This window comes from Sander lucioperca, chromosome 18, assembly GCF_008315115.2.
Source record: "Sander lucioperca isolate FBNREF2018 chromosome 18, SLUC_FBN_1.2, whole genome shotgun sequence".
Taxonomy (NCBI): Eukaryota; Metazoa; Chordata; class Actinopteri; order Perciformes; family Percidae; genus Sander; species Sander lucioperca.
In genome coordinates, this window is record NC_050190.1 from 13,227,003 (window position 1) to 13,299,091 (window position 72,089).

General features: G+C 40.7%; 3 protein-coding genes across 4 annotated transcripts; 1 reads left to right on the plus strand and 2 right to left on the minus strand.

Moving 5' to 3' along the window:
* Window positions 1-13,399: 13,399 nt before the first annotated feature.
* Window positions 13,400-25,674, minus strand: exoc5 (exocyst complex component 5). The gene is made up of 18 exons (XM_031278710.2): window positions 25,472-25,674; window positions 25,019-25,113; window positions 23,013-23,160; window positions 22,692-22,886; window positions 21,210-21,274; window positions 20,933-20,961; window positions 20,712-20,821; window positions 20,436-20,480; window positions 20,204-20,344; window positions 20,036-20,118; window positions 19,730-19,939; window positions 19,455-19,602; window positions 19,229-19,337; window positions 16,834-16,954; window positions 16,613-16,699; window positions 16,383-16,491; window positions 15,966-16,181; window positions 13,400-14,672 (listed from the first exon to the last, which is right to left on the minus strand). Exons 1-18 carry the CDS (start codon window positions 25,496-25,498, stop codon window positions 14,484-14,486), a joined length of 2,127 nt encoding a protein of 708 aa, XP_031134570.1. The 5' UTR covers window positions 25,499-25,674; the 3' UTR covers window positions 13,400-14,483.
* A 26-nt stretch (window positions 25,675-25,700) lies between these two features.
* On the plus strand, window positions 25,701-31,873 carry ap5m1 (adaptor related protein complex 5 subunit mu 1). Its single transcript, XM_031278743.2, has 8 exons — window positions 25,701-25,957; window positions 26,091-26,751; window positions 26,853-27,080; window positions 27,163-27,302; window positions 28,302-28,387; window positions 28,478-28,590; window positions 30,010-30,106; window positions 30,187-31,873. Exons 1-8 carry the CDS (start codon window positions 25,890-25,892, stop codon window positions 30,267-30,269), a joined length of 1,476 nt encoding a protein of 491 aa, XP_031134603.1. The 5' UTR covers window positions 25,701-25,889; the 3' UTR covers window positions 30,270-31,873.
* A 5,956-nt stretch (window positions 31,874-37,829) lies between these two features.
* On the minus strand, window positions 37,830-59,687 carry slc35f4 (solute carrier family 35 member F4). 2 transcript variants are annotated; one of them, XM_031278751.2, is made up of 7 exons: window positions 59,281-59,687; window positions 41,399-41,699; window positions 40,671-40,890; window positions 40,441-40,566; window positions 40,136-40,328; window positions 39,370-39,459; window positions 37,830-38,830 (listed from the first exon to the last, which is right to left on the minus strand). In XM_031278751.2, exons 1-7 carry the CDS (start codon window positions 59,507-59,509, stop codon window positions 38,589-38,591), a joined length of 1,401 nt encoding a protein of 466 aa, XP_031134611.1. In that variant the 5' UTR covers window positions 59,510-59,687; the 3' UTR covers window positions 37,830-38,588. The 2 variants fall into 2 exon arrangements, with proteins under 2 accessions (XP_031134611.1, XP_031134612.1); XM_031278752.2 differs by lacking the exon at window positions 59,281-59,687 and adding an exon at window positions 46,305-46,906.
* Between the last annotated feature and the right edge of the window lie 12,402 nt (window positions 59,688-72,089).

Consider the following 72,089-nt stretch of genomic DNA (forward strand, 5'->3'; position numbering starts at 1 on the left):
AGGTACTTTTACTGTACTTAGTTATTTCCATTCCAAGCTATTTTATATTTCTACTAGACTTCAATTTCAGAGGTTAATATAAGACTTTTCACTCCACTACATTTATTTGCTTTAGTTACTTGTTACTCTGCACATGACAATTTTACAAAACGTGATCAGTTTATAAAATAGATGCATTTTTACAGATTACCCAACATAATATATCAATTTAAATATAATGTATAAAACAATACAATACTTGCAGGGCATTTTTTTTTTAGCTTAATTTACTATTTTGAATACATTACATTTAGCTGATTGTACTTTTGTACTTGTACTTAAAGTTACTATGTAACTTTTAAATGTTTCTGAAACTGTGTAATTTTCCATCCGATGATCATAAATGGTTGTAACAGCAAACGAGACTAACAGTGAAAAGAACGCTATTTTTATATAGTTTTTATTAGTGCCTCTGCCCGGGTCCGATTTTCCAACAAAGTCACAATATGATTTACGGCAGGTAGCCGGCGCTACAGAGCACACATTCTGATCAAGGGGGTAAGCTTCGCTTCAGAGCTCGAATCTCCTATGGCGCCATTTTGATGCTACAAAGCGATCACCCCCCGTTAGCATTCCATTGACTGCCATTCATTTTGGCGTCACTTTGACAGCGAATAACTTTACATCTGAAGCGTTTAAAGACTTTATTTGTCCATTGTTTATTTCTAAAGAAACACGACAATGTATAAAAGGCTCCATTACCTTGTACCTCACGTTATGGCTCCGTAGCAGACGTTTTTGTAAAAATAGGCTAACGATTGTGTCATAACCACGCGACTTACTGTCGCATAGTAGAGGAATTACCGTATAGTACAGGAGAAGCTCGCAGGCAGTTTAGACTTACATTAGCTGTTTAAGTTTAATTACTAATGTTAACTAGCATTTTAGTTAGCAATAATTAGCCTGTGTCCATGTTATCTCCTTACATATACCTACACTCTCCGTCTCTGCAAGATTGGGAATGATTGAGATTTCTCTTGGCACAGCTACCAGAAGACTTACAACTTTCAGACACGTTGCTCACGTCACATTTACGTCGCTCACCGGAAAAGTGCTTCTAAAGGCCTTCACTGGTCTCCGTCCAGAGCAACGGGATCTGTTGGTCCATTCTTATATACAGTCTATGATTCTGATGGGTCACAGATTTCGGAGTAATACCGGAAAAATCTGTGTTATTGTATCCAGCCAGGTAAAAGGTAGCAGGAGATTTCTTTATGTAGGCCTAATTGTATTTTAATTTTAAGTTTTTAGTTTAAGTTATCTGCTGTAGTTATGGCTGATACTGGGGCAGTGCCATCACAGAAAAGAAGGAAATTAAAAGAAGAACAACTTAAAGCGAAAAGGGAAAGTGAAAGACAACGGGCCAAAACCGAGTCAATCTCGGTCGGTCTTTCAACAGATGGAGACAATTACAGGATTGTAAATGGTTAAAATTTAAATTGCGCGATGTGGTTGTATGCCAGTAGCCTAGATTAAATTACGTCCCCCTTCCATTTGGCGCGGACGTTTTATTCCTTTTAGTCCGTGTTTGTGTTGGCCTACTATTTTCTTTTCCCTTGTCCCTCTATACTTGTGTAAAGCGTCCTTGGGTTTCATGAAATGCGCTATATAAGTTATCACTACGTTGGTTGCTACAACAATCAATGCTTTGGCTCGTGACACAGCGACAGTGATATCTGGTTTAGCTCACAATACATCCAAAGTAGGCTAACTACGACTACAACAATGCATCTGTAAGGTATTCTCTAATTGTAAATGAATGATTTTCTGTCTGAGCAAAGCATTCATTGCAACTATATGACCTCCCGTTAATGCTAATAACTCAGTAATCTACAGTGGGCAATACAGCACCGTAAAGAAAAGATCTTTACGACAGCAGGTGTGGTAAAAACACTACCGCTTTTGTCCAAAGAGGCCGCTAGACTCAACACAAACTGAAAAGTTACATATAGCCACTTTAAGTAACATTTTGAATATAATAATTTTAATTGTAGTTTTACATTGTGGCATTAATACTTTTACTCAGGTAAATAACCCAATTCTTCCACCACTGCACACGGTTTGTCTTTCCAGCAGCCAATGTGAGTTTGTCCCCACTAATCCACAGTATACATGTTTATGTTTTTTAGACCCCTCTAGTAATTACCTCCGTGTCAATGTAGCACCTGACCCATCAACACTTCACTTGCATTATCAGCATTTCAGTATTCAATATTCAATATGAAGCATATTCAGTGTGATCAGATTATTTCCTGTTTAAATGCAAAACTACATGAAATTTGGATTTTTATTCTCACTGGAGGTTATAAATGATGTATGGCCTGTACTGGGTGTGGTCTGGGGATGTCTTGATGGTTTGTCAAGTAAAGAGAAAAGTTGGTTAAGCCCATGTCTTTGAACTGTGATGTTGGGTCAGACAGCCAAGGCAGATATTTGCCCAGCAAATATTTTAATCCCCAACTAATCACTTGGTCAGTCCAGTGGGTGGAGGTTTGGGGTTGAGGGGGTGGGGAGTGGGGTTATGAGGGGGGCTTCCGTAGTGGCCTGGCACATTCTTCCTGTCACTGACACGCCCTTTTTTCCAAGGGGGTTGTGGGAAGAGTCAAACAGGGCGACCTCTGGAGTGAGCGGCTGGATGGCAGGAGGCATTGACTTGGGCCATGCAGAAAGGCCACGTGGGTGCATGCATGTGGCACACACATCCTTGCTGGCATTTACAAATCCACCTGAACTCCACTCAACAATCGGGTGCAATCAATAAGAGAAATGACTCCATTTGTCATTGATCTAAATGTGAACTCTGAGATATAAATGAACTTTATGAGTGTGCGTCTCTTTCATCTTCAGCATAAACAATCTGCCCTCTAGAAGCCCCACTCTTTCTGCTCTTTGGATTACATTTCCTTTGAGTGAAAATGCTGTGCATGCACTGCTCACTCTAAACATTCTTTCCACTGATGCAGAGGAACACACTCTCTCACGCTGTGGCACTCCGGATTCCTCAGCCATTTGGTGACTCTTGGCATTTGCTTATTATCAGAATATTCTTAATCATAGTGGAGACAGTGCCAGTGGAGAGAGCAAGCCGAGAGAGACACGTCAAAACATCTTCAACCGTAAAGGACCAGACAGCAAGCGTGATGGGCAAATTAGTCAGAGGCACTGCCTAAATGGATGGTGAGGGCACAGGGGGAGAGATAGGGAGTATGAGTGTGTGTGGAAATCAGCGAGGGAACAGAAAACAGAAAGAGAGGAACCTTCTCTATTTCACCATTCAGTGGTGCCTCCTATTCCCGAAGCACTTCGCCAGATCACAACCCACTAACTGATAGAGAAATAAATTAAGGAAAGGCTGCTCAAAAAGATATGATTCTGAAGAAGATTTAAGGAGTGGAACTGATTGTGCATGTCTGATTTGGGCGCTTCAGAGTCCGCACCCGGGGGGCTTGGCTTTCAAAGCTGAGTGACTTGCACGGAGAAACACTCCATTAACAAAGTTCAGCTCTCCTCTGAGCTCCAACCCCCCTCTCTTCCCCCCTCACCCCCTTCTCCCACTACTGAAGACCTCTCCCAGGCAGCACAGCTTTTTTTCTAATGATGTTTTAGGGTGCCGTTCCTTAATAAGTAGGAAGAATGTACATAAGAGAGCAAACAGATGACTGAGGCATCTCCAGGCCGGTTGAAAGGATAATTCCAGTTCATTACAACTTGGGTTGTATTTTCCTAGTTTTGGCCATTATTTCGTTCAGTTATGATAACATTGTACTCACCAAGTTAATTTCTCTGGGAACATCAGCATCATCATAAAATTAAGTTGTTGGGGCAAGAAACACAAGCCGTCAAATGATTAGACAGATTGTTGAAAATCCAATCATTTAGCAGTTATCAGTATTTGTGCCAATACTGATGTGACAGATCCACATTAAAACAATTTGGTCATCAATGTCCAAATGGGCCGCTGAATTAATCTTCGGCCTTATGCTAAGCTAAGCAAACCGACTGCTGCTCTAGCTTTAGCGTACAGATATGAGAGTAATTGATCTTCTCATTTACAGTAACTTTCATCAAAAAACTGTTGAACTTCAGTCTTTTAATTACCAAAAGAAATGAAGGACAAAACAATGAAAATAAGACCCAAGTTGTAATAAACCTTAACAGTTCTTTAACGGCTTTCTCTGCCTTTTTTTGCATCAGCCCTGTCCACTTTAGTGATGGTAACAATTAATTTGCATACAGATTTACAGAATTGTGCTAAAGTTCAGAGAGACAGAGGGGCATTGAGCAGGCAGCATGGAGGAGAGCAGTAGCTTGGGTCCCGAGTCCCAGGATTAGAGTCATGGGACTAGGCAGAGGCAGGACCATTACCTCTGAGTGGAAAGGCTCAAACCCAGTGACTCCTTCTTAGATCAGATGGAGAGAAAAAGACTCAAAAAGAAGAGAGAGAAAGAAGCAGAGAGGGATAGAAGGAGGGGGTATGCGTCCGAGAAGAGGATTGCAGAAGTGCAGAGCAATTAGGTGTGGTGGGATGGGGAAGATGTGTTTTTTATGATCAGAAGAGAGTCTCGTGATCATTTTGAAAGAGTGTGTTCATAATCTCTATAGAGGGGTTACTGTGGTGAGAATGATTGTAGTAATGGAGGTCAGTTTCTGGCTGAGGAGCCTGGATGGGCCATGGCTACTAAACTTCATTTAACTTAGTCCTTCTGAATCCATCTGATATGAATCCCCTAAAAACCCGTTCATAAATCCCTGTATTATTCCAGTGGGGCTGTTATCACCTGAATTTGTTGCAACTTTATCACTCAGCTCATGTCTACGACTCTTGACCATTAACCCCTTTAACTTGTAAATATGGCATTGGAAATATTTGAGTTTTTTTGTATGGGCGAGGAGAAGGAAGAGGAAGCTAGGTGAGTGTGGATAATCGAGCAGTCTGCAGGCATGGAGTCCAGAGATAAGTGAAAGAGTCAGAAATTGAGTGTGATGCTGAGGCGAGGGCCGGGCCCTTTATTTGATGGAGAAAAGACGAAACAGGGAAAAAGGAGAGGAGGATGTCTCTGAGGAGGAGAGATAGACGCCAGCAGAGCGAGGGACTCAGAGACAGAGAAGGGGAAAGATATGGATAGCAGGCAGCAATTACTGAGACTGACGCTCCATGTGAGTGTGTGTATGTGTGTGTGTGTGTGTGTGTGTGTGTATGAGTGACAGTATGTGAGGAAGAGAGGCACAGAGCGAGCAGGGGGAAGAGGAAGAGGGAGGATTGAGATCTCTGCCTGCCTGGGCCCCTGCTGACTCTCGTACAGGCAGATCACAGGCTCATCATGTCAGCTCTGTTTGTGGAAATCCTCCCTCATCAAATGACAAATTTGCTACACGTTTACCTTTATCAGATCTGGGAAGAGAGGCAGAGGAGACGAGCGAGGGGAAAAGGTGTGTGTGTGTGTGTGTGTGTGTGTGTGTATGTAAGTGCCTCTCTCTGTCGCTGCTACCGTCGAGGGGCCAATTACTTGCTCCTCCGAGAGCAACTCTGCCATCTCAGGCCTTTCATTCAGCCTCCCGCCCTCCTCCTCCTCGTCCTCGGAAACATCTGTCTCTGAATATGCAATGAGCATGTCAAAGAGAGTACACCCACGTCCTGCACAAAGCTAATATTTGCTAACATCAAACCTGTCTGTTCTGCCTCTAGTGCCGTGTACGCCGCTGGAGCAGGATGCCACTGGTGCTGCTGGGAACCTCTCCCCCTCCTGCTGTAAGATTACCGGCCTTGTTACTGACACCATGCCTTGCTGCCCCCCCCCCCCACCCGCTTACTCTTCCACCTCTTTGCCTCCCCTTTGGCCATCCTCCTCTTATCATTCAGAATGACCCTTTTTCTTTTATCTCCTCTATTATGCTTTAATTAACAGGACTTGGGCCTCATCAGCCTTCTTGAATAAACATCAATATTGACCCAAGTTTTGCATGTCAACCTAGGCTATCTGGATTAGTTATGGCTTGTCGATAATGAGTACATTTAACCTGCCTTTACTTGCCTTTCCTAAATAGGAAACTATTCAGTATCTTCTGGTATTTTATTGGCTTAACTATCTACATTGAGGACAAGCCTAAGTTTAGAGAGATGTGAAGATTTGATTAAATCTATAGGTTTTTGTCATTGTGAAAACAACTGCATTTAAAGGAGTACTATTCTAATCTTAATTTATTTTTCTTCTATGTTATTTCAGGTACATTGACTTTACAGATATTTATCTTATTTGTTATTATAATTAACAAGAACTGTTAAATAACTAGCGGACGCTAATTTGCAGTCCCACTTCCGGGATAGGCTTTTGAATTCAGGTTAAAGTATCCATTATAAAGCAGCTAAAAACACTAACTGCTACATCAGATTCAGAATATAAACAACAGAACAGATAAAAAGAGTCAGACATGATTGTGTATGCACTATGTGTACAAGAGTGTGTCGAAGAGTGTAGGTATATAGGCATACATCATGTGTGTGAAATGGATCAATTGTTCATTTGTTTAAGCCACTGTTTTACTTCTGTTGTGAATATTTTAAATGTTGAATTATTTAATTTATGATACAACAGACCATTGATACATAACAAGTATTAAGAATTCATGAATATTGACGTTTGTTCAGCTTCGTTCTCCATGCCACTCCTCAACCCGACCACCTCCCATCCCCACCCTTCCTTCACTATTAAAAGAGTGCTCTACCGATGACATTGTCGGACTCACAATGGACAGTTTAAAAGAAGATATCAAGATAATGATAAGATATATGATATAACATTTGAAGCTGCAAGGAAAATAAAGAACACCTCTTGATTGAGCCTATTGATCCTAACCACAGATAACTCTATCCATGCACTTCACCATCGATAAAGTTTCCAGCATCTTTAAAACCTTGATTTTTATTATTAACTGTCTTGGCTCCCTCTTCTTGAACATTTGATTTGCTTTTGGAGATTTTGGGAACCAACACTTCATGAATGAGATAGGAGAGAATAGCGAGCCAGAGAGGAGCTGCTTTGACAGGATACACTCTCTCTACACTGTATCTGTCTCTGCTGACTGATGAAGATTAAAGAGACAGAGACACAGAGAGAGGAATATTATAGGAGAGCAGAGATTGACTGCTAGAGAGAGAGAGAGAGAGAGAGAGAGAGAGAGAGAGAGAGAGAAAGAGGGTAAAAAGGTAGAGAATGGATGATAGCAGGCTGTGAGAGAGAGAGGAAGAGAGAGAGAGAGAGAGAGAGAGAGAGAGAGAGATAGAGAGAGAGAGAGAGAGAGAGAGAGAATTTGCATAATGTCCTCCACCACAGTAAGTCCCTGAGGCTAGCCATGCAGGATAACAAAGGACCAATACTCTTAATTCAATCTCTTTATTTTTCTAATACTTCAGAAATTAATAATTTGTCCCCATTCCACCCACAGCCACCCCCTCTCGTCCGCAAACCACCGTGAGCGTCGAGCTGAGCTGCCTAAGTTTGTAACTTTAACCCAAGAAATTGATGTGAGCAGGCCTTGAGGCAGACCTGCTAATGAATGGATAGAGAGAGAAAGACGAAAGTTAAAAGATGGTCTTTTATAAAGTAATTTAAGAAAATCCTGTTAGCTGGATCAAGTACAAGAGTATAATTTCTCAAAATGGGAAAAAGAGGAGCTTTCGCGCCTCTCCCGCACACTTAATAACAAAATTAAGGAGGTAAAAAGATAAAGAGAGGGAATCAATTAGGCCAGGCCTGGTAAACAGTGCTAAGAGGGTGGGATGGCCCATGGAGGTGGGATGATGGGTGCGATGCTGAAGTGCTCACACCCTCAGGCGGCCTAATTCCATGCCACCTCCCACACTGACACCCTGGATGAGAAGTGGGCTGGGTGAGGAAACTCAGGACAGGTAGAGACACACAACTCTGTCGCTAGATTTAGATTTTTTTAGAGAGGAAGTGCAACAACACACATTTAATTTGCCCATTTATTCCTAAATGAATCTTGTACATTATTTGTTTTTTACATGTAAAATTGTGTGACTCATACTCAAACATATATGATTACTTATTCCCTGCTGTAGCCTTCATTCACTAGAGTACTGCTCTTTTTTATTAGGTTCATGATGACACTATCATTCCCTATGGCGGAGGCGTGGAGAGACACCTATCAAGTAGACAGCCTGTTAACCAGGCACTAAACACACTGGAGATAAGGGGAGATTATCAGACTGTTATTGTTCCAAAGGGGAGTCCTCTGTCACACAGACCTGGCCAGGCTCAGTCAGTCAGAGAGGAAGGAAGGGATGTATGGATGGTACAGTACGTGGTGGTGGTGGTGATTATTTAGGGGGAAGAGGCTCCCTCACTATCTCTCCCTTCTGTTGTAAGCATAACCTTGGCAGCACTGGCTCGGGGGCTCAAAATCAGATAAATATAGATGAGGGATATTTGACATTTGTTTTGAAAATGACACCATTGTTCAAAATATTTTAAGTGTGGATTTGTGTGTGCATGTAAATAGCTACAAAGCAGGGGCTGTGCGTTTAATGCAATCTTTTGTTAAATCATAAGGTTTAAACCCCTTAACAGCTTTTGTTTCCCCTTAAGTAGTTTTGATAAAATCATCTTATTCCACACTGTGGGTTAGTTTCATACATATAAATCATCAGCTGTTTTTAACTCTTCATAAGACATATGTCACTATACAGCTACAGGTATGTATTGTATATATCATACACTGAATGACATTTTCAAACCCATGACTTCATGCTTTTATGGCTGCATAATTTCTTTAAATGGAAATATTGTAGATGTCTCATGCATCATTTATACACTTTTGAAGGTCCACTAAAATGTAAAGATTTTGGTTGCACAACATGAGTTCATAATATCTGACATTCTTGATCGGGAGTATCTCCTTTAAATATTACATTATCATTATATTGGTTTTTAGTAATTATTGGATTACCTCACACCTTGCATCAAGCAATATTCATACAGAGATACAATTCTTATTACATTATTTTTCCTTAAAATAATATATTATATTATATTTTTTTCTTCTTTGGGAATAACTGAAACAATATAAAATGAAATTACAAGTAATTCCAAATTCATTTGTCAGTATTGGATATACTGTAATTAAATTACAGATAGAAAGTGGTGTAATTTTGCATTTATAATACTCATTATTTAAAATTATTTTATGTACTACTATAAACATTCTATTAAATGTAAAAGACTAAATTAATAAAGTAAAGTAAATTAAAAGCAACATAAATTATTATGAAATCTTAAAAATCCAAATATATGTGCATATGCAGTATTAGATGATATCTAAGCATACAATTTATTTATCTTACATTATAAATCTCTAACTCTAATTTGCACCTTTACCTTACACTGAAATGTGACCCCTTTCACCTTATATCCTGTGTTTCACTTCTGTTTTACTTCCTCAGTAGATAAAAGCGAGGATGAATGGTCTCTGTGGGCATACCAAACACTGAGCATTATTTGATTCAGACTCCCCTGGGTGTTATGACTGAGAAATAATTGTACATATTTGTATTTGTTTCTTTTTCACTGTGGTGTGCTCTGGGTAATTCTTAATACCTTCCAGAGATTATACGGTAACTCCCAAACTCCCATCATTATAATTAAGCCTGACTTGGTTATAAAATGAGCAAATAGCAATTTAGTTTTGCATCGTGTGAGGGAGCATCTCTGTGTGTTCCTCCGTGTTCTTTAAATTTCTGAATATACTTGTGATTGTGCCTGTGAGTTTGAATATGCACAGGCATTGTGTGTGTGTGTGTGTGTGTGTGACTGTGTGACTGTGTGACTGTGTGACAGGGAAAGTGCTGCACAGGAAAGGCAAATATAGTACAGGGATGTTTGGTTAAGTATGGAGACTGCTATCATTTTCCTTCTGGCAAAAAAAGAAGAAGAAAACCCCCCACAAACATTCCCCCATCCATTCTCTTTCTCCTCCTTATTCTCTATCTTGCACTCACTCTGTTCAGCTTTTTCCCTCTCTCTTTCTGTATCACTTACAAAGGCAGCCGTTTCCTCCAAAATGAGGCCACGTACGGAAGGTATGCAAATGAAATCATTGCTCGTGGATTAGAATGGGACACCATATACCCTAAATCATGATTGTCAATCATGGCTGGGGATTAAGGGATATGGGCTCACAGACCTAAAAAAGCAACATTTCCCCCCTAAGGCAGATCCCTATTGTGAGGAGCTCTATGGAAGAGAGGGCTCCACAGGCAAGGAGAGCAACACTGGAGCACTAGTGCCCCCTTCTGTCTGATGTTCACCACACCATTTCATCATCAAACACCAGCCAGTCTGAACAGAAATAGAGGCTGGCACACACAAGCCTATTCATTTACATTCACTGTAGCCGCAGGCTAAAGCTTGATTAGACAAATGCACATGCTTTGGTGATGCAGTGTTTCATCTTCAGTGGAGGAGAGACAGACCTCATTTGTTTCTCTGGCATGTGTGCAGGCTTGGTTCAACATCAGTGGGTTAGGAGGGCCATAGGCCTTACAAACAAACAGATGTTTGTTTGCCCTGTGAGTGAATGTGTTTAACACTGAAGTCCCTTAACCATCAGAATCAATTTGTTCTTTATACTGTCACAGTGTGATTTTAATATGTTAAGGTAGAAAGTATGCATTTTTATGTGTATTTGTACTGTACATCTGCCAATTTAACAGCCAGTGAGAGTATGTTGTATGATTTTAAGCATGCATGCATGTATATTTTATCAAGATAACAATACAAATATGCATTTTTGCACTTTTAATTATAACGTATATTGTTGCTACTGCTACTACAAACACTACTAAAATCATACACTTTAATAATTATGAAGAATAGTACACATGAGTAATTTTACTTACAGCTTATTAAATAGGCTTAATTTGTGGTAAATCAGGGTTCCATATTTCGGAAATAGTGCAGCTCCTCACACAGAGACATGTTTAGTGGATTGTGTGTGCAGACCCTGGAGCCCTCAGCTAGAGTGCCAGTCTGTTCCTGTGGAGCAGTCAACCAGACAAACCCAGCCAAGAGAGAGCAAGGCACAGGCACCGAGCCAGGAAATAGCACTGGAAAACACTCCACTATGGCAGAGAATTATAGTAATAGTGTTCTTATAGAAGAGAGCGAGTGGGGGGAGGGTGTAAAAAAAGGACAAGCACAGCAGTTTAGCATCATTAAAAGGATGGTTGTGTATTATTGCAGGAATCAAGGGAGAGTTTCATTAAGCCCCATCATACTAGACCTTGATAATGAGAAAAGTGAGCAAAGGAGGAGAGTTGGCACTGTTCACATCCTGCACAGTGCAGCTCCCGGCTGCCCAAGACTGAAGGTGGCGCGGCACCTGTGCCATTTTGGCCCCGGCATCGTATGGGCAGGAGGTCAAGGCCAGGGCAACATCTGCATCACATCAGAGGGCCTGGCTGTGTGCCCACATAATAAAAGTCTCTCACAGAGCAATCCTTAAGAATAGATTTGAAAAGGACAAAGTGCTTTCTGTGGTTACTCAGTTTATTCTCAACTCAACAGCACAGTATTATTTTCATGATTTAATCAAGCGTTTCTTGCAGCTAAATAAAAAAACAGTTGACACTGATCTGTTTCATAATTTAGGTCAACACACTCTGCAGTGTCTAGTCACAATTACCTGACTAATTTTAACAGGAGGATCCTTAATACCATCCCTGTCTGTCTGCTACAGCTAGACCACCTGAGTCATCTTTCCGATAGCGTAAATAAACCACCGAAATTGATACGAGCAGCCAGCACACTAAAGAGCAAATCATTATGCATCATTAGGTGAAGATTTAGTTTAAACGTGTTTAGCTGGAATTAAGCAAAGCTGTTGTTGACATGGATTGACTGCTGTAATGCTTTATTGTCAGTGCTCCAGGAGGCAGAGGGAGGGCCGGCCTAGTTGGTGTAGCAGCAATGCGCCGAAAGCAAGGATTTATGGGATGTTGGAGGACTAGCCGGGTGTGCAGAAAGAGTGGAAAGACAGGAAAGTATGGTTGGTGATTTGGCAGAGGAGACAAAGGGAGGGAGATGTATGAAAAAGGGGAAACAAATGAGGGCATCTGTGGTCAGTGGAAAAGAGGATTGAGTTGCAGAATTTTGAATCTTAACGTGAATATGGATGTGTAAGTGTTTTTACAGACTCACATGAGAAGCTCCCATATAAATCTAAAGATCAGATGATTTGTGCGCCAAATGGCAAACATACTGTATCTTCAAAACATTTGGATTGGGGCCTCATTGTAGGTTTCATTTTTTCCTGTTTAAAAAACAGGTGGGTTATTGGATAGGAGTCACTGTACAGGTACAGGTACTAATTCAAGGCTAATCACTGTGATATTAGGAAGGTTTCCTATTATCTGAATGACTACAGGAAACATACTGACGGTGCTTATTGAGTGTTATTGGCTTTATGGAAGGATGTGGATGAGTAAAACTTCTGCAGGGGGAAAAAGCCTCAACAAGATATAGAATCAAAGGTGGAACATGAACAACTTGTCCACGGTCAGTTCAACCACAGATACGTATCCCTCTCCTGTCCCGACGCCCCTGTGTTTGTATGTGTTGGCTTCTTTATGTGTCTGAATGTGTATGCAAGAGCTGCTCAAACCAACGAGTAAGAGACAGTCTTATCCAGCTCTCCAGTGTTGACAGTATTACTAATCCCCTCCACCTGCTCAAACACCCACCCCAAAAAACACATCCCTCCCCCTCTTCCATGTGCCTGTGCTGGGAGTCCCTGGGGCCAGGCTGCGCCTCTGCCTTCGTCTCCACACCAGTTATCATCGCTGGCCTGGCTCCTCTCCCCCAACCCCTTCCTGCAGCACGCACATTAATCGCCGCAAAAACAAATAGTTTTTAAATGTTTGGAATAGACCCACTGTTTGCATCAGGGCCTAACAAAATAATTTTTACAAGCTATCCAGTTGTGATTAGGACTGAGAGAATTGAATTTATGTGGCATTGATAATATTAATATTAGCCTAATTAATTATGTTGTTTGAACTTGCACAGCATCGTGTGTACCTTCTACACAACACTAACCAGCCGGAGCTGGAACTGAGCTCTCAGGCGTCTCTATCTCCCCGGCTCTCCTCCAGTCCATGACTACTGCACACAATTCATCAACTCGTAGATATCTAATCCCCTCTGGCTCTGCTCACTTCCTGAAGTCTAAGAAAGAACTTTACTCTGGTGGCAAGAATTCCCATGAATACATGATGACTTCCTCAGAAAGGCAGACTGTTTCTTCTCACTTTGAAAGTGACATTTGCTTAGAGAACTGGCCAAACTTTCTATTCACAGCTCCCCATTTATTAAGGATGACAATTATAAAATGCAACATATTTTTAATGAGTCACTAATTAAGGTAATCAGCAGTACAGTGGGAGCAGCAGCTTTGCGTAGGAGACATTTTCAGGCATCAGGGACAGGATCTGCCTTCTTGTTTTAGTGCAGAAGACAGTGACTGAGACCAAATAAGCCCTGTGTGAAGAAGTCCACTCTAGTTTGTTTCCTTAATCAGCAGAGGTGAACATGTCAATGTCCCCTGACCCAGAAACACTGCAGATCCAGCCAACAATGTCTTTGGACTGTGTGCACCACTGGATGAGCAAGTGTTGATCTGTACAATTACAGAGACACATATTCACTGACCCATCACACCAGTCATCTTAGCCTAAGAAGGGACCACCCAAACATCCAGAGAGGTTCTCAGACCTGTTAGTAGTTCAGATCACACTTCTCTGTGATGGCCTCTTGACCTGTACTTTGTGGTCAGAGGTCAAAGGTTAGAGAGGTGGTCATGGGTCCCTTTTAGCCAGACAGAGCTCTATATCTCATGCTTGGTTGGGGCCGTTTCTGTCAGGTCCCCTGAACTTCATTACAAAGGGTAGCTGTTCCCAACACACAGTGCTACTGCACGCCTGATATCTGACGTTACAGCATGATTGTTGACAGTTTCTCTTTACAACAGCTTTAGGGACTATACCTGTGCACAATTGCAGCCACATAATTTTTTATATTTGGCACAATCAAGAAAAGTTTCTTTTTGCATAAGTACAGAAATCAATGCTGTCATTTTACTTATGTCAGAAAATCTTAGCCATGGTGGTGGATTAGTATTTAAAAACAAGTGAAAATCTTAATTCAATGGACATTTAAATTTCCTTAGTTTGGAGAAATAAACAATGAACAAAGGTAAAATGCACATTTCCCACATTTAAGGAGCAGTCTCCATGATGTACAAAGCAACCCCAGTAAAGTCTGTATGCTGGGGCCAGGCTGATGCATTCTCTGAAGCAGGGATGGGTATCTCCAAGGTGCATCGTCTCATCAAAGCATGGGTTACTGGACGGAGGGCAGCGAGGTGAGTCATTAACTGAAGTGTCGGCCCAGTCTGGCTGAACGGTAGTCCACTCTGAGCTGGACGAAGGCATGCAGGAGATTTCGGTCCAGATTGGTGAGTTGCTCACCTGAACACACCTGCTTCAGGTTGTCAGGGGCAACGACCAGGAGGTTACAGAGGGCGTGGAGTGTGTCAAAGAGCTGCAGCACCAGAGGGACCTGGAGAACAGACAAGCACAAACACTATTATACTTTGTAAACTATAAACACCAAGGTATTCCCTGCATACACACAAGGCTGTCTCTGTCTCAATGCTCTGGTCTAAATTATAAATCACAGGTTTCATTGTATTGTGACTTAGTGAGCAAAACATGATGTAAACCCTGTATCTAATGCCCATATCTCTATGGCCACAATCAGGGCTGTAGTCAAGTCCACCTATGTCGCGTCCAAGACAAGTCCAAGAACAGGACTAGTCGAGACCGAGCCCAAAGAGGTTTGAATCCAAGTAAAGACCGAGTCTAAATGAGAGACAGTCAAGAGAGAGACAGAAAAAAAAGAATCCTCTTCAAGACCACTTATGTACCTCTTTATAATTTTATTTATGTGATGTGAGAAACAGTATATCTCCTATTTTAAGATGATAATTTTGCTTTATTTGTAATAATCAAAAGTGCAGGGTGACACACTATAGGATCAAATTAGGCCATATTATTTACTTTAATATGTTCCTTATTACTTGTCCTGAAGAATCCATAGTACAAAGTGCATGCTGACATTGTGTCTGTGGCCAAAATGAAAATGATTGGAGCCTGATGATTGAGGTATATGATGCTTATACCAGGCGACCAATGTCAATGCCCATTCTAGATGGATTTTGAATTAAACTAATACCTGTTTACTGAACGAGCGTGCTTCATCAATGGTTTTGTTTTGAAGGAGGAAGTTACTTTAGAAAAACAGCATATAGTGCTGGACTCGGTTGAGACCAACTAGAATATTTGGCGAGTCCAATAGCCGAGTCCGAGACAAGTCCGAGTCTAAATACCAACGAGTCCAAGACAAATCCGAGACAACAGACTCCGGACAAGTACTACAGCCCTGGCCACAATGCTTGAATAACATGCCCCATCTCCTCCATTCCAGCATCTACTTGTGTGTAGTGCCGATATGATTGGACAATTAATCGTTTGGTCAATCGACAGAAAATTTCTCAACAAGAATGTTTTATAACTTAATCATTTTAAGTTTATCAAATTAAAATGTCAAACATTTGAAGGTTCCAGGGTCTCCTACGTGAGAATTTGAAGTTTTTTTATAATATTATAATATTTGTTCCATTTTAAGTTGCAACCCTTTTTGTACGTATTTGTAAAATTAACAATTAGAGCATTCACCTAAATTGACCTAACCTAATAACAAACACAACAAGGTTCTTTGTTGGAGGAGCCATGTTTTGCCCTGTGACCAGTGTATCCTGGACCTATGCCCCCCCCCCCCCCCCACACTCACCCTGAAATCCTTGGCGCATCGTCGGTATTCAGCCACATCGCAGATGGCCAGCATGCCTCCCATTGAGCTGTAGCTGTACTGCTGTAGGTGCTCGTGGATGAGCCGGTGGAAACGAACGCCCAACTCCGTCAGCACTGTGTCCACATTTTTCCCATCCATGGACTTCCGCACATGCTCCACCTGCCGACTGACGTAGACGCATACCTTGGAGCAGGCCTGCCAGGCGGGAAGAAACACAGGGACACATGGACAACATGCTGGTAAAACAACTGACAAAAACCGAAGGCATTTCAAAAACTATCAATGTTTATTCTAAGAACAACAAGATAGTCGGATATAAGTGATTTCAAAGTTGCATATGCTGATTTGCTTTGCATGTGAGCTCAGTGGTGGAAGCTGAGGCCTTGTATCTCTTACTGTAGTGTACTGGATCATGACGTTGTTCTCGTCCTCAGGCCTGAAATCAGTCTTCTTCTGCTCTGTTGCCAAGATGTGCTTCATTTGTCCCACCATGCAGTTTATTGTTCTATGTGTAGCAAAAAATACATTGGAAAATGTTTTAAAGACCACTGATTGTTCTATTATTGGTTTTTGTTTGCAAGTTATGAAACACATTACACATAAGAGCAATTTGTAAACATACTGACCTGTCGATTCCTGTGTCCAGTTTTACTTCCATCTGTTCAATCACCTCTTTCTTCTTGTGCAGGCACTCTGCCAACTTTGGAGATGAGCTGGAGACATTTTAAAAAGGTAAAATCAAATAAGTATATAAATCTAAAAAGCATGTGATGATGAGAGGCAGTGGCAATAGAATAACCAAAAACTATGGAATTTATATGATTTTAAACTTTGACCTAGAACTGACCTTATTAGAGGCATGAGCTGGTCATTAAACTGCTTGTCAAACAAGTGGAAGATAGAGTTCGCCTGTTGAACGACATCCAGGAAGTACAGGTTGGCATTCTTGGCATCTGATGAGGGAATTGCTGTAGATCAAAGAGAAAAGGGAGAGAGAAAAGGCCAGAAAAAAACCCAAAAGGGAAAGGATAAATCAATATGATTCACACAGGGCAGAAAACCACTGTTGCCTGCTCTCTATGGGTTGATACCACAGAAATATGATGTAAAAACATTTACAGCAATGTTCTGCTTCTGTATCAGACAGTGAAGAGAAAGCAATCAAACTACAGGGACATCAGTGTTGAATTTCTTTGATGAAGAATATACCTTATGAACTGAGCACTGGGAGATGAATAAACATATTTAGTTCCACTGTAGCTGCCTGAAACCGATAAGCTAGCTCCTGTATTCAGCCACATATAGAATGAAAGAAATGCCACAGAGGCACCACCTGCAGTGCATCAAGGTAACTCGGATCATTTCTCATTTTTTGTTAACTGCGATACAATTTGTTGGTTGTATCATTTAATGGTATCCATAGCAACAAGCATCATCTGGTTCATGACAAAGGGTATAAACAGTAGTAGGCACATGTAACGTCCCTGATAGTGTATTATTTTATGTAGTATCTATGGATGAATGGCAGTACCCAGATGTGAATTTTACAGCATGTGTTTCCCTTCAGGTGACTAAGGCAAAACAACTGTGGTGACATCGCATGACGCCTCTTCATCAGAGCAAGACCGATTAGGTTCCTCCACATGCAGGTAAGAAATGCAGCTATATTATAAATAGATATATTTGCCAGATATTTGCCTTCAGGTAGTCATGAGTAACTGGTAAGTACACAAATGAAAAAGCCACTTTAGAATCTACACAGTGAACCATCTGTTCCAAACTCTACTGTTTCTCCTTGTTAGCAGTCTGGATAGAATAATCACTGGATTTTAGGGCTGAAACAACGAATCGATAAAATCGATAAAATTCGATTATTAAAAAAGTTGGCAACGAATTTCATTATCGATTCGTTGTGTCGCGCGACACGCCACTCAGTCGCGGAGATAAAAGCAATTGAGTTGAGTGCGGCGCGGAGCGAAAGAAAAGAAAAAAGAGCAGAGCGGAGTAGAGGAAATACGGAGAGAGACCGGAGAGACCCTTAACGTCGTTCTGAAACACATGGCGGAGGCAGAGAAATCAGTACGACCTAAGTCACCCAACGTGTGGGAGCATTTCACACTAAATAAATCGAAAACATGTTAATTGCAAGATAAGCAAAAGCGACACGGCATGGCACGGGCGTGACGATTCAGCACCTAAAACGTGAACATGTTGGAGTCCTTGATGAGGAGGAAGGGAGTTCAACAGCAGGGTAAAGTCACTACACAATCCTACTTTTGTTCCGTTTTGAAGTGAGGAACGTAACGTCCCTCTTCTGGTGCTGGTGTGGTGTTTACTCGTTATCCAGCTTGACAAGCATGACAAGCTAGCGTTAGCTCGTTAAAGCAGGCAGGACTAAAGACACGTTTTTATTCACTCGCCTTTTTTGGCCCATTCATTTTCATCATGTATATATTCTGTGCTTTGTCCCATATCAGTTATTGTTGACAAATATATTTGTGTGTGTTGTACTTTTTAATTTCATTTTAAAGTTCTTTTATAGCACTTGGTCATCTTAAGCTGTGTTTAAATGTGGTGTACAAATGAACTTAACTCGCACTTACTACAATGATGGTAATAATTTAATGAATAAGCTTCAAGTGAACGTGTGTGTGTGTGTGTGTGTGTGTGTGTGTGTGTGTGTGTTGTCTGTATCTGCTCTTTGGGTTACTTACCTTTACACAACTATTAACTAAAACAACAAGTATGTATGTAAGTATGTATTGAGTTGATGTAAATTAATGCTTTTTTGTTTTTTTTATCCGACTAATCGAAAAAATAATCGACAGATTAATCGATTATTAAAATAATCGTTAGTTGCAGCCCTACTGGATTTACAGACAAATAGAACCACTTACTTCCCAGTTGTCCATCTTGTGTTTATGTAATACATGATAACTTGTATTGTGATTAGAGTATCATCCAACTTGCATGGAGTTGACTGCTGTTATCTACTGGAAATGTTACTTTAGGAGTTGACAAGGACTACCTGAATGCACAGTTAGTTTTAGTCTCTACGACACTGGACTGTCTCATCTAGAAAGGAGACAGGCTGAGTCTGGCCTTTGGGCCCTGTGAAGGACACACATTTGTGGCCTGCATCCCTCAAAGAATCCATTCCCCGATTTGGGACATAGCTAAAGTGAGCATCCAAACATTCAGCAAGTACAGGTTACGGTTATAATGAGCTGAATTGGATGTACCTGAGAGGCCAATCTCTAGGGCGTAGTCGATGTGTTCCACACACAGATGGTCAACCAGCAGCAGGAAGATTGAGAAGGCGTTCTTGGGCAGGTCTGAAGGATCTGAAAGCTGTGTCACCCCAAACAGAAAGAAAGGGAACACATTTAACTATTTTAGCCCAGCAGGATTTTCTCTCTAAAACTGCTTTTCTCAGCAGAAAAAAAAACTTATTTTTAGTAGCCTCACCTTGTGGCATCTCTCAAAGGCATGACGCGTCTCCTGCAGCAAGTTGACAACGAGCTCTGGGGACAGAAAGGTCTCCCCATGGGTGTCTATGACAGGGCCGAGGGAGAGGTTTGTGCGCTGTCTGATCCGCTCCTTCAGTTCTTGGATACTGCAGAAAGACACAGATGGTGATTATTTTGTTACACCATTATTATTTTTATTCTTCTGTAAAACATATTCAAATAATTAATCCTAACGGGTCCTGATGTGGGAAAAAGTGAGATCCAAAATCTGACCTGCCGGTGCCAATTAGGCGTTTCTGGTGATTCTTGGAGTCGTAGTAGCGCTGCAGAATCATGGCACCTCGAGAGCGAAGGTAATCCCTCTCCATATCAATGTAGCTTTCCAGGTATGAGGAGAAGATGTTCTTTATCAGCTTGGACAGGAAAGTGTGCTTGTCTGAGCCCAGGTTGAACTCTGTCAGTTTGGTGGCCAATGCTGTGGTCCTGAAAAATGTGTAAAAGAAGTGTGTAAAAGTGTAAGCATTAAGGTTACTGTGTAGACAGGAAGTGAATCAAAAAATATGTGAACAAGTTAAATACCTGGTGTAAAGGTCATAGAGGTTCTTGAGGTACTGTTCTACATCAGAGTGTCGAGTCTCATCCAGTTTTTCCTTAACGTGGGCCTGCAGACACAAAAGGTGTCAAATGTAACATGACAAATAAGGCATGTCTAAATAAAACTAACCAACTGAGAATTAATAGAAATACCTGTAATTTGTTTTCAAAGATGTTCTGGATGAGTTTGGCCATAACAGTCTCTGGGCTGCTGAAGACCTCGCCCACCTGCTTGTTGACCCTCTGGCAGAGGACCGCAGTGTCCTCAAACACATCATTCCTCAGGTAGGCCCCCTATGGAGACAAACAAAGGGTTAACAAGGAGTCTGTGGATAATACTGGCCAACAAACAAGTGGAATATTATGTATAACTTTTTACACTCACTTCCTGACACTGCTTGATATAAACATCCACACAGTGTGCATAGCCCTTGAACCAAAAGATACAGAAGTTACTTTTCTGCAAGATTACATCACTCAAGGGCAGATCCAATGCAACATTTAGAGATGAAAAAGAAGAAAACTTGCATGTTGGTATAATTAGTATATCATGTATGAAGCGAGTGACTATCCCAATTATCAAAGACTGATGGTTAAATGTGGACTAAAAATCAAATGTAGACATCAAATTGATTTATCAAATATGATTCTTCCAGGTCACCTTGAAATGCAATAGAACCGCTGCCACCTCCCGCATACGTCCAATCTCACCCCTGCGCTGGGCAGCTGTGAACTCCTGGATTAACTGCCGCTCCAGGTCATGGTACTTACCTGGTTAGTAACACAAACAAACACAAACAAAGACATAAAATAATATTATCATTTGTAGCTAACTTCTAGTGTATTTATAATAGGGACATGATTAGTTTTTAATAAACTTACTTGCAATTTTTGCCTTGACATCTGCAAATCTGTCAGAGGAAAAGATCATTAATCTTCAAAGAGATAATTACACATTATATCCCAATATACATTTTAAGAAGTAAATGTGCGTTTAATTTCTAGAAACATATTATGATACTGAATTAAAATACTATAATACTCGATATATCCTGCAGTGGGATTACACTGTGAGGAGTAGTCTACATCACTAATACACCACCTTTCCCTTGTTTGACAGTGCTCCTGTCTAAAGCTGCCTCCAGGATGCCTGACTCACCTGTCGAATGGCAGCTCTTGGGCAATGAGATGCAGCTTCTGAATTATATCAGCAGCCTCCTTAATCTGAAGGAGAGACAGAGAGTGAGTGTAAGAGAGAGAGAGCGAGAGTCAGGTGAGTGAGGCAAAAAGAGCACGACAGGACCATGAGAGGGGACATCTAGACAGAAAGCTGGCAGGCCGCCGGCGGTGTCTCCACTTGGGGGATCATCATTTTAGAGCTGCCCTCCTCCACCTCCTCATGTTGAACAGGGAGCTGATAACAGACAGGCTGCGCTCACCTGGGCATTGGCAGCAGCAACAGCAGCAGTCCTGATTTAGCAGCACATCCAACTCTATACTGGCATGCCTTTTATGAATGGGCTGTAATCCCACAGGAGTCTAAATCGCCTTCAATAATCTGTCCGGCCAGGGATATCTGTCTTAAAAAAAGGGGCCCTGTCGACAACCCCCTCCCCCCTGACATACACACTGGCTGAAAAAGCCCCAGACCTACGAAAGGCCCGCCGTCCGCAACTCCTCTGTTCCCGCAGATGCCTGCCTCAGCTAACATCATTACTCTGCTCCCGTGAGGAGGATCCAGCCTTTCTGCTCGGCGAAGGTTTTCTAAGTATCTGTCCCCCAGCTAAGATTAGCTAAATCCCATGTAAGTAATGTAGCCGTCTCCCTGCAGTCAGGGTTTAGCAGCACTTGTCTCCACGCTGGCGGCCCAGCCCTCCCTTTCAGAAGGATTAGCAAAGCCATCCCCCTTCAGCTATTCACTTGCAGCTTTCCTCTTTCCCCCTTGTCTGGAGGTATGCTCAGGAAAAGGAATCTGGCCAGATATTTCTGCATGCCTTTCCTGAAAACTAGCTCCATCTCCAGCTCTCGTCTCTGGGATTGACCCCCAGACACGCTGCTCTGCATCCACTAATGATGTTGCTACTAACAGGAATTAATCTAAAGCATCCCAATTTCACTACTGTCACTAAGAAAACGGCAAAATCTAACTTTCAGGGGTCACTTGTCTAACATCAACATGGTCCCTGTGTCAGCAGGAACTAAGTAAAAGTGTGCATCTCATCTTCCTGCATGCATGTTATTACCACCCTTACATGTACCATAATGCCACAAGCTCTATGCTGCTGTAATGCGACACAAAGCTGAGGACCAACCAAATTCTCACTCCCAGACAACTTTCTGTAAATGCAATTAGGGTTGACATGAGCATGTTGACATCCATGCTAGTCAATCAGCCAGCTATTGTCAGACAGCAAATGACAGTTTATTAATCCAAATTAGCCGAGGGATCCAACTAAAGGGATAAATTTGACAAATTAATATGGATGGTTTACCTCATAATCCTGTTCATTCTCACCTCCAGCAGTGCCACAGCGGGGGTCCCCGTCAATGGTCACACACACACACACACACACACACACACACACACACACACACACACACACACAGGAGTGAATGGAAGGAACGTATGCAGAATACGCACCTTGTCTGGGTTATTGAAGACGTCACTGCGTAGGTCTCCATCCAAGAACTCGTTGAAGTAGGTCATCAGACGCTGAGCTTCCACAGCCCTCTGCCGAGGCGTGTTCACCCCCTCCAGCTGGTCGCCAAGGTGACAAACCTTGGTTGCCACATAGCTGATATGCTCATCGAGCTCCTGGAAATGCTGAAAGGCCACCTGAATTGACAAATGGCAGAGGAAATGTAATGAAAAGAGTCATTCTGTAAAGTAATGAATGAAAAAGAACTTAAAGGTTAAAGACATTCAGGTGGGTGTGAATGGCTGCTTGACCATACAACACACCTGGTTGCTTCTCTGCAAGTCTTGAACTTTGTGGGCAAATTCCTTGGCCTCGCGGTGACACTGATGCTCAAGCTTCTCCACCCGCCGCTGGATCTTCTCATCCAACTGCTTCAGCTCTTCTATGTGGTTCTCAAATTCTTCCAACAGCCTATCACAGAGAAAAGAAAGACTGTAGATCTTCACAGTGGTTTAATCAACATACACTACAAGTAAAACGTAAACAAAATGCTCTTACTCTAGAGGACTAATTGGGTACCACAAGGTTAACTCTGTCCCACTGACCTCGCTGTTATAGTTACAGAATAGTGCCGGAGGCTTAATTCCTGGGTCCCCAGACTTAAGAAGCTCTGAAAACTAGCAACTTCGTCAGCTGCATTTTAAGTGCCATCAGGACTGCAGAGCAAATGTTCTAAGTCAGCACCACATTTCACAGAGTAGGAAACATCCCAAAATGATGAGTGTATAATCTCTTGACTAATTCCCTCAGCACTGGCTACAGCTTAAAGACATCTCCCATCCCTTCCCAATAGACACTCATTCCCTGGCTGGTGACTCACAGTATGGTGGCCTCCACAGATATGTTGTCTCTGACTCTTCGCTAAGAGCTTCCGAGGAGGTGGTGGCAACGGTTTTGTGGAGGAAGTAGATAAGGCAGGATGGATCCACAGTATAGTTAAACTGTTATGGCGTTTTTGCTTACAAGAAATAACTCGGACCCCAAGTGTAAACATAACAACAAGCTGTGAAAATACCATGAAACAAAATCTTAACATAGATATTTGCTTTTTTTCCCCAACCCAACCATCAAAAACACTAACTTAGCATAGAAGAGACTAATATGAGCTTTAGTAAGTGCAGGAGGACTAACTCAGTTTTACTCCGAGTATTTAGCAAGTTGATACGGACAGCTGCAAATAAATAAATCTTAAATTTATTTTAAAAGACTTTCAACTTCAAAAAAAACATCTAATTACACATCTTATTATGTTTGGAAAGCTGAAACCAAATGTGTACTCTTAACCCCTTTAAAAGTTGCCTAGAAGTGCAGACAAGACTGTAGTTGGAGCAAAAAAAGCTTTGGCAGGCTGTGGTAAAGACCATAATATAATGTAAATAGAGATGGGTATTTTCTGGTTTATTAGCATGACTTGACTTGATAGAGGAAGAATATCTTATTGTCAATATCTATTCAACTTAAATGATAATTTGAAAGGATGAGGTGTAAATCACATTATGGAATAGGGCAGGAAGACAGTAATAAATCATACCAATTATCTCTCTGTTGTACATTGGGATTGTGTAAAAATACTCTTGATAGGGCAACATTGGTGCGTTGTTTTTAAATTAATATGAGACAGCAAAAATGTATTTAGTAACCAGGTGACACATTGGCAATGATTTTTATCAAATTGTCACCAAAGTTGAGGTTAAAACCTAGGACGCTGAATTTAGCTTCCGATTCGCAGCGTTCGATTCGGCAGTTAAGGTTAAGGGAAACAACTTACATTGCTGAGCGACTGATCCTTCTTTTTTGCACCTCTTACTGTTGTGAAAGCCTGTTAGATATTTTAGGTAAAGCATTAAAGCTGTCTGAAACCCACTTTAAAGATTTGTAAAAGGTTTATTCTATTTGTGAAAATGCAATAAAAAAGGGAGATTTCACTGTTTTTTTTCACATGAGGCCCAGTTTGAAAACCACTATACCTAGACTTGTCCAATCAGGACTACATTGTCACAGAGAGGCTAACGATTATTTAAAACACAGTTTCAGATTTGTAAAAGCTGTATTCTATTTGTGAAAATGCAATAAAGGGAGATTTCACATCAAGCCCACACTGGACCAGGTTAAAGTAAAAAAACACTCCACCTAGACTTGTCAAATCAGGACTACATTATCCCAGAGAGGCTAAAGATTCTTTAAAACATATATTCTACAGAGTTACTGACTCATGTTCAGGGAAAGGAAGATGTGTACAATAAATGTGAATGACAAACGCCAGCAGTACCTTTTAGGGTCAAATGCCTCAGCTCCTCCTTTGGAGCCTCCTCCAGGTGTCCTCCATGCCAACCTTTCGATGTACTCATCTGCATCAAAGGGCTCCTGAGGGGGAGAGGAAGTGATGAGTGTACTGGTCATTACCTCACACACAAAAAAATAAAAAATCAGCAAAACACCAGCTATCATACAGAAGAGACTTAACCTAACGTTACTACACACTGCACGTTTTTTTATGTACGGCACACTAACGTTAACAATCAATAACATTAACCAGAATAACTCCAATAAACTATATGTGTCCCTATTCTTTCTATCTTACGACAGCTGTGTGGGTAATTGTTAATCCTCTATAACGTTACACACTCAGGAGAAATGACTCAAGCTAAAGCTTAAGCTACCGTTAATGATAGTTAGCTAGCCTGACAGCTAACACAGCTCTCCGGTGCAGCAATCATTTTACCTCGAACAGCTGAGCAGTTGTCGCCATGTTCAAGATTCAGCTGGCGGCGTAGTGAAATGCAATTTAGAGGAAGGAGCTCAGAGTCGGCAATTCTGCCGACTTCCACATGGATTTGCTGTTTTCGTACAGTTTTGCCCTTTGTTGACAGCTAGCTGGTTAGCAGTCCAGCTTCCTGTATGGGTGGAGAAGGGTGGGAATAACTGCTTGCAAGTGCGCAAGCGCTAATGTCGTGTGATTGGTGGTTATTGTCACATGAGACAGCAGCAGGAAGTAAGTTACTGCGTTAATCACGTATGTCTATGGTTAATCAAATTCGAACACAGTGAGGAATATCTCTGAACTGCACGATAAGATGCGAATATTAATATTGAAGTCACAGAATAGTCTGTAAATTGAAGACGTCAGTGCAGCCGGACAAATGAGTGTGCGTGCTTTGTGGATTCTTTCTCACGAGAAGGGAGAAAATGTGTCAATACGCTTTACAAGGTATGTTATATGAGTTATAATGGCTCTAATATATCCACTTCCTGTTTACAATAATGTAGAAGACCGTAGCAGCGCTCTAATCTCTGCTGTATGCAGTGCTTTGTAATGTGATTCTTGTGTCTCCCACCCACAGGAGGTTTGCTACTGTGGAGCACCGTGCAAAGATCCTGGCAGGTTCCTCATATAGAGCAGTCCCAGAAGACAACACTGTGCTGCAGCTCCTGCTCACTGAGTTGGGGCTTTCAGACTCAGACAAGTCCTATGTAGCTCTCAGAGATGATTGCCTTCATCGTAAGCGACTGCCAGCCCTGGAGCTGCGGGTGGACGGTCCTGGAAAGGGATTTCTTTGGCCAGTGTTGGCCATCTCCCACGGGCCTCTTACCCTAGCTTGCCTGCCTTTAGTGGATGTCCCTGCTGAGCCACGGCCACCCCTTGCCAGCCTGCTGTCTGTATCCCAGGGCCTCACACTCTTGGCAGGTCTGCAGACTTTTCTCCTCGGCTCTGGGGGTAAGCCTGATAGCGAGGGGTTGGCCTCTCGCCTGGCGATGCTGCCCTCTGTACTCTTGCAGGTTTGTCCACTTGGCACACCCCTGGATGTTCCACTAGTGGGGGCACCTGCTACACCCACAGTGCCCACTCCTGCGGGGAACCAGAAGCAGCCAGCCTGGAAGACGGGGCTCCACCGCGGTCGAGCTGTGGTGAACGTAGCACTGATAGAAACAGTGCGCTCCATGCAGTATGGTAACCGGAGCAGACAGGACCTGTGGGATGTTTATGGCACTGTGACATGCAAAGTAAGGGCACAGTGTAAAGGAAAGCAAGCAGTGTTTTAACTTTGTTTTGCCTGTTTCCATTATTTTCCTTCATTCTACTTTTTTTGTCCTTCTGTCAACAGTGTGAAGTGGAAGGGGTGCTCCCAAATGTAACAGTGACCCTCACACTGCCACCAAATGGTTCTCCACTACAGGACATCCTGGTCCATCCTTGTGTCACCTCATTGGATTCTAGTATTCTGACTGCCAGCAGTGTAGATAACTGTGATGGCTCAGCTTTCTCTGGGCCATATAAGTTCCCCTTCTCTCCTCCTCTGGAGCCTTTCAGACTATGCAGCTATACATCTCAGGTATAAAACATACATACTAACATACTTCTAATCCCACACATTAGTGCTAATGTCTCAAGTGAATTCTGCAATTTTTCATTAGGTCCCCGTTCCACCTATCCTTGGTTCGTATCAACTGAGGGAAGAAGAGAACCAGCTGCGTGTGTCAGTAACCCTTAAACTTCATGAGAGTGTGAAGAACAGCTTTGAGTACTGCGAAGCACACCTGCCATTCTTTAACAGGTACGAAGCACAAGGTGTAATCTTTTAGCTCTGAGCACCTGCCAGTGTTTGTTTCCTGTAGAGCAAAGAGGTTTAATGCCTCACAGACACAGTCCATGCTGATATCCGATCAGAAATCAAGGTAATTTACAATTTTAGTTTCAGTGTTTACAATATTAAGAAAACTATTTTATGACAAACTAAACCCATCATTCTGTTTGAGAGCCTGAGAATTATAAATTCATGTCGTTGGATTAACTTAATTGGTGAAAAATATACATTTTTATTAACTGATGTTTGCTAGCTATGCTGGCAAACTAATGTCAAACTAATTCCAGCTGGCAATAAAATAAAAGCATCAATGTTTTTTAAAAACTGTTAAATTACTAAACATTTATTATATTTATAATTAATTATAAACACCACTTATTACACTAGTGACATATTGATTTGATCTATTGCTGAAAACATTTTCTTCAGTTTCTTCTAACAGTTTATCACTTTTAATTATATATACTTGCTTGGGCCTTTTGTAAAATGGAACAGAGCCATCTTCCGTCCTTGGAAAACACCTGCAGTGGTCTCATTACAGTGCACTAAATAACTCGCCTTAGCTAAATAAATGAGTCCTCCAACATCCAAGTCATAGTAACTTAGTAACCTAATCTACAAGTCTCAAACTTAACTTCATATGATAAAATACTACTCTCACACAATTTGCAGAAACATCCCAGAATTGTTTCACTAAAATCCCTTAAACACATCTATTTTATCAGTAGACCATTCTGCTGTCCAGTTCATACATTAAATACACTTACAGTACACTGTCGCTTTGGGTTTTCTTGTAGACCAGCGAGGATAAAACTCTCATTTTAAAAATGACCCATCCAGATAAACAGTTCTCCTGTGTCAAATCTGTTTTCATAAGTTGCCTCCCTGTTGCTTGAAGTGGTTGAACTCAACCACTTTAATCAGTATGTTTGCACCAACATCTGCATGTCGGCTCTGCGTCTTGTGCAGGGATCAGATGGGTGTTGTGGATGTAAAGGTGAGCGCCGGACAACTGGACGTTTCAAAGGAGAAGAACCTGTTGATCTGGGGCCTGGGTAAGCACTCCTGAGCATCAGTGTTAAAAAAATCATTTTAAAGCTGTATATTTGAAAAAGAAACTAATGAGTAGTTTTTTCCATATTTAGGACAAAAGTTCCCTAAATGCCGTGAGGTCACAATGGAGGGCAAGATCAGCTTTTCTGGGCAGACACCAGGACCTACTGACCCCCTCTGCACAGAACTTACAGCCTATATCAAAGTAAGTGAATACGTGTGGTGATAATCAGAAGCCTGATTCATGATCCAGTTTGTTTATTTACAGCTAAGGCATGTTGCAGCAATTATTAAATGCATACAGTTGTGTTCAAAATAATAGCAGTGTGATTTAAAAAAGTGAATAATGCTCAAAATCCTTAGAATAGCTTTTAATTCCATAATATCATTGCATTGGGAACACTGCACATTCAATTCCAAATCAAAACATGACCAAATGATCAAGTTTGTGTTATACCTTTACAGAAAGTGAAGAAAAAGGAATATTAGGCTGTTCAAAAAAAATAGCAGTATTTGCAACTCAAACATTTACTGTATGAACTGAAAAATGTCTCAAGGGTTAGCTTTACTTTGAATCACTGCACTAATATTTAGTTGCATAACCATTATTTCTGAGAACTGCTTCACATCTGTGTTGCATGGAGTCGACCAACTTCTGGCACCTGTGAACAGGTATTCCAGCCCAGGACGATTGAATTACATTCCACAATTCCTCTGCATTACTGGGTTTTGCCTCAGAAACAGCATTTTTGATGTCACCCCACAAGTTTTCTATGGGATTGAGGTCTGGGGATTGGGCTGGCCACTCCATAACATCAATCTTGTTCATCTGGAACCAAGACTTTGCTCGCTTACTGGTGTGTTTTGGGTCATTGTCTTTCCCATTTCAAAGGCATTTCCTCTTCAGCATAAGGCAACATGCCCTCTTCAAGTATTCTGATGTATTGAAACTGATCCATGATCCCTGGTATGCAATAAATAGGCCCAACACCACAGTATGAGAAACATCCCCATAACATGATTTTTGCACCACAAGGCATTTGAAATCCTTTTGGCTGAGCTGCCTATACTTTTCTGCACTTCTTTATATGTTTTCCCCTCTCCAATCAACTTTTTAATTAAAGTCCTCTGTTCCTCAGAGCAATGTCTGGAACGACCCATTTTGCTGAGTATTTCAGTGTGAAATGCACTATAACCAGCATGCACAACATTTGCTTCCTTCCTTCCTTAAATATGGGCCATAATTGACACTTGTTTCTTCACAGAATCAATCACCTTACTAATTGAACACAAGACTGCTATTATTTTGAACTTGCCCCTTTCAATTACAGATTCAATTACACAGAATGAGCAGCATCCATGTCATGACTGTTGGGTCTGTTGGTTTTCTATGACTCTATAACACTTACTAGTAAATTATTTGCCATGTAGAAATATCACTTCTACCAAAAAATTTGATTTATGAGGTTAGTGATGTTGGACTGCTATTATTTTGAACACAGCTGTAGGTCTGGCAATGCAAGACTATTAAACAGCTAATGATAATGTCAAATGTATAAGGGATCTATTAATATATAATAATTAGTTTGTAAAATGATGAACACTTCAACCGTTATCTTCACAGTTGTATTTCAAAGTGCCTGACATGACGCTCTCTGGGTGCTGTGTGGACCAGCATTCAGTGCAGGTTTATTCCTCTGCCAAACCACGGATTGTAACATGTAAGCTTACAATAGGTTTTGTATGAAATATTAGGCTGTATGCACGTTTTCTGAAAGTAAAAAATTGTTCTTGTTTTCAGCCCGAGAACTTCAATCCAAAGAGTACTTCATATGGAATTCAACAGGAACTGCTCCGGTAGCCTCTGGGCAGATGATGCTGTAGCATGGATGCATGAAGAGTAGCATGGTGGAAAAGTGCTCAGTTCACTATGCTGTAACAGGACTGAAGACTGTCGAGCATATGCAGTGATCCAGACCGGATATGTGACCCTGTAAATTGAAATTGTTACTATCATGTTGTTACTGCAGATCTTACAAATGATAGGACGTATAAATAACAGTCAAAATTATTGTTATCAAACAATTACATGTAAAAGACCTAATCATATTCCTTTCACTGATCCTTTTTTTTTTTAAATACCAACCTCCCTCATCCAACTTCTTTTTACCCCCAACCTTCACCCTTCCTCAAATTTATCCCATTGTTGACACAAGGCCACCCCTTGCTCTGACAGTCCCACTTCAGTGACTCTCCATCAGCCGGATAATTAGCAGCTGGGGCCTTGTCATCAGCTGTTGTGGGCCTGGAGGAGAGGGGTGGCTGGGTTGTGAAAGGCTGCGCTGCTCTGGCCAGTGTCTTGGCTACTAAAGGCTCCTCTTTTAGAGCTGGCAGGAGTCCTCGCCCCCTCCAACAGTCACTCCCCCACCCCTTTGACCCCATCCCCGCCCTGTCAACTAGTGGCTAGTTCAAACACTCAACCTCTCCAGCCAGACTGTGATTGAGCACTGACCCTCTGGCCCTCTGAGGATTTAAAGCAGGCGCTCGCATTCAGCAAACAGGACCTGCCTAATTGGTTAAAAAGTCACAAGGATGGGAATGGTTGGGTCGCCTCTTGAGGTTGCATAGGTGCCCTAACTTAATTAATGTAGAACTTTAAGTGTATTATTTTGATCTTAATTGTTGTAACACAAGTGTCAGTGCAGACATCCCTTTATAATCAATACTTAATTATGAAGAAATTATTTAAAGAGGGGCATGTGATTCCAGATGTTTCTCACTGTTAACTATTGTTTTACCTGAACTGTGATGGGTTTCATACTAACTGTTATATTTTTACTATGAAAGCTCCACCTCAGTGTATTAAGGTAAATGAATAACCAGCCGATGAAGGGTTAAATCAGAGGAGATGGTGCCCATCTAGTCCACGGCAGCCAGACTCCTCTGAGTGCCCTCATTGTCTGCAGTTGGCCTCTTGTGCCCCTTGCTGGTCCAAATGCTACATTCTCACGTGGATTTCCACTCAGAAGGCTGACCATGACAAATCCTCTGTCAATTGGAACCAATTGCTCACACGGCATCCTTCACCTTCTTTTTATGTAGCAGTACGGAGTGGCAGACACCGAGACCTCTCGGCTCTCCCCCTCCACGATGATTTGGCTTTAAGGCCCAGTGTGTGTGGCTAGCGAACTGGAAAAGGAGAAGTTTTTTGAAGAGTTGGGGCACTCTAAATCTCCTCAGTATCCCAATATGTGGTCAGTCTGGCTCCTCAAGTCTGCAGTCAGTGGCCTCTCACTGGCAGACTTTGTTGGTTGATTGAATGACTTGCTAAGTAGATGGACTCATTTTAATGTGTTGCTCATACCTTTTGGTCTTTAAGTCTACAGTGTTTTTCAGAATCGTTAATCATTTATTTATTTCATGATTGTTGATTAACACTGCAATAATCAACAAAATAACACAGGCCAAAATAAATTTGTGAAAGTAAAGCAGCTGTGTGGATTGTCATAAATTATGTTAATATATTACAAGGTTGCATAGCCTTACATACTCAAAATTATTGTATATACCAAAACATTAACTGAACTATTATCAACACTGCAACTGTTATCCACATAACTGTGGGAGTTTACTTCACTGTGTCCCTCAGCCCGATAATGACACCCAGTGGTAGAGTACAATAAAGTTCATGTTAGACCTCTGTTTTCTTTAATACAGTTTATTGCTCATTTCATCTATTGAAATTGTTCTACTCAACCACTGCCAGATAATCTTTGCTTGTTTAATTCCCGTCCAGGCCCCTGCTGTGCGATGTGATCCCAGCAATCTTCATCTAACTCACCATGCCTGAGGCGGCCCCAGGTGTTTGGTAGGAGTCCAGTTCCTCTTAGCTTCTCTAAACCCGCTAAGAGCCAGCCTCAGGGAGACCACTTGAAGAATGATGGTGCAATTAGCAGTTTCCTGTTTTCAGTCTAATTATTGTTCAAGAGCCACAGATCTTTTGAAATAATGAGATGTCTTTATACTGAGGGATTCTTTTGTGCTAATTTCTATAACAAATGCCCGATAATAGAGCAGAAGCTTCAAAGTTGGCTGATTCGAATCCCAACTCTTTGAGCTAAATGCTATCAATATTGTAGGAAGGCTAAATGAGCTTCAGACTCACTTCTTGGGCAGCAAGTGTTTCCACTGCTTTAACCTATAGAGGGCAACATAATCTCAGGCATGTATGAAAGTATCCCCAGAACATCAAGTGTTTTGTTTATATTGCAAGTGTTCTTAATCCATCTTATTGTCCCAGATCCCTCCTGCACCTCTTATCCTCGCTGTCTGACAGCTTCTGGCTGACTCAGTCCACATCCAGCTATCCCTCTGTGTTTTACCCCTGTCTTCTATTCTCACTATTTCCCTTTCAGTTGTCCAGGCTAGGTTTTGGTCTAAAGACAGTCCTCTGTGTCCAGTCTGTTGAGTTCTTTCCTCTCCGTTTGTGGGACCTTTAGTTCAATCTGTCTGGATCTCATCTTCTCTGCTGCACAGAAGCTGTTTGTCTGGCTGCTTACGCTGTCTGGCTTCACAGAGGTGAGGCAGAGATTTTGAGTCTAGAAGGCAGCTGGGTTCTAGACTTTCTCCTGTGGTCTCATCCAGGAAGATGTCCCTCTCTGTGGACCTTCTCACAAGTTTCAGCCTCTGGATGCCTTCTGTATTTGTTTCTCCAACTAAAGGCCCAGATGAAATGATATTGGAATCAGTAGTAATTCAGGTATATTTTTTTGTATTAAGCTTGCTTGTTTGAATAACAATTTGCAGTCTTACCATTAACTGAGTAGACAACCTTATGTCTTCTGTGCACTCTGGCATGTCGGAAGCGAGTTCGCTGATGCCGATGAGCCTGTTGTGCGAGCTGTCTGGGCCTCTAGGAATCCTCCCTAGAAAGACCACAAGGCCATACAGTACAAAACCAGTGATGGAAAGTAACTAAGGACATTTAGTACACTCTAGGACTGTACTAAAGTACAATTTGAGGTACCTGTCTTTCTATTTAATGCTTCTTTATACATCAACTTCACTACATTTCAGAGGGAAATGTAGACAATGTTATAAAGATTGAGCCAGTACTCAACCTTTTTGGCTTGTGTCCCTTTACAAAAAAGAACAGTGTCTTATGCCCTTGTTTCCCCCCCTGCCATTTACACATATATTACAATGCATGCTTTATGGGATTTATGGTATTTATAGTTTAGTAAAGATATTTCCTATGGACAGACGTACTGCCAAACCATTCTATAGAAAGAATCATGTGACTGTCAACACTTTTCTTTGTGTTTGCGACCTTGTATCTAATAGTGGGGGCTTTTCTGTTCCCTGTACCCTGAAAATAGATCCTACTGAGGGTCAGTCATGGCTGTAGAACGCCCTACTTTCCACTCCATAGACACTTTTATCAGATCCACTGAGAATGGAAGAACCTACACTCACAGCTGTCTCCCTCTCTCTTCTCCTTCTTTCTTTCCTCCATCTCTCGTAAGCACTGTTCCCCTTTTTAATTTTGGCTTAACATAGAAATGCATGATCTGAATTATTGATAGATGCACTTCAGCTTTTCCGGTACGTTGTCAAGATGCTTTACCTGAATCATTCTGCCGGTGCCGGAGTGTCCTGTCTGACCGATTGTAGAAAACAGGTGGACACCCCCATCTCTGCAGTCCCTGCCCTACAACAAACACCAAATTCCTTATTGGGGTTTGAGATGGCATGGGGCAGCCGCAGTGACACTGGGACAGTCAGCAGCGATATGTTTCTTTTTTTTCTTTTTTATTACCATGGTAATTTGACTGGCAGTGCTTGTGTGGCCGATTTGAAGGGCCAGTGGTTGCAATGCCTATGGAGAGATAATGATGGCATGTCTGGGTAAAAATCACAACCAGTCAGGAACAATAATGCAAAATTATGTTCCAGCACAGGATTAAACAGATGAGGAACTTCTCATAAGAATTAGGCAACAAGGATAGCCTGTTATTAGGCAGCTGATTTTGCTGTGCTAACCTGGGGTCTTTGGGGTGGATGGGAGTGAATGATGCTTGAATTGTTACTTTGCTTTGGTCGGGGGTTTCCTGCAAAGCATGGTTCGTACAGCACACACATGCACACGCTGTTATCTACAGAATCAGTATCACAACACCGAGTGGTCTGTAAAAATAACAAAAGCCTGAGTGGGAATGAAACATTATAGCCAGGAGACTTACTAACCTGAGAATGAGGAAAGAGTTATCTCGTGTCTCAGTGGAGGTAAGGTTGTCTTCCTCTGTCCCTGAGATCCTGATGGCTGCTCCACAGTGACCGGTAGAGCAGGGAAGGTCCACTGTGGTTCAGGCTGTGCCCCCTCTTCTCGCAGGCTATTACATGGAGCTACTTTACGCAGCCTGGGTCTGGAGCCTGTGGAGCCCATTGTCTCACTCCCTGTTCCAATGCTGGCAAGCTGAAATACTAAATTCTTCTCTATTAATAGTGAGATATGAAAAAAGTTCAAAGTTAGTATATCTTTCTTCAAGTTGAGTGTTAATTACATTTACTAATCTCACCTATTTAATGTCTTCTCATCGGACATGTAGGCTCTGTCACTGAAGGCCCACTGGTTATATTAACTTTCCATGTAGGTATCGATTCCCTGCGGATTTTTGGCCTCTCCTATTAAAAACTTCGTCAATTACAGAATAACTTCACATTCAAAATTGTCTCTCCAACTTGTCCCATTTCTTCCAGTTGCTTCCAAACAAACCTGGTGGCCCTCACATCTCCCCTGCTGGCGAACTTAATGTTTGTCCCGAAGCATCTCTGTCTGGTGTCAGACAGAGTACAAAGTACAAATGCAGTAAACAGTTTTGGTAGTGGTTAAAGGAGTAGGTGTGTACTTCATCTCTGCCTTCATACTTGACTTCATAATGAGCTAGGTTTCTATGGCAACTCTCCCTACAGGTTACTTTGTAACTCATAAGTTAATGCTTGAAAGAACCTGTTATTTCCCTGCACCCCTTCCATATTAGAAAGCCCAGAGGGATGAGTAGAGAGTTAGGTTATTGGGGAAATTGTTAACAGAATGAAAAATGTGACTTCAATCCACCGGGGGTAGACAAACACTGTTACAAAGGTTGGTCTTATCGGGCTGCATGTCAGGTAGTTTTATCAGCCCCTTACGTACTATACTTCATATCACTGCTGGTTAGTTTAAAAATGAGACCTCTGTTCTTCTTTGTTGGTGTAGTTTGTATGTGTTTGGTAGCCTAGATTATGTGGTGATAGTTTTCAAAACGGTTCCCCTTTATATATTACATTATTTTGGTTATTAGTCATGCAAACGGCATGGCTCTAGGGACGGCATTGTCAATCTATTGGTCGTTCAGTCCATTACTTTGGTCGAGACTGAAATATCTTAACAACTTTTAGATGGATTGTGGTGAAATTCAGTGCAGACATTCATGGTCCCCGCAGGTTTATCCTACTGACTTTGGTAATCCCCTGTATTTTCTTCTTGCAAATGTCTGTTAAATACTTTGGTTTATGAACAAATGCATGCAAAACTAATGACATTCCCATCAGCCTCAGCTGTAGGTTGGATGTAGTGGTAGCATGCAAACACACTAAACTACTATATTGTTAAAATTATACTAAACATCAGCGTGTTAGCATTGTGAGCAAGTTAGCATTCTGATGTGAGCATTTACCTCAAAGCTATCGACAGTCAGAACAGCCTGACAGAGCTGCTAGCCAGGCTGAAAACGCTTAGTCTTGTTTAGTTTTCTATGATAGTAAACCATAGACTGTATAAAATAGTAGTAAACCTTGTTTTTACAGTCTATGTAGTAAACTGAATAACTGGGTTTAAAACGTGGTCAAACAAAACAAGCAATTTAAACAGCTTGGATTCTGGGAAATTGTGATGGGCATTTTTCAGTATTTTCTGACATTTTAGCATGCTGACAGTCTTATCATTTAAATTATTTATCTTCTTTCATTGATGCATGTGCAGTTTGGGCACTGTTTTTGGCCCCTTTGAAGCACTATTAGTTGTCTCATGTTACTTTTTAAAATGCTGATTGCTGGCCCTTTTTTGGCAAATGATGCAGATTGGCATTCAACCTGTAATATGATAATACCTTGTAGCAGGGTTTTGTAATTTTTGTAATTTCTCCCTTTTCACATTTTGATCATATTCTGTCTACCCCTATCCAATAAGAATGTACGAAAAATCTATTATTGCGGCTAAAGCTGTATTTTACATCCACTTCATAAGGCCCCTTTCTGATTACCATCTCTTATCAGAATTCAGCAGAACTACTATATCGTGGAATTAAGATTTGAACATAACACATTCCTCTGCTTCTTCTAGCTCATTTATTTTAATGTGTTAAAATGCCACTGCAGTTGTTTAGCTGAAAGTGTCACCTCAGCAAATGCTTCATTAGAGATCTCAACTCACTGACTGCACTCCAGCAATCATAACGGCACTATGGTGTTAGACTCTTGGGAGTGTGTGTGCATGTGTGTGTGTTACGACGAGTGATGTAGAAAGACACAAAATAATTCTCCTGACACCCTCATCATCTCAACAGCACTATTTGCACTACATTTTTGCAACCATGTTATGTGACACTAAAAAGTAATTTTGACAAGTGCCTATCACAGTGTTATCTCTACAGGCACAACATGTCCCATGGGCTTTTTCCATTGCCTGGCAGATAGGTATGCATTATTACCACAGATTGTGTGTATATGTGAAAGATAAATGATAGTATAGACAATCCTTCTTAATCTTCTTCAGTTTGCAGTGTGTGTGTGTGTGTGTGTGTGTGTGTGTGTGTGTGTGTGTGTGACAGCTAAGTGCAGCACAGAAAAGCATTGCATAATATATTACAGCAAGAGAGTGGGAGAATTCTGCAAAGTCATCGCTGCTAAATCAATGCAATGTACTTAACAGATTACTAATATTGTATAAAACCACGCTGCTAAGTTCTGCTAAAAATATCTGGTCATGATACAAAGTACATGGCTGAAACAATGTTTGTCTGTTATACAGTCTTATAGGGCTGTTTCACAGTTTCAGTTTTGAAAAAATCGTGATCACACCTTAAACCAGGGATACTCAACTTGTTTTGCCCGGGGGGCCACTTTTGCAAAATGACAAACATTAATAAAATTTATCAGATACAATGAATAAAGATTAAAATGCTCCATAACTTATCTTTCTTTGAATTTAAGAATTTCACTGAGGTCAGGTGTATGCAGGGGCGTTTCTAGGATTTTGGGACATTTGGGGCTTAGGGAAGGTCCGCTCTGGCACTTTTTTTTTATAAACAAGCTCTATTTTTATACTTTTTAATGCACTTTTTAATACTGAGTCCATGAGTCCATGTCCACCCCAACAGCACAGATAAAAAACAGCATTCATAATTATAATTATTATAATAGTAATTTTTATAAAAGTAAAGAACATAATACAAATGTATAATGGTAATTTATTCGGGGGTGTTTGTGACGCTTTGCAAGCGTTGTATGCATCCTTGTCAGTGCTGATTTAGGCAGCACTTTACTGAGAAAATGAAAGATGTTTCAATATATTGTTAGAAACTCAGGAATTAGCCACATTCATGTGGTCATTAGTTAAACAAGCAAAACAGTGCTATAAATGAGAGTTTTAAGTCTTTAATTATAAAACCAAAAGAGCCTGTACATTACGCATAGTATAATTGCCATTCTTGTATATAATACTATTAAATAAGACTTAAAATAATACTCTTATTGATACAGCTCTAAACAAATATAAATACATATAAGATTGAGCCAAATTGGCTCTGCCAATATTTATATTCACAGAATACAGTCCGCAGAGCAGGTCAGGAGAGGCCAGTCAGCGCTTGGTTCGGGTGCGTGCAAGGAACATGACTGAGCGTTGCAAGTATTTCAAGAAAGTAAATTACACTTTGCACCCTTTCAGTTAGCAAAAAACATGAATGTTCTTCATTCCCTTCTGCAGTGAAGTGATGGAGACAGAGATGCATCTCCAGATGGAAGTTCAAGACAATACTTCCTGTCTTCCTGACAGGTGAGAGTCCATGCGGACCGAACCTCCCGCCACGGAGTCATTGAGGAACAAGAGCAGACAGGGCTTTAAGACTGGTTAACAGAAGCTACTAGCAGAGCTCAGCCATGTCATGCCAAGGGAATGGAGACAGTGCCATTTGCTCGACTGCGACTTCGAGTGTGGACGCTGGACTCTGTGAGTTCCTCACCATGTTCCTCCGACTTCTTGTCTGCGATGTTGGCCAGGAAACGCAGCGTGACTGAGTCCCACTCCTCTGGCAGCAGCAGGAGCAAGAAGCCCAGGCAGATGATGCAGGTGGCTGCCAGGCGCACCACACTGAAGATCACCTCATGTTTCAAAACATCTACAGCTACAGCAGGTGAAAGACAGGACCAAAAGAGGGAGCCGAAGAGCAGGACAGGGAAGGAGGGTGGGGGAGAAACAAAAACAAATTGAGATTAATTACATAAAGTAAGATAAACCACAGGACACTGCGGCTGTAGGGGATAAGTGTAGCAAATGCGGCTTATAATCAGCACAAGCCATCCACTTTATCCTCTGTGTCTTTGCGGTCTGGAGCCCTTGGACAAATTGCCGTAGCCCACTGACCTTCATACAGTCCATCGTAAAACTCATCTGCAGGCATTTAGTGTCGCCTTAGCAACCTGATCCTCCCTCAGCGAGAGGATAGTTGCAGGTTCTGTTGAGGCACATTGATGATTGGGTTTCCAGGACAAGAGAGGCAGACTTGCTGTGTAATCTGTTTGCTACAGTGGCCCTAAGTGCTGACATCTCATCACAAAACCACAGTATGTGTGGCCATTTACTCTCATTTTCACGATCATATTAATTTAATATCATAATATTCAGAAAGGTAGGTAATACTTGAGCCACATTAAAAAACCCTACCTGCATTGCCTGGCACACTGAGCAGTGTTCCTATGGAGATGAGAATGGGGTACGTCAGCACAACACCAACATGGACCAAGATGTTGAACACTGTAAAAGACATCAATAGGTTGAAAATATTGGAGTACGAAACAATTGGTCGATTAATCAATAAGTCAATCAGCAGAAAATTATTTGGCAACAATTTTGATAATCGATTAATCATTCAATAAAAAAATGTCAGCAAAAACACAGAATAGTCACTAGTTCCAGCTTCCCAAATATTAAGATTTGCTTCTTTTTGTTTGTTTTCTATGATAGTAAACTGAAAATCCTCTTGTTTTGGACGGTTAAATGGCAAAAAAAAAGCCATTTAAATATATATATATATATATATATATATATATATATATATATATATATATATATATATCTCACAGGGTATTGATTAAAGGTACCTTGTGGTGTTTTTTTAGTAGTAATATGGAGCAATGTTTTTAGTCGTGGGTCCCCTAACCTGATATATTATGAGGAAGAAAATGCATTTAACACATTTGTTCCTCAAGGATCCACACAATTCATTTTAGTTAAAAAAAACACTAAAAGTCTGTTTACAAGACAACTCCACAAGGCACCTGCAATAGAGAAAATAATTGGCAAATTAATCAACAATGAAAATAATTGTTAGCTGCAACCCTAAAATAAATTCAAAAAGCTTTGATGAAAACACACGGGTTAAACCATGATCTTCACTCTTCGTTCTACAGGGATGTATATGCACTCTCACCCAGCCATAGTCCTGCCATTCCACACAGGTACCCCCAGGGCAGCGAGGACAGTGAGCCCCAGTGCTCTACCTTGGTGAAGTAGAGGATGAGGGGCACACAGGAGATGAAGATGAGGTTGAAAAAGCCCATGGTCGAAAGGAAGTGGGCCACTTCGCCAAGGCTGGCACTGCCCAGGAACATCTTGAACAGCACCTGGATGGTGAGGAGACAATTAATTAATTTACACCAGTGAGTGACTATACACGTATTTAAAGTCAATTCAAAGGCAATCACACAAGTGGTTCAAACTGTAATGTGGTCTAACCTTGTAGAGAGCTGATGTGGAGGCCGAGCCCACAGCCAATGCCACGCCCACAAAGGAATCGCCATGGAAACCATCAGCATAAGCCATCATGACAATACCTGTGATGGCCATGATGGCTGCCACTATCTGTAGGTAGAGATTCAGAGCAATCAGTGGTATCAGTACTCCTCAGGAGACAGAAACACAGTTCTTGAAAGTATTATTATCATTGTTGGTGTTTTCATACAGACCCGAACACCCATGAAACGGTCCTTGAGAACAATCCAGGACAAGAGAAAGACAAAAGCTTTGTGGCAGCAGTAGAGGGCAGAGACATCAGTGGCGGTCAGTTTCTTCAAGGCCATGAGGTACAGGTAGTTGGTCAGTGTCCACAGGATTGAGAAGGGTGCTGTTCTCTTTACGAAAAGCTTGAGAGTCATCCCATCCTCCCCAAAGAGCTTGCTGCACTCCCTGTTTGAGAGAACAAACCACAAAAGGTTAAAGGAAGTGATGTCAACAAGTGTTTTCCTCTTGGAACAGCGTCTTTGTTTATTTGCCTTGCTATTAAGAAGACCAAGCTTTTAGGATGGAAATGTTGGTTGCTTAGTTGCCTGGTTCCTCATGGACAGAAGGGTGGTTTAAAATGTGTCCCAGGTGAGTGTAAAGAGCAGCAAGGAAGAGTGGAGCTTTTAAGTTGGTAATTGGCATACTGTAAAAGAATATAGTCTTGTTCTACTTAGACTACACAGTTTACATTGGGATTATTACTTTAGTTTGTTAAACATGAACACAACTAGATGACTATTCCTCTTTATTTTGATGACGAACTTCACTCACACATCTGTTAATCTTCTGTCTGTCTGCTATAGCTCTATAAGCTCTTTAATGTATCAGTAATGGTAACAATGGCAAACAGGTATTGCAAAATTTAGATTAGCAGATTTTGCTTTTCTTAAATAAATGTTTTTTGGCAGTTTACCTGAATTTCTGTATGGGAGTCTGTTTCTCCCGTGCGGTAACCACGAGTCCCGAGTAGTAGATGGGGAAGAAGAGGATGTTCCAGTTGCTGCTGAACCAGGAGATGAAGAAGGGACAGGAGAAGGACTGGAAGGTCAGTTTAACCACCTGAGTGGTACCCACCCAAGAGGAGGAGACACCCAGCACCAGCAGCAGACCACCCAGCACCTTCAGAGCTGTGTTGGTACATGCCTGATAGGACCGGCTCTCTTCGCTGGTCTCGCTGCCTGGTGTGTCTGCCTGAGACTCTGAACCATCCCCTCCTGATGGGAGACAATAGGAGAAAAGACAATAACATTAACTGCATTGCAGCATCTCTGCATGTGGCCTCTATTTCCTGTTCAAAGGCTAATAATGATTTTGATTGCCATGACATTTTGTTCAAACATTCATGGTGATCCTTCCGACCATGAGGTAGAAATTTTTTACTTAAACGTCTTGACAACCATTTGACGGATTGCCTTGAAATTTGGTACAGATACCCATGGTGTTGAAAGGATAAAACCCAATGAATTTTGGAATCACCTGACTTTTCCTGTAGTGCCGCCATGAGGTTCACATTTGTGATTTTGAGTGAAATATCTGTCATGAATTCTAGTAACTTTGAAAATCCCTAACTTTAAATCTAGTGCCATCATCAGGTCCAAATTTCAATTCGTACCAAACACCAGAATTAGCAAAACTAATTATATCAGCCTGAACTGGACTTTGTATTTTGTGCTAATTAGCTAATTCTAACAAGCTAAGCTGACATGCTAAACTAAGGTGGTGAGCATGATAAACATTAAACGTGCTTACTATAACATTGGCATGTTAGCATGCCGACATTATCATTTGCTCAAAGCCCTAGTGGCACTGCTGTGCATACAGGATGTAGCTTGTGTCTCCCTGGCTGGGGTCCAGCACATAAGCATTTATTGATCAATTCCCCTTAGTGATCACTCCCACAGTTTGCATTTTCCTGCTGTAAAGGTGCTGATGCATAAGGCAAGGCTTTGTTAAAAATGTGTTTGGTTAGCATTGTGGCTGTGTCATAAATAGCTTTGTCGCCTCATGATGCAGCACGTATACTGCACACCCATCGTAGTCAGTTGTGCACAGAAACCTGATGCCCAGAAAGCAAGAGTAAACCTAACCACATGACATTCCACAAGAAAGTCGTGTCAACCTTGGCAGCCAGTGTTTGGACTGTTATGAAAATGTTACCTTTGAGATATATTGGAAAATGGAAACAAGAATTGTATAGAGTAACTGGGAAAGCGGTATGGTATCACCAGAATAATTACACCAAAATTACATATAGATAGATAGATAGATAGATAGATAGAGGGGACTTATTTCTAATCTTATGCCACAGTGACGCATTGTTGATCTGGCCCAGTGCCTTAATGGACTGCGGGACTTCTGGACATTAACTGTGCTGTATAATATGTGAAGTGCTGTGTGTGTGAGCATTTCCAGAGAGAGCTCAGATCCATTCTTTAAGAGCACAGTGTGATCAATTTACACCAGGGCAGGAATAAAAGATGACATGTGCTGGATGTTTGCTGCCTGTGCTCTCTTTGCTAGCTCAGCATTTGAAGCTCTGCCGTTTCCACCATGGCTACAGACACTAGAGCCCTGCAAGCACTGGAACTTGTACCTGTAGTATCTCTCCTTTAGCAGGGCATCTCTTCGCATCGCATCTTTGCAATGTGACCTCAGCAGTAAATCAAGCATTAGGAGTATAAATAGTGTCACTAACAGGTCTAATGAAAGTGGATTGTACCAACATGTAAATAATTATTCATTTCATCCAAAAGAAACCCAATGTGTGGAGCACAAACTCTTTGATCAAGTAGCCAATGACAAGAATAGTGGTAGCAGTTTTGTTTGTCTGTGTAAAGCATTTAGAGTGATGACATGCCACTTTGTATCATCTAAAGTCTCTGTATCCACCCTGAAACTAAGTTGACTGTTTTCCAGAGCCATTTCTTTTGTTCAGAAAAGAACTCTATAGTCTTGCCAAACTTACTTTGTAAGCTAAATGAATGCATGAGATCATCGCTGGCACCCAGTAAGAGTATTAAAGCTAAGTCATGGCTGTAACTATTATCCCTGAGTAAGAATGGTGAATATAAAGTCAAAGATTAGAGTCACATTAGTGCAGTGGTGGAAGAAGTAGCCAGATCCTTTACTTAAGTTAAAGAACCTACAACAATGTAAAAATGCCGCATTTCAAGTAAAAGTCCTGCTTTTAACGTCCTAACAAGGTACTTGTACTACAGAGAATTGACCCCTGTGACTGATATATTATTTTACATTATTAGGCTGTAACCAGTCATGTTGGAGCTTGTTTTTACTACTTCATATACCCAGTGGTTTCCAACCGAGGGGTCAGACCACGTGTTGTTCAGAAGTAACAAGGTAAGCCAAAGACAAATTTCCACCAGGTGTATAAATAAAATAATAAAGTCTTATCTATCTATCTATCTAAACATATGAAGGGTCGCCAGAAGATGAATGTGGGTTGAGAGAGGAAAAAACAAACTTCTGCTACACATATTTCTATTCATATTTTGGACTTTTCTCTAATATTTGCTTTTTTGTGAAATTTTGGAAAATTCTACCTCTCTCAAAAAGTTATTTAAATAAAGCCATATGTGATATTTAGAAGGTAAATGTGTATTTTTAAAGCTCATTATATGTTTTTTAAATGTAAAATCTTAATCTGGATAATAACCAGTAACAATGTCTGTCAAATAATTGTAGTGGAGTAAAATGTACAATATGAAATGTAGTTGAGTAGAAGTATAAAGTAGCATAAAATGGAAATACTTGAGGCAAGTACAAGTACAAGTACAAGTACAAGTACCTCAAAACTGTACATAAGTTTGGTACTTGAGTAAGTTTACTTAGTTACTGCGTTAGTGCAGCAGTGGCCTTGAGTCTGTCCACACTGCAGAACTAACATTTCCACTCACAGTACAATGTTTCAAGCAAGAGACCAAAAAAGCCTTTAAACTATAAGTCACAATGAAAACCTTTAGCATCCAAAAAGTGTAAAACTAACAGCTCCCACTGACAACTGAGCAAGTTCAGTTTAGTTCAGTTCATTAAGCACTAATCATCACCTCAGAAACCTCAGATAGAATGTGGTGAAAGCATAATGTTCAATATCGATACAGTTTGTTTTCTACAGGATCATTTAGGGATTTGGTCTAATAACATTCTGTCACAGCAAGGATTCTTAATCAATCTAATGAGCCTGGTGGTTGCTAGCTGGAAAACTGAGATCTGATATTTCTGCAAGAGAGAAGCAGCAACTCTTAATCTTTTTTTCTTTTTATCTGCTTCTCCTTGACCACCAAGCAAAATGGTTCGTGTTTTATAGTGCCGACAAAAACCTAAAGCTTTTAGTGTTGGATACAGGCTTTTCAGTCCTGTGGAAGAAGCCACTACAGGCTGATCTGGTGCCAAGATGCAGTAATATTATAACTCTACTTTTCCCATGCCTCAAAAGGCAGCTCTCCTGGACAAAATTGTATTCTCATAACAGGCAGAGATATTGCTGACTAGAATTGCTGCTAAAAAGTTGCAAAGGAAACAATAATGCCTGACAATCATATAACAGTATGAATAATTGCCTAAATATTAAAATATAGACTCATCACAACACATCAAAACACTAACATAATACCTGCTTAAAGTATGTGACCAAATTTGGGACAAGCTTCTTTCCACCTTTGTCAAACAAGAATACACATAGTTTATACTTTTAAGGCTATATCTAATAGTATTTATATTAACACATTGAGTAGTTGACTAGTTCACTATGGCTAGAAAAGTTTGAAAGCGTGAACATTATGCATTACAGATATCACAGCGTTGCATAGAATCACTCACAACTGGCACCCATTAACTGAGCTTATCCACTCTGTGTGACGCACTATGCTGCTCGAACCTCACATTTCAATCCATTTTGTGTTTTACCCCCCCCTGCCACTGACACTGCATGCCAGTGACATTGATGGAAGGAGCCCTGCCAAATCCAATATGAAGCTCACAGTCATGTCTGCAGCGTTAGGCAGGCTTACTACAGGTCAAACAGCAATAAGCCTGTATCTAAGTTAGGTCTAAAGATGTGACATGGTAATGATGATAGTGATGAAAAAAAGGAGATTAGCGGTATCACTCTGTAATCTCTGTTGCAAAAGTAAAAGGCGGAGGGATTTAGGTGAAGTTCAAGACTTTTAGGGATGAGGATGCTGAAGAGTGGGGAGTAGAAATGCTCAGTTAAATGAAGGAAGGACAGGTGAAAAGATGTGAAAGCAGCTGACTTGGGCCTGTTTGGTTTTATTTTACATTAGTGCTGGGCAGCCAAATACATGCTGCTGCTGCTGCTGCTGCTGCTGCTGCTGCTACAACTACGCTTCCTGTCAACCCATTTAGCTTCTCAACTCTGCCAGCAGGAAACTGAAATAATACAAATGTGTGTGTGTGTGTGTGTGTGTGTGTGTGTGTGTGTTTTTTTCATCCAGAGGGCAAAAAGTCGAGGTGGAAAAAATAGTTCAATTCAATAGCTGCGCTTTGCTGATTTTTCTTAGATTGTACTTTCTGATATCACATGATCTACTTAGAACACATCATATGAATTCCCATACACTCTAGGCCTATATGATACTTCAGCACGTGTGATGCCTTATGGGAAATATGTTGTCAACTGTAAAAGCTGTAAAATAAATAAATAAATAATGTATACTTCATAGTTTTAAGCAGCCTATCTAGGCTAATGCTGCCAATAACTCCGTTCATGTTAACACTACACATAAAATATACATAGTTTAGTATAAATGGCGTCCTGGGCCTCTCTGCTTCTTTCAGTTTACCTTCAGAGATGGGGCAGGTCAGGACCTGAGTGCTGTACGAGCTGAGAGGAGCCACCCGGGCTGAGTGCTTCTTCATCCTCCACTGGGGGCACAACACACTGTCCTTCCCTGAGAAGTGTGTGTGTGTGTGTGTGTGTGTGTGTGTGTGTGTGTGTGTGTGTGTGTGTGTGTGTGTGTGTGCGTAAGTGTGTAAGTGTGCCCGGGCTGCTGCTGCACGCTCAGCTCCTCCTGCTAGCTCCGCACATCCCAGACTCCTCCGCTTCTTCTTCACGCTCTTGATTGGCCCCCTCCTCCCAGCTCTCTGTCAAACTCTTCTGTCTTCTTCCCGGCACTCCAGTCCTGACTCTCTGTTGCTCTCCAGCTTAGCGCTCTCACTGTTTACTGTTACTGGTGCTCTGTCTCTCTCTCTCTCTGTCTGTCTCTCTCTCTCTCTGTCTGTCTCTCTCTCTCTCTGTCTGACTGGGTAGTGACACAGTTCAGTGGAGATAGCTCAGTGGAAGTGAAGTGGAGACTCTACTGTTGCCCTGTCATGCCGTGATCCAGCGCTGCCACTGTCTCCAAGGGAGACTGAGCTTCAAGTGTGTGTGGCATGGTGCAATCACTCCCTTCATCTCTTTCCATCCTCCCCCTCCTCCTTTCTCACTGTCTCTCTTTCCCCTCCTCTTCTTTTGCTCCACAAATCAGCAGCTTTGTTTGGAAGGTAACCAAGCAGCCCGGGCTAATTATGCTGCGTTAGCTGCTGCCCCCTCCTTTTCTCCCTCCTCCTCCCCTCCCCTCACCTCTCTACCTGACCAGGCTCTTCTCACTCCTTCCCTCCCTGTCTCTCCCTTGTCCTCCATCTTCCAATGACTCTCTCTCTCTTCTTGGCACATATCCTGCTCTTCACTACTCCTTGAGAGTCAGATTATTAGTAGAGCTCTCTCCCGTTGCTTTCACCACAGCAACATTAATTAATAGAGCTATGGAAAAGACAACTATCAAAGAGACATGACAGTCCCATACATACAAACTCTGTCATTTGTCTCAGTCTGATCATGTTGCTTTTCCATTGGACATATCAGCACTTTTTGCACCTGCATGTTTGCTTTTTTTCTCTAGCAGTAGTAGAAAGGAAGTAGCATGTACTCAAATACTGCTCTTGAGGCAACTTTGAGTTTGTACATCATCTGGACTATTTTCACTGTGTGAGACTTTACAGCATTACTACAGGGAATGGTACTACAGTATTTATTTCACCAAATCCATCTGACAGCTGGGAATAGAAAACTGTACATGAAATGTAATGTTGCTTGTAGAGAGCTGCATCTCCCACCAACTACTAAAACTAAAGTGAAGAGGCACTGCTGGAGACGAGTTGAACTCACCGGGGTTCAGTTAGGCCTGCAGTGGTACTTAATTCCCCTAGACGTAACAACAAATCATTTCTCCAGTATGTGAAAACAGCAAATGGTTATACAGCTAGATTTGGACGAAAGTGCTCTGCTTTATGAGGGAGCTCTAGTGAGGATTCTGCTGGGAGACCTAATCCCTTCTTAATAAACATACTTGACATAACAATCTTAGTTAAATCAGCGATACCAAAAAAGAATATGTTGTGGTGGTTGAGCGCAATCAGTTTTGGCATGAATGTATCAGCAAAGTAATAGTGAGAAGTATCACATTATGTTGGCGGCACTGCACCCCTGCATGAATATAATTGGATGTTGCTAGTTAGCCGATAGCCACACAGCTGTGATTGGGCCAGTAATTGTGAAGCATGATGGAAACAGCTTAATGCAGGCACGACTTCTATGCTCTGCCTAAACAAATGCTATGCTTCATTACCATCATATGCCCTTTTGACTGGTGCTTCTTTACTATTATTTAAGTAAAATATTCTGCACCAGACTTTTCTTTTTAACACAGACTAACAGTAAGATTTCAATATGTTTTTCATCACTGTTGAACAGTCAAGGGAAACCCTCTCATCAGCAGAAGGTGTGGACCTGAGGAGGGTCAGTCTGGGTCGTGTGCATCACCCTCAGGACTGTGGTCAGGAGTTTCCATCTCAAGGAAAGCCCTCCGGCCATTCTATCTCCAGCTGTGGTTTATCTGCCTGGAGGTTTAATGGACCTAGATATTGCTTAGGCCTTTATATCAACGACATATCAGTGTCTCGTGTATGCAATCAGACACATAAGGCCTTGCAGTCCGTAATGTCCTCTCACCAATAAAGTCAATACTAGCCAAGCCAAAGACATTAGCACCATGGCCTGAAATAAGAAACACTCAAATAAACATGCAATATGGTAAATGCAATGTATATGTTGGTATATTAAGAATACTAGATGAGTCACGTTTGCTCCAGGTTTTCTGTCATTATATCAGTATCACCCTGAGCCCCCTTCCCGTCTGTCTCTCTCTCTCTCTCTCTCTCTCTCTCTCTCTCTCCAATACTCATCAGCCAAATCTCTGGCATGTTTATAGAGAGCATAGCAGATCAGAGTACTTCTCTGTGCATTCCTCAGGTTGTGAGAGACACCACAGCTATTGTTTGGCTATTTGGTACAATAGAAAAAAATGCAGGGCCATGTTCCAGTAACCCAGCTTTAGAAACAATGCCAAGGTGCAAGCATACTTATTTCCTATGGTCAGTCAGTATGACAGAATGAGTATAACACTAGTGCATTAAGTGATGTTGTGAGAATGAGGCTTGATTAAAATGTTGGCTCAATGTTTGGTCAGGTGTAATTAGGGAATGAGCTGTGGGCATGAATCCCTGAGACAAGGAGGGTTAAACTTATAAATAGCCTTGCTGATGATGAGCCAACAGCTAGACAGGAAGGGGAACAGAAAAAGACCCAGTCAGCAGAGCCCAGGATGCTAATCACTATCAGATTAAGAGAAATACCTGGAGCATGTGCACTACAGGAGGCCGCAGTTCAATTTCAACTACTGGACTGAAAGTGATTGTTCTCTATTGTGTATTTCTATATTGTTTTTAAGATATAGGTACCTTTATCTTTACATATCACAAGTTCATTGCCAGCTCACAAATTCACTGTTTTATTTTTCTTCACGTCAGCAGCTGAAAAGACCAGAAGATTATTTATTGAGTCTCTTCATTGGTTTTCTGTCTCTTCATCCACTATAATTCAACAGCACCATAAACTACTGCTCCAAAATCACCATAAAGTTGAATTAATACCTCTCTAAAACAACTTCAATACAAAACGAACATCATGATGATAACATAACTAGGTGTAAATAATCAAACAGAGAACTGAGTGTTGTAACACAATGGTACTGTACTGTTGCATCACAGATCAAAGCACAAAATAGTACAGCATCCTCTCTCTTTACCTCCATAGCAACAGTGGGTCTCCTCTACTGACGCACTTTCCCGATTCAGGCTCTTTTGTCATTTAGATTAACCAAATTCTCCTCAGTTTATGGTGCAAGCTTCTTTGTATTTAGCCCTACTCTTCTACTCATCACATCTCACTGAGGACCAGGAGCAAAGGAGGAGGATGAGAGATGAGAGACAAAGGCATGGATGTTATCTGCAGCTGATATTAGCTGTAGTGGAGACTGGACACACTGCTCAACTCCTGACTGTTAGTTTCCACTCACTAGACCTCTTATCATCAACTCAACTCAATGTGGTTACATTGGAAGATGAGGACACCTAGTGGTGAATATGATGGATTGCGTTACAGGTGTATATAAAAGGATATGAGGACAGATATTCCTAAACAAGACTATTTGCTCAAATCATTTACCAGTCAATTCAGCCGGGTGTCACTTATCCGGGTGTCACTTATCCTTAGTGGTGTCTTGTTATGCATATAGTTTCAGTTTGATGTGGTGAGGTTTTGATTTATCTGCTGCTGAACATTTTACTACCACTAGTGGAAGTAAATGGAATTTGGTTTGTGGTTCTTAAAGCACTGAAAACATGCATTTGTAAAGTTCATCAGCAACGTGTCTTTCAGGAACGATGTTGGATAATTCACAGACATCACTGTAGACAGTTTTCATAGGGCATATTTTTTCTGTAGAAAGTAGTCCTGAGGATAGTTATAGTGATGTCTGTGCATTTAGCCCCAGTGGCAGCTTGTTAGGGGCCCCAGGGCAAAAACACCTTCCAAGTAATGGGTGCAACATTTCTCCGTATAGGAGATACAGAACTGCTGACCTGTACCCATGCCACTGTGCTATTGGTCACGTGTTGTAGTGCTGTATGTCAGTGACTACATATTTTTGGCTGGCCCCAGCAATTCACTGTTGGGCCCCTATTGTGAATTTGTGTACGAACCCAGTCACCCCCAAGTTACCATCAAGTACATAGCACACAGCAGACTATACTGGAAATGGCAGCTTCATTATTTGCCCAGAGACCAACCAGTACTCCTATGCTGGAGTCTTACCTGGCCCTGTCTGTGTTTTCACAAGACAAAGTCACATGATTATTTAATAATTCATGACCTGTGTTAGTTGATAGTGTACCCATTTGTTTTGTCCACTTAGCCTGGTTGGTAATTCGGCCAAAACTAGTTGTTATTGAGTTATTCAAATGCCATTTTTCATCCAATGCTTTGAGCACCACAAATTGAATTCCTGTCACCTCTGTTGATTTGGAGTAACAGCAGAAATATTAGGGACACACACATCTCAAAGCTGGTGCATCTGAATGGCTAGATGTTTTTCAGTGATTTGGGTGAAACAACCCTTCTGAAATAGCCTAGAAATCTAGATGCACCCTATCGGCAGCAAATGTAATTTGATCATCGTCATCACATCAACATCTTGATGTGGGTCTTGCTTGTCACGCTACTTCTGAAACATAGCAGATGTAAAATTACACAGTGTGCGATACAATACTTTAAATAGCATCATTTTAGCTTTTGCAGACACAGTGAGATGTATACAAATATATATTTATCTTTTCATGCTTCACAGAGATAGTAATTAGACTAAATACTAAGTACTGACATTTTCTGTCTGGCATTTCATTGGAGGATGTGGAGGTTCACTTTATTGTTGTTGTTGGATTTACAGACCACAAGAGGGCAGTGTTAGGCTGATGACGAGACTGTTGGTGTACTCAGCATGATGGAAAGGCCATTACAAACCTTTCACTTATTGTGCCCTTCAATTATTTAATATTACTTTTAGATTACAGAAAATTGCTCACAGGGAAAATGTCTCAAAGCCAAAGCCAAAATATCTGACCAATACCACAGTGTCATGAGTACAGCTCAGCAGCTCCTTAGGTTTTTCGCTCATTCCCAGGAGCATGTGAGAATAACAGCACTCCAGGAGTCGTTCAGGCAAAGCTCATATCCCATTCGACGCTAGGCTAGTTATAAATAGCTCTGAGTGAACAGGCATGGAAAAGGGAAAGTCCAAAATAAGTCCATGCACATACAGAAAGTTTTAGGCAATGTCTGAGGAAGACAGGGAATTCACCTGCTGTTAACACTGGGTTTCAAAAGTGAATGACCAATCAGTGCAAGCATAAATGGATTCAAAGGCACGTCTATTTTTCTTTGTATTTCTCTCCAGACTTTCTCTGTAGACTGAAGTGCACAACAACAACACACCCCATTGTGATAAATGGTTGCTTCTCACACCCTTCCTTCAAAATGTTCCTCAGAATGCCGTGTGTTGTTGTTGTCTTGCTGTGATGCCGGCTGTGAACAGTGCTGAGTGGGACTGCCACTACAAGAAGTACCTGTCATTTCTCCTGCACCATACATATTTACCCAGCAGGGTTGCATGCCAGCACTACAGAATTGCCCTTTTCGAACAAATAGCTACTCAAAACAAGATACACAGCAAATTATTGTAATGGTTTTCTGGAAGATGCTGAGGAAACATTTACCTGCTGTACACACCATTGTTGTTTGCTCCAGCAGGAGCCAAGTGGGTGCTGTAAGAATATGTTCTTTTCTGTTCTTTTTATTTAAAGTCAATTTCATGTCAATTTGTTTTTCTTGAGCAAATGTTAGTAGTTGAGCTATCATGTGCATAAAGTGGTGCAATAGGAAATATTGCACCTTGCTTGTTTAGAAGGACATTTACCTTATTACTTACTTGCAGTATTATATCATGACCATAATATGCATAACAGCCTGTCACCAAATGTAGTCCACAATCCCCCTCAAAGGCATCTTCTAATTCAACGCAGATGGCAAGTGGCAATAATAAACCAGAATCTTACTAAATATATCATTACCCCAAAGGCTTGGCAGGTTGAGCCTACTGTTCTATTTACTTGCTCCTTTGTCTTACTCTATGGAACATGATACTCAGCAGATTAAGGGGACGTGTGCTTCTCAACTCAAGATTTACAAATGTGTAGACAAAACAAAGTAAACAAATGTGACGCTTTTATAGGCAGCAAGCAGTGTAAAACAAGAAGTGACTTTTCACATTCTTGTTTCTAAAAATTATCAAATACATTTAAGAGGAAAATGAGTGTGTGCACATAACCATACTCCTTTACAGTGAAAGCACCAGCAACAGCATGTTTAATAGCTATGCAAGCAGGAAAAATGGTGACAAGTATGTTGCCCTGAGGAATACCTTCTGTTGACTCTGGCATGCATAAAGATCAGTTGATGGATAGATGGAGAAACACAGGGCTACAGATGGCATATTTCATCAGAGAAATGGGAAATGTCTCTCAAATCAAACAACCCCTTCGCTTACACTGGCTTTTATAGGCTTGGTGTGGATGCTATTACAATCCACACCTGCTCCTTATACCTGAAATTACATCACAGATGACACCCCATCTTTCATTTTCGTCTGCTTCAGTGGACAGTAGGCAATGAGATGAGACAGACAGAGGCTTGTTATACTGGGAACAAAAGTGGCAACTAATGATTATCTTGATCATGAGTTATTCTGCCTTTTATTTAGCCTTGTATTGTATTCAAATGTCTTCTTTTGTCCCACCAACAGTCCAAAACACCAAAGATATGCATTTTGATATCATATATATCAAAGAGAAGAAGCAAATCTTCACATTTAAAAAGCTGGAACCAATGAACTTTTAGCATTTTTGCTTGAATAATGACTCAAATTATTAATCGATTGTCAAAGTAGATGGAGATTTTTATCTGTTGATCAATTTATCAAATAATCGACAAATCGTTGCAGCGCTATTGGAAACAATATTATCTTATCAGATCAGCCCTTTGATGATAGTGTATGTGACATTTACAATTTGGATCTTGCCATTCAAGCATCACTAAAATAAGCAAACTTTTAAAACTTTTGAAAATTACCAATGAACAGCAATGAATTCTGGCTTCTATAGTCTATATATTTAGACTATATATATATTCTATAGTCTATATATTTGACTCAAACCTGTTAATTAATCCTAAACCTAAACTAAATTATAACTCTTTTGAAAATCTCGTTCTTAACCTTCAGCATTCAACATGGAAAACAGTACAGCCAATTATATTTGTTGTTGTCTACCGAGCACCAGGTCCATATTGTGAATTCTCAGAGTTTTTATCATGTGTAGTCCTAAAATCAGACAAAGTACTTATTGTAGGTGATTTTAATATCCATGTAGACGTTGACAGCAATAGCCTTAGTACTGCTTTCAACTCACTACTAGATTTAATTGGTTTCAGTCAGAGTGTGCACGAGGCCACGCACTGTTTTAACCACACCCTTGACCTTGTGCTGGCATATGGCATCAAAATTGAAGACGTAATAGTATTCCCGCAAAATCCTTTATTATCAGACCACTTCTTAATAACTTTCGAATTCTTACTACCCGATTATACGAAATTAGATAAAAGCTTCTACGCTAGAAGCCTATCTGACAGTGCTATAGCTAAATTTAAGGAAGATATTCCAACAGCACTAAACTCATTAACGTGCCGTAATATAACAGAGGATCTTTATGTAAACTTTAGTCCCTCTCAAATTGATCATTTCGTAGACGATGCTACGGCCTGCCTACGGACGACTTTAGACTCTGTTGCTCCCCTTAAAAAGAAGACGATGAAGCAAAGGAAACTAGCACCTTGGTATAACTCCCAAACTCGTAAATTAAAGCAAATCTCGCGCAAACTTGAAAGTAAATGGCGTTCCACCAAACTGGAAGAATCTCGTTTAGACTGGCAAGACAGTCTGAAAACCTATGGGAAGACCCTAAGAAAGGCCAGATCAGACTACTATTCATCACTAATAGAAGAAAATAAGAACAACCCAAGGTTTCTTTTCAGCACTGTAGCCAGGCTGACAGATAGCCACAGCTCTATTGAGCCATCTATTCCTATAGCTCTGAGTAGTGACGACTTCATGAGTTTCTTTAACGATAAAATTATAACAATTAGAGATACTATTCATCACCTCTTTCCCCCAACCTCTAATGGGTCACCTTTAACTGACAGACTGCTAGAAAGAACGACTAGACCTGACATATACTTAGATTGCTTTTATCCTATAAACCCTCAACAATTAATGCTAAAGGTCTCTTCAGCTAAGCCATCTACCTGTCTCTTGGACCCCATCCCAACGAGGCTACTTAAAGAAGCGTTACCCTTCCACTTCATTGCTAGATATGATAAATATGTCTTTATTGACAGGTTATGTACCGCAGTCATTTAAAGTAGCTGTGATAAAACCTCTACTGAAAAAACCCACCCTCGATCCTGAGGTCTTAGCCAACTATAGACCTATATCTAACCTTCCCTTTCTCTCCAAGATCCTTGAGAAAGTAGTCGCTAATCAGTTATGTGATTTTCTACATAGCAATAGCTTATTTGAGGACTTTCAGTCAGGATTTAGAAAGCATCGTAGCACAGAGACGGCACTGGTGAAAATCACTAACGATCTTCTAACTGCATCAGACAAAGGACTTGTCTCCGTACTTGTCTTATTAGATCTTAGTGCTGCATTCGATACTATTGACCATACCATCCTCTTACAGAGACTGGAACATTTAGCTGGCATTAAAGGAATCGCACTAAACTGGTTTAAGTCCTACTTCTCTGATCGATCGCAATTTGTTAATGTTAACAATAAACCCTCCAATTACGCTAAAATTAACCATGGCGTTCCTCAAGGCTCAGTGCTTGGACCAATTCTATTCTCCTTATATATGCTTCCTCTAGGCAATATTATTAGGAAACACTCAATTAACTTTCACTGTTATGCGGATGACACCCAATTATATCTGTCAATCAAGCCAGACGAAACCAGCCAGCTAGCTAAACTTCAAGCTTGCATTAAAGATATAAAATCATGGATGGCCTACAATTTCCTGATGTTAAACTCAAACAAAACCGAAGTTATTGTGCTGGGCTCCAAACCCCTACGAACCTCATTAGCCGAAGATATAATTACTCTGGATGGCATTGCCCTGGCCTCCAGTACTACTGTCAGAAATCTAGGAGTTATTTTTGATCAGGATCTATCCTTTAACGCCCATCTAAAACACACCTCTAGAACAGCCTTTTTTCACCTTCGTAACATTGCTAAAATTAGGAACATCCTATCTCAAAACGATGCAGAAAAACTAGTCCATGCATTCGTTACTTCCAGGCTGGACTACTGTAATTCCTTATCATCAGGATGCTCAAATAAGTCCGTTAGGACTCTCCAGCTGATCCAGAATGCTGCAGCGCGTGTTCTGACAAGAACTAAGAAAAGAGATCATATTTCTCCTGTATTAGCTTCTCTCCATTGGCTTCCTGTAAAATCCAGGATTGAATTTAAAATCCTTCTTCTGACCTATAAAGCTCTAAATGGTCAAGCTCCTTCATATCTTGAGGACCTCTTAGTACCTTATTGTCCCACTAGAGCACTACGCTCCCAGAATGCAGAGTTACTTGTGGTTCCTAGAGTCTCTAAAAGTAGAATGGGAGGCAGAGCCTTCAGCTATCAGGCTCCTCTCCTGTGGAACCAGCTCCCAGTCTGGGTTCGGGGGGCAGACACCGTCGCTACATTTAAGACTAAACTGAAAACTCTCCTCTTTGATAAAGCTTATAGTTAGGGAGTGAGGAGTTGCAGTGAACGCCTAGACCGGCGGGGCAGGGTGTATAGCTGCAGACACAGCACCCCTGCTTTTCTCTGCTTCTCTTTACAGTCATCAGATTTACCTATCGTATAATCAATAATATAGTGCCTCTCCTAGTTATGCTGTTATAATTCTAGACTGCCGAGGAAGTTCCTTCTTATGACACGCTCTTTTCTTTTGTTTCCTTTTATGCACATCCTGTCTCAGAAGTGCTTGTTACTCACCTAGCTCTGGGGAGTTTACTCCCCAGAGTCCTTATGTTTCTTCTTCGCCCAGAACATCGCCTCGGATTAGGGCGACACCAAGACCTGGGTCTTGGGTGCAGCTGTGGCTATGGACCTGCTACACCCTGCTACGCTCTGCGATTCCCTGCAAAGCTCGGCTACGTCCTGCTGCGTCCACCGCGCCCACCCATGCTCTGCTGTGCCACGCTACATCCTGTACCGTCATAACCCCAACCGTCAGACACCGCCCACCAAGAGTCTGGGTCTGCCGAGGTTTCTTCCTAAAAGGGAGTTTTTCCTCGCCACTGTCGCAATAGCCACTGCTAATGCTTGCTCTTGGGGGAACTATTGGAATTGTTGGGGCTTTATAGAGTGTGGTCTAGACCTACTCTATCTGTAAAGTGTCTCGAGATAACTCTTGTTATGATTTGATACTATAAATAAAATTGAATTGAATTGAATTGAATAAAAAAAAGTACACATACCCGTGACCGTTGTTTCAGGGGCCCTGTTAAAGTTGTCCAATCCATTTTTAATTTAAAGTTTTGAGTGCCCCACGTTAATCACATATTCTTCCAATAGATTAATCTGGACAAGTAGATATATTCACAAATGAAAGTGTGATTGCATTCGTGGTTAATCTACTGCAACTGACACCCCTGATAAACAGGAGGCAGTTAATAAAAGACATTGCTCAAGACAGCTCATTTCCTTCTCCTCAACCTCTGTCTAAAAAAACATTGAGGTGCTCTTAGCTGATCTAACAGAACCTCAGCTGAAACTGATTGATTGAGGCCCTGCTATCTGTGTACTCACTTTTCCTCTCCGACTTAAAGTGCTCATATTATTGGCTTTTTGGCTTTTTCCCTTTCCTTTATTGTGTTATATATATTTTTTTGTGCACGTTATAGGTTTACAAAGTGAAAAAAACCCAAAGTCCACCCCAAAGGCACTTACCATCTCCAACAGAAAACTGTTCACATGCGTCACTTTTTAACACGTTATAATGCTCGCCTAGCTGCTAGCATGGCATGCCCTCATACTCTGCTTCTGACTGGGTAGTAGTCATTACCTAGCTACTGCGCATGTGCGACTCCCAACAAAGATGGAATAAAAGTGTGATGCCTCACTCTGGAGCTAAAACAGAGAGCTCAACACACAGGGTGAAAAGATGAGAGGAGCTGCAGCAATGTGCAGTACAACAACAATATGGTGTTTTTTGAAAATTAAACCATGTAAACCTATTCTGACATAACCTCTAAATACAATTATGAACCTGAAAATGAGCATAATATGAGCACTTTAAAACAAGTTTGTAAGAGTAATGTGTTCAATGTGTCACAGTGTACCAAGGTTGATAGTTGATCTGAGCAGGAACGTCATAACATTGGGAGTACATCTCTTTTCCAGATTGGCATCTCAAAGTCATGAATTTGAAGCAGAGCTTTTACGTAACTGCCAGAGGGAGATGTAAGGGAGCTTACATGACAAGTCAAATTCATTTGGGGTGAAAGCGTACCAGCATCTGAAACACAAGAGGCTCCCAGATAAATGACCAATTTGATTTGTGGGGATTGATTTAAGAAAAGCACCAGTTCAACCTTTAATAAAGAATGATGACACAATGCAATGAATAGGCCACAGATGTGAGAACCTGACTTTTCTAATGCTACAAACCTTGTGAAATCCTGCTCTGCACCCCTTGCTTCATTACCATAAAGCCATTTGTAAAACCACTGATTAGCTGTGCACAGAGCATTGTAATGTTTGTTCTTTTCCCTTGTTTCCATTGGCACCGACAATACTTTAACAAAACTGGAGGCAAATATTTTATAGATCATCCCCGAACAAAGTGCACCATCAGCTCTCTTTTCCCATCTCAGCCATTGTCTCAGAGTCAGTGAAATTCAGAGCATTGCTCTATCAACACCTTGTTGACAAATGAAAATTATAGAGAAGCTTAAAGTATTGAAGCTATTTCTCATGCACGTCAGGAGATTGCTGGCAATATTCACATGCATAACAGGAGGAGCCACTGTGTTTGTCATTTGGGAAATTGATTGTTTTAATTACACATTTGTAATTCAATATGAGGCTGCCATCAAAGTGATTGTTCACCAACATGAGTGTTTGATTTGGACATTAGGTTACAGTTTAAATAATTTACTTTGAATTTGAATTGGAAAAAGCCAGCGTAATTTGTGCACAGCCTGATAGTGTTAGATTTGTTCTGTATCTCTCTATTTCTCTCTCTCTCTCTCTCTCTCTCTCTCTCTCTCTCTCTCTCTCTCTCTCTCTCTCTCTCTCTCTCTCTCTCTCCAATGTTGTGTAGCAGAGATAGATGGGCCAGCATCACCCAGCCTTCAGCTCAGAGTGGCAATGATTGACATCATGCTGCTCCATAATAGCCATTATTAAAACCCCATTAGCTAAGTTTGCAATAGTGGATTTTGCAATAGCCTATTTAAAAAGAAAAATCAGATTCGCAAGATAAGAAGATTCGTGCATTGTTTTCTTCTTCCACACACCACTGGCACAGGCTGCATTTTTGTTTACTGTGTAGCAGAATATATAGCTGTAGGCTATTTACATCACAACATTCTCATAAAATTGTGTTGTTTTTTTAAATTCACGCCACCTAACACCTGGCAAAGAAAGGGGTGAAATTGTCGCATCCACTGACAATGCAATCACTATACTTTGTTTTCTTTACACTCACTTCTATGACTGGAGTATCCCGGGTTGTAGCCGTAGTAGCCGGTTATCCTCAGAATCCGGTCCTCTATGTCGTGCACCCCGTTGGCTGTCACTTTGGTGCTGCCGTCCATGAAGACAGCGCAGCTGCCACCGGTCTGCGTCGCCTTTCCCGGCAAGTGCGTGTTCATCACGGGCTCCATCCGGATGCAAGGCTGGTCACCACTCTCCAAAACACTCTCAGTGCTTATCATTGTAGGTCCGAGCGGACAGAGTTTCGAAGAGAGCGGGAATGAGCCCAGATCACCATGCGAGAGAACCTTGGAGCTGCTGCATCAACAATTAGTAGCAACAAGAATCCACATTCACATTCCTTCAGTGATGCTCCCGGACGCAGAGCAGGGTTATCACACTCCAGGAGCTTGGCAGACATCAAACACTAGGGGGCGTGTTACTACTATCACATGCTTTGAATTCAATTAGGGAAGGAAAAACGTAGCTGTAGTTTGCAGTGTGGAGCAAAGGAGCCAACATTTATTATCGCTTTCATAAAAACAAGTTCATAAACACAAAAAGCTTTATGGCATCTGACATCATAAAATACTCTGTGGTTTTTAATTAATGAGTTACTTATGGTATTTTTATTATCTTATAATGTCTCTAGTCTAGTTTGATGGGAGCAGTTGTACCACCTTCATATTCTTGTAATATTCCTGTATTTTATATAATATTCCTCACATGTGACGTTAAAGTGTCCCTTGGTATCACTGTGATATTCCTGTAATATTTGGGGCTTGATATTTTCTTCTTTTTGAAGTGAGCTTTATTGATCAAAAAAACAACCTACTCTCTCAGGTACTTTTTTGATCTCTAAAAATAAACCACCGGAAATGAATCAGTCTAAAATAACTGTGCATGTCTGCAGCTGTTTTTAGGATAGAAACATCAAAAAGATTAAATAAATCTTAACTTCTCATTTAGCCCCAACATGATCACCAAGAATTTATTTTTAAGACACTATTTTCAGCATCCATTCACTGTTTCTTCCTGGTCTCTGATATTTGTGGACTAGTTCCACTCCTTTTCTACTGTACCTCTCTGTGATGTTTCCATTTGCTGTTCACAATAAAATATGTATGTGCTTTTGACAAACAAATTTGGCACAGGTTTTGTCACACTCACAGCTATTGACTCCCCTCTACACTTGAATGCAGGCCGCAAGTGTTATTTTACTTTTCCTGTAGGCTAAGTATAATGTAAAAGCTTACAGATTATGAAGTTTGTCCACATTATTTTATGCCACGAATAAAGTTTTTCTTATTATTTTCAAAAAGTTATACCATGAATTTTATTCTAGAGTTAAACCCAGAACAATCTCTTTTCCTCTTCCCTCTCTTTTCCTTGGCCACAGGTTCTGTGGCTGGCTCGTGGAAGCTCCACTTGATTGGATCCCCCAGCTTGCAGATGCTGTGCAAAAAAAAAAAAAAAAACTGGGCTCCAAATCCAAGAACACAAGATGCAGTATTTCAGTGTCTCTCCGATACGCCTCTTTCCAAGTCCTCCACTCTCTGTGTGAAATCGATTCCCAGTGTGTGGAGAATTTGCGCCCCTGTTGGCATTGTTGTGCAGACACACGCTGGGGTTTATGATGCCCTTGGACTCCAGAAGTGCTTCCTCCCCCTCTCTTACTTACTAAACCAATCTCCACCTCTTGTTCTTTTGTTTCAGTTTGTTTGTGTTCCAAAGTACTTATCTCACACATTCAGTTCAGGAACAGCTTTGTGGCTACAACAATGAAATGCCAATTCCCAGAAAGTTTCTCCACACTTTTCGAGAATTGTTAATTTATTATTGGACCCTTTCTTACAAGTCTGTGCATCTACAGTCCAAAGAAAGTTTTCTTCAATCACCCACTTTTGTTGTGGTGCTTTACAATTCCGCATAGTTTATGCAATACAAAATGTAAACAGCTACATTAGAAGATTATGAGTTGGTTACTTTCTTTTATGTCTAAGGTACTTGTCTAAGTTATTATTTTCTATCAGCTGCTAATGCATTAAAAAAAAATTAGCTCAAAGGGAACATTGCTCTCTGACAGCAGTGGGCTCATTACAAGTCTTTGCAGCCATAACCCATATTAAGAAAGCTGTTTATGCATGAGCTGTAACAATACAAGTTCCGGCTTTTAAGATTTTAAATGCACATATACTGCACTAAAGTGCATCACCGTCAAGTGATCTCCATAGAAATCATTCAAATCTTGGAGCGATATCTTAAAAGCAATCATGAAAGGAAGATTCTTGTATCTTCTTTAATTTCATCTTATTGTCCCCCAGCCATGAGAATGGAATGAGGCTGACTTCAATCTCAGACAACATAATTAGCATTCAGAGCATCCCCGGACATAAATCCTCTGTGCATGATGAGCATCGTCTCACCTTCCTCTCCTCTAACCTCCTCTATTTCAGGAGAATAAATCAAATGGCCTGAGCATATTTTCATGTTCATTAGATCCCTTAAACATTTCCCATTCTTTGTTTCCCTTGTGATGTAACAAGCAATTTCTCTGTTATTGTACAGCTGTGTTTATTCTGTGCAGTTTGTACAGTTAGTGTGTTCAAAGAGTTTGGCTTCTATTTTTAGATCCTGGATCTAAGATATGATGTATTTTTGGAGATAAATCAAATGATAGTTTGACCATAACTGCCTCACTCTACAGTAATAGCTCTTTGACTCTTATTCTCAGTGCTTATGGTAGGCATTCAACCATAAACCTAATCCTTTGCCGAAGTGGAATAAAAGGACACACTGAGGAGACAATATGTCCCATGTGACTTCATCCCAGGCCAACCCCAGTGCACCAGCAACCCCCACAGAGGCTCAGCAAGTCACCTTAGAGATCAGTGACCAACTCCCCAGCCACCTGCTGTATAAATATTCAATGTGCACTAAAGATAACCTGGCTCGTGCAGCAGGAGAGAAAGAGGTTCTGTTCGGCAGAAGAAGGGGCTGTCATTTGAATAACGTGAACTCAACTGTGACTGCATGGTGTGTTGGCTTGCAAAGGTGACATTTGAAAGCTTGGTAAATATTTAACAACTTTGATCACCAGGTCCCTGTGGTAATGTACGGCTGTAATTAGAGGAAGGGAAAGGAATGTGAGTACAACGAAGAATAAATAATCCTATCAGAGCAGATTTACGGGATGAATAATCACATTTTTAGTCAAAGAATGTGTGATCGTTCCAGAAGAAAATGTGATAATTTTCTCCTTACAATAAAGGCCATTTTCTTGCGTAACAACAGTGAGTGTTGATTTTACTTTCTCTCTTTGTCCATTGTGGCTGTGCACAAGATGAAATATCATAAAGTCCTTTAAAGCCTCGTATGACCTTTCTTTGTTGTCACCATGCAAAGAAAAGCAGTCACCTGCTCGTGAAGCCTCATAGAGCATTGAGCAGCCTATAAGGTTTCCTATTTGACTCTCTTCAGCAGCAAAAGTTGATTTGCCTCGAGGGGGCGATTGGTAAATTAGCCTGCTTGCTCTCTTTTAAGGATGCCAGTCAGCGTATAAATAAAATATACAATGACCAGACTGCATTTTTAAAAATAGACGAACAGATCTTAGCTTTTCCGTCATGCGAGTTCTCTCGCTGCAATGTTTCATGCCTGTTTGAACATGCTTTTAGTAGAAGATGAGTAGATACTGTATGTGCGGCACCAAACTGTAGTTCACAGAAGCATGTCACCACTTTCACATGTACTGTACTGTACAACAGACACAGCAGGAATAGGCTGAATATCACATCTAACTGGAAGTGTTTTTGCACATGAAATTTTCATAAGTAACTGTCTAGGCATCCACTTTTCTGAATGTCAGCATCTTCACATGTGGCCATGCATTGTTAAGGAAGTACACATGATTTAATATCGCCTGGCAGGAAACGCTAGAGGCACGTCACTGAAACCGTCAGCAAAATGGAAATCATAATATGTTTTAGACATGTGGCTTGTACATGAGAAGGCACTTACCCTTTGACCTTTTAATATTGAGTTAAAAAACAATCAATTTACCAATCCAGATGACTGAATGTTATACTAAGGCTCTCCATCCTATCATCAGGAGATTGCCAAGGAGAGGCATGTGTCTACAGAATACTGCATGAACTTTTTAGATTATTCATTGCGGTGTATTATGCAGTTTTTTTGTCATTCCTGTATATTTCTCTGCTCTACATATTATGTCACAGTCTTTGTCTTTGTCTTAAGTATATTTTGATACATTTGGTGATAGTATACATGTCCATTTATGAGATGGAGATAACTTCAGAGCTTGTCGGATGTAACAGGGGTTAAAAAAAAAACTTCTCTCCGGACGTATGAAAATACTTTGCTTTGAGAAAGAATTCATGTCTGATATTGTTTTTCCATAAACAAATTCAATAACTCAGTTAAAATCCACATCATGCTTGTGTCAGTTGCATATTGGACCATGATTGACTTCTTGGTTTTCTGTTCATTAGGGCACACTATTTGTCAAGAACAAGTTGACCAGATATTTTAGTTATTATTCAATGATTTCATTCATCTCTGAGATAACATACAACACTAATGTAAAACGGCTTTAACTTAGGAACAGAAGTTTTCACATCCTGGTGAAAACTGTCTTTGGTTCAAAGCACTAAAAATGACAGCAGACTCATATGCACCATATTGCTATTTACTCTCCATGATATCTACACATCCCTTATGGGTTCAATCATATTACCATGATGCAGGGTGTTTCTGTTCTCATTTTATAAAAGTGTACAAAGGCTGTGTTCCTCTGGGTGAAGTTTAACTTGATCTCACCGGCTGAATCTGGGAGGAGGGGACTGCTGGAGATTTATGGTCTCTGGAGATAACACAGTTAAATCCCTCAGCGTAGCTTTTCAGCATGCTTCATCCCTCCTCACTGCAGTCAGGATGATGGATTATGCTGCTATGTGAGGGGGCTGAGGAGCGAAGGCTGGACGATAACAGCAAGGGCGAGACATTTAGTCTGATTGACCAGGCGGGATTTTGTTCACATCGATATTAGCTTAGGGACTGTCTCACCCGCTCCGAATTTAGGTTATTTCAGGCTGTTTATTGTAACAGATGCTCTTCAACAGATTTCCTCTGCAGATATTTTATTTCTATTGCACCATCAGGGTGTTGACAGAAACATGACTACAAATTAATAATAAACAAACATGCCTATGCTGAGATGAACAATGTTTTGAGCTACAATACAAAATCTGGTGCCACTCTCCACTGTTTATAAAGAGTTGTTAAGTTTTTATTAATGGTAAATAATGAATTTATCAGTGCTTTTTAGATCACTAATAAGCAATTAATAAGAACAACTTTTGGGTTGCCAGGTTGTGAAAAATCCCTTTGCTCTTTCACTTTGATAATAATGCAGTTTTAAATGTTTGTTTCTCACCTTCTAAGAAACCATCAAATCTGCAGTTATAAACCTTAATAAATAATTAATAAAGAGTTATTATTCCATCAATTCTGCAGTAACATGGATTTTTGTCCAACCAGTCAAAGTGATTTTTCACAATATGAACATGTAACTGATCAGATATGCCCCACTAAATGAGTTTTAACTCTTAATAAAAACTGACAACTTCTCATTACTCCTTTGTAAAAAGTGGCTTATGAGAAAGTGTTACCAAAATTCCCTTTTCCGATTAACGTTGAGTCTACATCCAAAACGGCTCTGTGTAGTACTTAGGCAACATGTTGCTTACATCAACATGCTAACATGCTCACAATGGTAACATGGTAAACATGCTGATGTTAAGCAGGTATCATGTTTACCATGTTCACAGTCTTAGTTTAACATGTTAGCATACTTACATTTGCCATTTATCAACACAAAGAACAGCTGAGGCTGATGGGATTCAGGTATTTGGTCATAAACCTCATAAATCATAAAAGTATTGGACTAATTGAACTTGTGACCTGATGATGGAGCATCAGGACCAGAGGGACAACAGCCCCAGATCCAGTTAGTCAGATGGGTCTAAATTGACAGACAATCAATTAGGACATTCACTTCCATCCAACACACATCAGCTGTTGAACCACAGCTGACCTCAATGTGGATGGTCAGTATTTGTTATTATGATTTATGTAGTATTCCCCATCTGCAGTACTACTGCAGATGGGGAATACTACAGAAATGAACTGTAGAGATACTATAGGTGTCCCTCTTCTATTCCACAGGCAGATTAATGCTGCCATTGAACTCTCAGCCTAAAACTACTCTCCCCTCTGTGGCCGGGTTGGCTCAGTTGGTGGAGCAGGCGCACATATACACAGAGGTTTGTGCCTCGACGCAGAGGTCCAGGGTTTGAGTCAGACCTGTGACGATTTCTTGCATGTCTTCCCCCTCTCTCTCCCCTTTCTCACCTAGCTGTCCTGTCCATTAAAGGTGGAAAAGCCCAAAAAAAAGATCTTTAAAAAAAAACAAAAAAACAATATAGCCTACCTAAAAAAGATATTTAAAAAAAAAAAGCTTATTAAGTATGATCTAATACGGGGGGATATCAGCCAGGAGGGTCCGTTTTCAGAGTTAAACTTGTTGAACTTGCAGATGGCACGCTGACACTGGATATTCTCCACAGAGCCCTCTGTACCGGTCGTCTGTCCTTTAACGAAGAATGGTGTAGGGAGGCCGCCACTGTTCTAGAAGATTTGTCTCCAGGGTGAGGTGTTGGAGACGTGTGCATGAACACACGGCCCAGTGGTTCAGAACCGGTGTCGCTCTAAATCATCTTCTCCCAGCAGCTCCAGTCACACCATGTCCACTTTGATTCATCATGCTCTGGTTATTTGTGGTGCCTCACACACATACTGTAGAACCACTGACTAAGGGAATAAGTGTTGTCAGAAAGTGCTGTTGCAGTTTTTTTTGTGTGGATAGGACAGCTGAAGAAGGGAAAGTGGGAGAGGGGGATGACATGCAGCAAAGGGCCGCGGGTCGGAGTCGAACCCCGGCTTCTGCGGTAAGGAATGAGCCTTAGTGCGTGGGGTGCACACACAACCAGGTGAGCTACCAGGGTGCCCCCTGTTGCAATTTTGTTTGCTGTGATTGGCAACATGCCCAGTTTTGCACTATTTTTTGGCAGAATATGTTCTTAAGGATGTATTTATTCTCAACTGGGAGCCGCACATTACAGAAGGACCATCAAAGGATAATTCTTCCAGTTTGTCTGATGTTCCTCTTAACTGCATTAAATTGCACTAATCAAAGATGTATCAATTATTAAATTAAATGTCCACTCTGTTTCCAGTCTTTGTACAGATTTGCTAACTGGCAGCTGGCAGTAGCGCTATACATAAAGTACAAACATGAGTGGTATCAATCTTCTCATCTAACTCTTGTTGAGAATAATGTCAAAACTCTTGATAAGCATGTTCTGTGCCCCCTTGTGCATCACCCATAATGGCCCTTTCGTCCTCAGATCCAGATTGATTTGCTTAGTCCATTAAGATGGTAAAAGTGCAGGGTCACTCTCTTTCTCTCATGGTCACTGTCTCAGCAAAAAGGAGTTTACAGAGAATCCATACTCACTGATAGCTTAGTCCCAAAGGAGTTTTCTGAAACAGGAAATGGTCCCGAGCACCCGCTGTGCAGCAACAACTGACCAATGACACCTGGTGGGGTCATTGATAAATTATTCATGTATGTGCAATATTTAATGACATTAACATTAATCAACATTGACTATACTACATGTTTAGAGAGTCAATAAACAGCTAGCAAAAGAAGATTTAGGGAAATATTGCTATAACATCTTGTTGTGTTGTCTTTGTCCTCATAGAAAGTACTTAGATTCATGGCGGCAGGCAAATGCTGTCACTTCAGGAGCAAGAGTGAACTTGAAACCTTTACACAGAATTTACATGAATAATATCATGTATAACTTCCAATACAAACACGTGGTTTTGATCACAGCTACAATCTCTAATTCATGCTGTTATCTTTTAACTTCCACTTCAATTAAATATTAAAAATTGAAACAGCCATTACCACGTGTCATCTCATTAACTTTAATAAATAATAGCTTGTGAGATTTTTTTCCCTCCACACTGCTGAATCTCAAGCACCAGAGTATTTCAATCAGGACAGACTTCGTTGCAAATATGCAAGATTTATTTGTAAGTTACTTATGCAAAATATGAATTGTACATAGTCTTTGGAGATTAGACTCCATCGTATAAAATGTATATGTTAAAGGGTTAGAAAAACCCAGACATATCCCCTGATGGAGTCTAGACACTGGTGGTGGTGGTGAAGGGGCATGAAGACCGGATCGAAAGAGTCGAAGGGAGCGGTCAGCCGGAAGAAGACCGAGAGTGCCGTGGGGGAAAATGCCTGGAGGTGGAAGGGGAGGAGGAGGGTCCCACTCTTACCTGAAATGACAACTGACAGCCGCAGAGGAGAGAACAGATTTAAAACATGGATGTCATGCTGTGATTGGCTTCTGAAATACATGGCCAATTCTGATTGGTTTAACTGAAAAGTGACTCCCTCAAAGACAGCTGATTAGTTTAGGAGAGAAGTGATAAAGTTATTGAAGTCTCCCTGAAAGAATTTATGCTGAGCTACATTAGTATGATGGTGTTTTTTTATGTGTTTTTTATCATTGCATGACACCGATTGTTATGTATCCTTTCTTGTATGTTCTGCAGATAACACTGCAAGGTACTAAATGCATTTCTTTAGCCTACTGAAACACTAGTGTCATAACACATTGTAATCATTGTTCTGGTGCGTATATTTTTATAATGTCTTGTAAACGTTGCAATAGACATCATTGTGTGTTTGCAGAAAATCTGTTGTTACATTTAAGTGTTACTAATTCCAATGAGTTTCACTATAGCTGAATCCAGGATTAGTATATTTACATGACTTTCACAGTGTGAGTATAATGGTGGTGCTATATTTATTCTTTCTTTCTATTACAAGATATTATGTTGTTTACCATAATTTTACAGCTGTTACCAGAGTGCCACCCTCTGGTCAACCTGCTAATTGCACAACCAGGACCATTCCCACAGGCACTGAAATATACAGTATAGTGGAAAGAAGGTTACAGAGTTTGCTCATAGAGTCTTGTTATGGTTTGGTGGGTTTTGCACTTGTTTCTGGACAGAATATGTTCAGGATGTAGATATTCTCAACTGGGAGCTGCACATTACAGAAGGACCATCAAAGGATAACTTTGCCAGTTTGTCTGATGTTTCTCTTAACTGCTTTCATTTGCACTAATCAAAGATATATGCATTTTTAAATTCAATGTTCACTTATGTAAGAAACATTAATGTCATATTCACAGAGATGTTGTCATTTATAATGATAGTTTTCTAAGCTTCAATTTAAGGAAATCAGATAACTGCCTCTAGAAGGACACAAGAGTTGTTGTGTTGCCTGCATACTACTGCTTTACAGGGCTTCCAAACACCAACTTTTCTTTCTGGTGTTTTTTTGTTTCTAGATTTTATATTTTCAAAAATGACTCTGATCACTTTAGCAGCATTGGAGAACCCACAAATGATCTTGTGTTTCTTCTGTGAAGTGGGATTATTATTCATTAAAAAGCTTAGTTTAGAATCCAAGAGAAATACAGTTTAAAACAACACAACTAAAAAAAAAAACACCATTGTCAGTATGCACTTTCTTTGTGAGACTGAATTTTAATTTGTGTTTGTTGCACATACCCATACTTTACAATATTTGTCATTTTCTAATTATATAGGCTTTGTCAAAACTGTGAATATCTCAGAGAAATGTAATGCACACTAATGGTGAACCTAAACCTAGGCTACTAATGTCCTACTGTTGTACTTGTACATTTTGAGTTTTTGCTGCTAACAACAACAACAACAACAACAATTTGCTGCTAATTTGAGATTGCATCAGTCCTAGTTGTTGAAGTTCTGAGACTATTGTTATGAACTAATTAACACCAGACAGCTTCCTGTGCAAATGCTAATTCGGTATGTTCACATTGAACAATAAAAATGTGCTATGCCAAAGTTTGCAAGGTTATTGTGATTGTAATTGAAATTAATGAATAAGGCTTTGTTGACAGGCCAAGAGATGTGAAGAGGTATTGAAGAGGTCATTTTGCAGAGAGGGCCCAGCTGCAGTGAACTAACTGTGTCTTAGTGATTAGAGTATTACTGCACAAATAAGGTGTTTCATTATCACATATACAACAGCAGTACACCGGCCAGCATTAATGCATTCTATGCCACCTTATAATGCAACAGTAATATTCCTATGACATGAATAAAACATGCAAGTCCAAGGGAAGAAGATCAACTTTCTCTTGAAACAATTTAATGCAGAATGGCAGATACACTCTGTAAGAGAGAGAGAAGTCAGTGACAGGCTAAAGAGGCTGTCTATTTATACCTCCCTTGGGGGATTTAAATCTAAAACTTTTTAAATTTTACAAACTGGAATGAGAGCTGCTTCAACTGCCATAAAAACAGAACGACGGATGCATAAAATATGGTATTAAAGATTGAATTTAAGGTTAAATCCTAGTGCTCTGGTAGACTATGATGAACACCTTCCTCTGGTTTGTAACACATGTTAAAGAGCCAGTTATATTCCTATTTCTTCTGTATAAATGTATTAAATTAACTACAAACCCTATGACCTTATATTCAACAGCAGATGAACCTTTATCTGACTTTCATATCCAGAAGTCTCATGACTTAGTTATCCCAGAAAGAAATGTTGCCTCTCACTCCTCAGCCTGCTGCATCAGTGCTCATTGTGGACTGACCCGGCTTTCTTACGCATGCCAAAAGTTATCGCATTGGCACCTCACAAAAAACATTTACTGGCTGGGTGAGTCAGGGTGCTCCAACTGCACAGCGATACCATTTCCCAACCACTTTCTGGGAACTGAGAGGCGTAATTTAATGTTATAGCAATTGCCAAGTCTCCCAGAGTCTGAGTCCAAACCCTAGTTTTGTACAGAGAGATAGAATCTGTCTACAAAGCATGCCGCATATGGAACACACTGATCACTTCAAAATGATAAATATTTCTTATGACAGACTGTAATACAGCTGTATAATTGTGCAAGTAACCCAGATATACTGTAGTTTATAACATGGTCATTAGAGATATTAGATCTACCCAAATGAGAGGTTGCAATTTTTCTAAATAGCAAAATTTCTCACATTTCAATTGGTGATGCTTATGGACTGTCAATACGCATTCACATCACGGATGTCTACTGACCTTATTTATGTCCTGGCTTCAGTGCACGCCCATTTTCAAAATTCATACATGTTAGGCCTATAGTCTAAGACAGTTCAGAAATATTAGTAAACATGAACAACTCTCTCAAAAATCCAAAACTAGAGTGCAAAAATTAAATTTTGTGATGTCATCAAATATAGTGTGGAAATGTGGAACTGCTCCGTAGACAACAAATTGGGAAAGATGTTATAAACACTGAGAGCACCATGGGAAATGTTCTCAGTATATGGGTACATTTTCTGTTTTCACAACAGAGAACACTACAATAGAATAAAGCTCATTGGGGTATAAAATAAGAAAACCAAAACTCTGCGGGTCTACAAAATTTGTCTCCCATGTATTGTCTAAGGAGCCGCGCCAGACTTTATACTTGATATCATCAAAAGTTTGAGACTTACTTCTCTGGTTTCTGGCGTTGAGAGTGTATAGTTCATGTTCACAAATATTGATTGGACTTTCCTAGGCCATGGAAATAACATATTGGAATTCTTAATTAGGCAGTGTTATCCTTTAACATGAATATACAGAGACTACACTGTATATTACAACTTTGTTTTACTTTCTTTGAGTCTTTAATTTCCCTTAGCACTGCATAACTGACTCTGACTCTCCCTAATGATTGGCTATTTTTCTGACTTTATTTTTTTGCCGAAAGAAAACCCTGTGTCCTTTTTTACTGACATATCATTTACACAACATTTCTTCTTAATTGCATTTTATTAAAGTTTCTCTTTGTTGTTGAATAGCACAGTTTGTGAACTGCTGAACCTGGAAATGTCTTTTATCCCCGATGGCTCATTCTTATTTCGGTTAATAAGGCTGACACTGATGATATATGTTTATTCTTTTTATTGAAAATGTGTTTACCAATCATATGGCCTGCTGGCCTTTGAAAAGGCTTTGAAGCATTTGAATTCATTGTTTTATTGAGCTCACATAGTTTATGTGCTTGAGACAGATGCTTATGATATGATATTTTAGATTTTTATAAGCATTATAAATATGTCATTTAATTATTTGCAGAGATTTGTTCTAAACAAAAACAAAAAGAATTCACTAGACATGACTTGTTTTCTATGTGTGCTCCAAATCTTCCATTCCAACATCCATTACTGTGCAGAGCACAATGATTTTAAGCACCATTTGCTACTTTACTTGAGGTAAATAAATTCTCAAAAGGATATACAAATATACAATACACATTATGATTGCTTTTTTTTAAAAGTCACAGCAGAAAACTGTCTACAATAAGCACCAAACAGCATAATGTCTTCCATGAGCCAGTTAATGGGAATGCCCACTTCTTGTTAATTTGAGGTTTATTTGCTTACAGTATTTCCCATATCTCAAGATCCTCTCAGATACCATTTGCTTTGGAAAAGAGTGTAGTATTTTAGTTCCTATCTGCCTGCATCTTTGACATTCCATCTTGTTTCCACAGCAACATGTAACTACAAAATGCATTTAATGCAGAAAATGCTTGTGAATGCTGAAAAGTTAAACTGTTAAAG

Bases quoted from the DNA above. Each gene is read 5' to 3' on its own strand.
- exoc5 (XM_031278710.2), bottom strand. From the start codon at position 25,498: ATGGCGACAACTGCTCAGCTGTTCGAG. The intron at 23,161-25,018 runs GTACTGCTGGCG...TCTCTGTGATAG, and splicing joins GAGGCATTTGACCCTAAAAG to GCTGTTGGAAGAATTTGAGA. The intron at 22,887-23,012 runs GTGTGTTGTATG...TTGTCAATTCAG, and splicing joins ACTTGCAGAGAAGCAACCAG to GTGGCCTTTCAGCATTTCCA.
- ap5m1 (XM_031278743.2), top strand. From the start codon at position 25,890: ATGAGTGTGCGTGCTTTGTGGATTCTTTCTCACGAGAAGGGAGAAAAT. The intron at 28,591-30,009 runs GTAAGTGAATAC...TTATCTTCACAG, and splicing joins AACTTACAGCCTATATCAAA to TTGTATTTCAAAGTGCCTGA. The intron at 30,107-30,186 runs GTAAGCTTACAA...TCTTGTTTTCAG, and splicing joins CAAACCACGGATTGTAACAT to CCCGAGAACTTCAATCCAAA.
- slc35f4 (XM_031278751.2), bottom strand. From the start codon at position 59,509: ATGATAAGCACTGAGAGTGTTTTGGAGAGTGGTGACCAGCCTTGCATC. The intron at 41,700-59,280 runs GTGAGTGTAAAG...GTCTCCCATCAG, and splicing joins GGGATACTCCAGTCATAGAA to GAGGGGATGGTTCAGAGTCT. The intron at 40,891-41,398 runs GTAAACTGCCAA...TCTCTCAAACAG, and splicing joins ACTCCCATACAGAAATTCAG to GGAGTGCAGCAAGCTCTTTG.